Raw genomic sequence first — 60,948 nt, 5'->3', positions numbered from 1 at the left:
ATTGCTGTACGTAAATCGGCTGCAAAAATAATTTTACCTATATATATATATATCATATCTCAATATTATCTAATTCCCCCTAACAAAAGATTAGCGAACATAATCATATAAGACTGTTTATCTAGTGCAAATTAAATACGAGGTAAAATATGAATTTATCTTATTTTATTCTTATTCAAACCTCTTACCCTATATATTTTTATATAATTTATCCATCTAATGAGTAAAAAAAAAATATTAATTGTGACCTAGTATATGAAAGATAATAAAGAAAAAATTATGCTTGTTATAACAAGTGTCATGAGGTATACATACATGAACATTACTATAGATTAGATTAAATTAGATAGGTATACTTTTTTAAAATCAATTTACTTGTAATTAACCAATAGTTTTGTGGTCAGAATTTTAATTAAGTATAGGTAGTTGAGTGATTAAACCACCAGTAAATTATTAGAATCAATTTGATTTATATTTGAAAATGTAAAAATAAAATTTAAATTGATTTAGAAATATTTTTATTGTAAAAGTAAAATCAAGCCAATTTAATATCTTAACCAAATCAATTTTATTTATTACTTATTACAGTTGTAAAAGTATTTGAATGTCTTAACTTAACTCTGAAGGAGGAAGTAGTTCGGCGAATAAGAAGATGCCACGTCATCATTGATAAGTCACAGACGGTGCATTCGGTCATCGCCTATCCCTCCTCCAATTCCTACTCTCTCTTTTCTCTCTCGCCATTTCTGCTGCTTCAACTCGATCTTTTGCTCCGATTCGATTTTCCGCATTCATTGATTCCAACGCAGAAATTAAATTGATACTGTTACGTTTTGATTAGGAACCTCGCATTGGATGAACAAATCGGTGCAATTAGGGTTTGATTCGATCGAACAAAATTTGAATGTAATTGACAAACCTTTAAAGTCTTAGAACTGGGGGCGAATCAGTCTCGGCCTCACGGAAGCCCGGCGGCGGCGGCGGCTGCTTCATCGTCGCAGGGACTCTGGTTCTTTCTCCGCTTCCATAATGCACCTCGTGTTCACACCCTCGCGCATCTCCCTCAGGTCGAATCCGTGACACGCTACGCATCCGATCTTAACCGCCCCGTGTTGCTGGCGCCGCCGCCGGTCATGGAAAACGCAGGCAACTCTTCCGCCGTTCCTAATTCTTCTCCTTCATCTGTCGAAGAACCCGAGTACTTGGCCCGCTACCTGGTCATCAAGCACTCGTGGCGTGGCCGCTACAAGCGGATACTGTGCATTTCCAGCGTTGCCATCATCACTCTCGACCCCTCCACGCTCGCCGTCACGAACTCGTACGATGTGGCGAGCGATTTCGAGGGTGCCGCTCCAGTTCTCGGGCGCGATGAGAATTCGAATGAGTTCAACTTGAACGTGCGTACCGATGGGCGCGGAAAATTCAAAGCTATGAAGTTCTCGTCTAGATACAGGGCAAGTATTTTGACGGAGTTGCATAGGATAAGATGGAATAGGTTGTCGCCGATAGCTGAGTTCCCGGTGGTTCATCTTCGACGACGGGCATCTCAGTGGGTTCCTTTTGTAAGTTACCTTAGTGTTTTTAATTGCTCCTTTAGCTGTAATTGATTCGTTTAGTTTTGATGTTTTTATCCTGATGGACTAAGCTTTTCTGTATGCTTCTTCTGGCTTGTAAATAAGTACAGCAGAGTAGACATGCATGTATATTGATTATGGGATTCATGGTTATATTGCGATGGTTAAGAGTATATGATACTTTTTATTGGTGGTCGTGTGAGGGTGTGTGTGTCTCATTCTTTTGTCTCATGCCGATTAAGAGAAGATAATGATCTTAGTATTTTATGTTGAAGGGAATCCCAATGTTGTAATGATTTTGGAGATTAGGGATCATGGCGATATGAGTTTTATTTTTGTATGACCCGAAATTATCCGTGATATATATTGTGTGATGAACTTCCTTATACCAGCCAAAAAAAGTGAACAGTTAAACTAACTATCCTGTGTGACTGGTGGCTTTCACAGAAACTGAAACTAACTTATGCCGGTGTTGAACTTATTGAGACAAAATCTGGTGACCTTCGCTGGTGCTTGGATTTTAGAGACATGGATTCCCCTGCAATTATTCTTCTCTCTGATGCTTTCGGAAAGAAAAATGTTGATCATGCTAGCGGATTTGTTCTTTGCCCCTTATATGGAAGAAAATCTAAAGCTTTTCAAGCTGCTTCTGGGTGCACAATATCAACTATTATCTCGAATTTGGTATGAATGGCTTTGTTTAAGCATAAATAGATATTCTGCTAGATAATGGTATCTTAAATTAGGGCACCTTTTGCCACTGAAATAAGGCTACATTTGCAAGAATGGTTTAACTGAGCTTTCTGGATAACCATGGAATATATTGTTTCCTGTTTTAATATCAACAATAATAACACTGCATAAATTTTATTGCAGACAAAAACTGCAAAATCCACTGTTGGGCTGTCCTTGTCTGTGGAAAATTCTCAAACTCTCACCATTTCTGAGTATATAAAACAAAGGGGTAACTAGTCATAACCTCATTTATGTTCCTTCCACATTGAAATTAATTTTTTATCTGCAGTGAATTTATTTTTTAACCTTAAACAAATAAATGGAATGCAGCAAAAGAGGCAGTTGGAGCAGAAGATACGCCATTGGGGGGTTGGTCTGTAACAAGGTTGCGTTCTGCTGCCCATGGAACACTAAATGTTCCAGGATTGAGCTTAGGAGTTGGCCCAAAAGGAGGACTAGGTGAACATGGTGATGCTGTATCTCGTCAGCTCATTCTAACAAAGGTTTCAATTGTGGAAAGGCGTCCTGAGAACTATGAAGTAAGTGACGCATTTATTAAGTCAATTTCTGATCAGGATGTAGCATGTGTAAATGTATTGAAAATCTATGTATTACAAGCATTGATTCATGCCGATGGAATTTCTTGCATGAAAAATTAAGCGTTGATAAACAACTGTTTTCTGAAATATAGTTTTGAGTTAATCTTGAATGAGACAATTACTGTATCAGGTGTTGTACATGCCATCTGCATTAATAGGTCTATGGAATCGTTGACTGATAGAGACTCAAATCCATAACCAGAAAATTAACAATAACTGAGATTTTCTCAATGGAAATGAAAACTTGTATCATTGATAGGGAAAATTACAATACTGGTAAATGAAGATAGCTAATTGCAGATCAAAATACTTCAAGGAAAATTACAAGAAAGGAAATACTAACACTGATATCCAGAACAATTTGAGAGGTTCTGGTTCTCTCCCAAGAGCCCAAGAGTCCCAACTTTCCAATATACCTTCACACACTTCACATTCCCCATCTTATGCTTAGCCCAACCTCCTAGAATATTCTATTATATCTCCAAAAGTTAGTTATGCCACCCCATTAGTAGAACATAATCCCCTACTACCCACCTTACATACAGCTTCATGAGTATATTCCTATCAATACTCCCCCCCTCCCCAAAACACTCACCTTATCCTCAAGGTGAGGAACAACAATAAATCCCCCCCACGATCCCATTGCGTGAGTTGCTGGGGCCAGCTTATGCTTGAAGCATTATGCAATCCCCCGGGATCCCATTGCCTTTCTGCAACAGTGTCGTCTTCACTTTTCCACACTTGAAGAGCATTTAGTGCACTGGTCTCATCATTGACGCCAGAACACAAATAAAACTTTGAAATCCCATTATAAGTATTCATCACTCTTTCAGTAGTGGGAAAAATAATCCTAGCAGAAAGATCCTTCAATTCTTCACTATATTGTTTCTCATGCAATTTGATATGAGTTTCACCATCATTAATTTGTGTGAAAGGTAATCCACAACCAGCTGAAATCATAGTTTTAAATAGCGGGTAGCGGTAAAGCCGCTACTGTGAAGTCCATATAAATACTTATAATAAATTACACCATATATATAAAGGTATATAAATGCTATAAGATAAGAAATCACCCAAAATAGGAGGAAATGAGGAATGAAAAGTATAATACTACACATTCAAAACAAGGATTCAAGGAACATAAAGGAAGCAACATACTAGTTCATTGAAAGTAACAAAATTAATAACATTCTAGGAACATAAAGGATCCAAGTAGAGTCAAAAGAAGGAAAAGAACTAATCAGAATTATCATCAAACATTTCTTCAAAGTCTTCTTCTTCTCCACCCTCACTTTCTTCACTAGTATTAAATTTGTAGGTCTGTTCATCCTCATCTTCTATTTCTTAGTTATCACCTTCTTCAATTTGTTCAACACTTATTCCCCTAGAGCTTGATGGCATAGAGGCAGCTTCCTTCCTGAATCTGGTATACTGCCCAGTGTAAGTTCTAGGCTCATTAGCCCCGGTTACATTAGCAACATCTCCCTAAGTCAAGATATCATCATAAAAAACAAACTCATTTTCTGCATCTTCACCCACTTCTCCCACCAACCATTCATTACTTTCATCAATGTCTTTTAGGACAATGGGATCAATCAAATCACGACTCTCAAAACGTTCTTTAAGAGCTTGATTATACTTAATAAAGACTAAGTCTTGCAATCTTTGATGCTCAAGCCTGCTTCTCTTCTTAGATTGAATCTAGTTTACAATTTCCAATAAAGAATATTAGTTTCACAATCATGATATGAAACTCTACAAACAAAAATCATTTAACAAATACTTACATGCTCAAAAGTACTCCAATTATGCTCACATCGCGATGAACTGCAAGTTAAGCCCAACACTCTAACAAGGTTTCGCAAATTCGGAACGTGTGCTCCATACGACTTTCACCATTGAGTTGTAATGCAAATTGCAACAACTTGTTAACATTACAACTTGTTAAATAAAAGCTTAAAGTGATCAAATAAATGTGCTTTTACTTGCCAGGAGCTATCTTATTTCTTTGTCTTATTGCTGTATTCATACTAAAAAGGCCTTCTGCACTCCTATATTTTTCCAATTGTCCATGTATCTTGTCCACCTCTTCCTTATTTGCACTTAGCTTATCAATGCATTTATATAGTCCGACTATCAATTCAACATCATCATCAATCTTTGGATTGGCATAAAAGTATTAAGGGTTTAGATAATGGCCTGCAACATGTAATGGATGATGAAGTTGGCAGTCTCATCTTCTATCAATTATAGTAAAAACATCCTTGTATTTATCTTCATTTCCATTGAAAGATTTTTGAATTGCTTCCTTGGTCCTATCCATTGCTTCATATATATATATATCTCATTGCGGGCCTTCTTTCATTATCAACAAGTCTAAGCACCCGCACAAGAGGCCCCATAACCTTTAAAGAATGAATAACATCATTCCAAAACGATGACATAAGTACAGTGTTAGTCGCCCTTTTGCCCTTAGGGTCTTTTGCTATATTTGATTTTAGCCAATCATCTGGTGTGAACATCTTTCTAATATTATTTTTTTATTTATGAAACCTTTGCAATGTGAGGAATGTTGTAGCAAATCTTGCCACTTCATGCCTATTAGTGTATATACAGTAGAACTCTTTACTTTAGTCACAGCTACTTATTTGTATAAGTTGTTACAGCTGTTAGCCACTGTTACAGCTGTTAGCCATTTAGTATATAAATGTTAGCTTCATTTCTCTCTCTGTAATAATGATTTATTTGGTTCAGATTCAATAGAATAATGCTTTCTCTTCATCTCTTTCTCTCTCAACCTTTTCTCTCGCTTTCTCTCATTTTCTTAAGCTTTCCTTTAATGGATCTCTTCTAATATGGTATCAGAGCTCTCTCTGAGGGCCTGATCCGTTTAGATCTCTATCATGTCTTCCGCTTCCGACTCTGATTCGAACGCTTCTGACAACTCGAACGCATCACAACCTAGATCCAGATCTCAACATAGATCCAGATCTCAACAAAAGTCCACTTCAATGAAAATCAAGATAGCTTCTCTCTTCAATCTTCAAATTTCTGCAAAACTTACCGAAGATAATTACCTTTTCTGGAATCAGATCATTGAACCGGTAATTACTTCACACCAATTGCATCGTTTTCTTGTTAATCCAAAAATTCCTCTCAAGTTTGTTTCAGACGAAGACAGAGAGAATGATATTCTGAACTCCGCTTATGTCGATTGGCTCAATCAAGATCAGATGCTACTTACATGGCTCCTATCCACTATTTCTGAGTCTACTGTAAATGATATTCTACCTGTGAAGCACTCCTTTGAGGCCTGGGACAATATTCACAAACTTTTTCATGGAGTCATGAAGTCTCGAGTTCGTCAACTCAGATCTGAGTTGAAAACTATGAAGAAAGGCTCGAAGACTATTAAAGAATACTTAACACGTATCAAAACACTATGTGACTCGCTCAAGTCGATTGGGAAGCCTATTTCTATTGAGGAGCACACTGAGACTATTCTTGAAGGATTACCATCAGAGTATACTTCTTTCGTTATGATGATACACGGACGAGAACGAGACTGCACTATTGCAGATCTAACAGTGGAGTTACTAGCTCATGAACAGTTGTTAATCAAGCAAAACGATACTCTGTTGACTGAAGGAGCAACTATAAATCTCACTCAGCGTCTTCCAAGCTCAGATCGAGAAGTTATAGATGAAGAAGAAGACTCTGTTTCTGAAACCAGAAAACAGAGTCGAACAGAGCACCAAAACTTCAGTCAGTTCCACACCTCAAGTGGTCAGAATAGAGGACGAGGACGTTCAGGTGGAAGGTCTGGTCGTGGAAGAGGACGAGGCACCAGAACACATGTCCACTGTCAACTTTGCTATAAATTTGGACATGATGTTAGAGATTGTTGGCATCGATTTGAAGAGAATTTTTTTCCGAATCTACCTCCACCACAAAACACTCCTTATCCTCACTACTTTGTTCATCAACCACCTCAACCAGTGAGGTCCTTCCAGTATCAACACCAGCAATCTCAACCAATGAGATCTTTCCAGTATACAAGACCAACAAGTCAGTCTCAGCCTCAAGCATACTTTGCTGCTCCTTCTAGTCTACCTTCCACATGTAGTTCTCCCCCTCTGGTTGAATGGTTACCAGATTCTGGTGCATCAAGTCATGTAACTGGTACATCTCAAAATATTATGCAAGGCCAGCAACTTAGTGGTACTGATCATGTTCTGATTGGAAATGGACAAGGTCTTCCTATAACAGCTACTGGTTCCTCCTCTTTTCAATCTCCTTTTGACTCTAACACTCACCTGCACCTTCAGAATTTACTTTTGGTTCCCTCCATTACTCAAAATCTTATCAGTGTTAGCAAATTTGCTAAAGACAACTCAGTTTTCTTTGAGTTTCATTCTGATGTGTGTTTTGTAAAATGCCAGGTTTCACATAAAGTCCTCCTTCAAGGTGCAGTGGGTTCTGATGGGTTGTACTATTTTCCAAAGTTGAAGCTCTCCAAAAGTCATACTTCTGCAACCAGTAACATCTGTGCTAGCTCTCCTGTGTCCTCGACTATCAACAAGTCTGTTAATGTTGTTAATGCTGTTAGTCCAAATAGCAAAACACATAGTCATTGTTCTAGAACTGTTTCTGATATATGTAGCCCTTCTAGCTCTTTGTATTCCTTATGGCATTATAGGCTGGGACATCCCCACTTTAATTCCCTTAAAAGTGTACTCAAATCTTGTAATATACACATCAATAATAAATTGGCTGAATTCTGTCCTTCTTGTTGTTGTGCAAAGTCTCATAGACAACATTCTTTACCATCTCATACAGAATACAAAGAGCCATTCACTCTTGTTTTCAGTGACTTGTGGGGACCATCACCTCTTAAATCCACTCTAGGCAATGCTTATTATATCTCATTCGTTGATGCCTGCACTAGGTACACATGGCTTTATCCAATAAAGCAAAAATCAGATGCAATAAGCATTTTCAAACAATTTCATGCCATGGTGACCAATCAGTTCCAACTCCCTCTAAAAGCTTTACAAACAGATTGGGGAGGGGAGTTTAGAGCCTTTACTCAATATCTTAACTTGCAAGGAATAGCTCATCGAATCACTTGCCCACATACTTCTCACCAAAATGGTGTTGTTGAAAGAAAACACAGACATATTGTAGAGACTGGTCTAGCCCTCTTAGCTCATTCATCTCTTCCAATGCAATACTGGGACTATGCCTTTACCACAGCTACTTACCTTATAAACAGACTTCCTTCCTCTGCTATCAAATTTGAAATCCCTCACATTAAGTTGCACCATCAACAACCTGATTACAGCTTTCTTAGAACCTTTGGCTGTGCTTGTTTCCCTTTTCTAAGACCTTACAACAAACATAAGCTTGAGTTTAGATCTCAAGAGTGCATTTTTCTTGGTTACTCTATCAATCATAAAGGCTATATTTGCTTGAGTCCAGAAAACAGAATATTTATATCTAAAGATGTCCTATTCAATGAATACAAGTTTCCTTACACAGAATGGCATACTAACAAAACTTCTTCTGTTTTGCACCAGTCTACCTCTACTTCTACTTCTGTTCCTCTAACTATTTTCCTTCCACAAACTTGTCCAACCAGCCTCACCACTAATTCAGCATCATCTATTAATTCCTCATCAACATCTGTTCCTCACAGTGATCCATCTTCTGACTCCTCCAACATTTCTCTGTCAGCAAACACTACACACCAGTCTGGTCATTTCTCGAATTCAGCCACACATTTACCTTCTTCCCCATCACCTTCTGTTCACACTCCTAATGTTTCCAGTCAAAACACCAGCTCTAGTTCTGGTCCTGAATTATGTTCCTCTGAGTATGTCCCATCAGGTCCTCTGCACCCTCCCTCTCCAACACACTCTATTATCACACGCTCTAAGGCTGCAACCAGAAATCTTGTTCTCCTCACTCATTCAGAACCCACATCAGTTAAGGGAGCCTTGACTAGTCCTCACTGGTTTAAGGCAATGCAATTAGAATATGATGCTTTGCAATCTAACCACACATGGTCTCTTGTTCCTTTACCACATGGCAGGAAGGCTATTGGGTGTAAATGGGTCTTTCGCATCAAGGAAAATTCTGACGGAACAGTTAACAAATACAAAGCCAGGCTTGTTGCCAAAGGCTTTCATCAACAACAGGGCTATGATTACAATGAGACTTTCTCACCAGTTGTTAAACCCACCACAATCAGAATTATTCTCACTCTAGCTCTCTCTTATGGCTGGCCCTTAAAACAACTCGATGTCAACAATGCTTTCCTTAATGGAGAGCTTGTCGAAGAGGTCTACATGACAACCCCCTGGATTTGAAACAGAGAATAAGAATCTGGTATGCAGATTACACAAAGCTCTTTATGGGCTAAAACAAGCCCCTCGTGCATGGTTTGAAAAGTTTGGAACTACTCTTCGACAACTTGGTTTTTACTCTAGCAAGTGTGATCCCTCTTTATTCATTCTTCACTCTAATGGGAGCTGCATATATGTATTAGTCTATGTGGATGATATCATCATCACTGGAAACAACTCAGCTCTAATTCAACAGATCACTGATCAAATGAACTCTCACTTTGCTCTAAAACAGTTAGGAACCTTGGATTATTTTCTGGGTATAGAAGTTAAGCCTCTTTCTCATGGGAGACTTCTGTTATCTCAAGGTAAATATGTGAAAGACTTACTGTGCAAAGCTGGAATGTCAGATGCAAAAGGTATCTCTACTCCTATGCCTAGTGGCTGCAAACTAAGCAAGCATGGGGGGAATTATGTTGCTGATCCCTTCCTCTACAGATCAATAGTTGGTGCCTTGCAGTATGTTACCTTAACAAGGCAAGAAATTGCCTTTACCGTAAATAAAGTTTGCCAGTTTATGTCCCAACCATTGGAAGAACATTGGAAGATTGTCAAAAGGATTTTGCGTTATCTCAAGGGAACATTGTCTCATGGTCTTCTATTTCATCCAGCCTCACCACACCAGCCTCTCTCTCTTGTTGGGTTCTGTGATGCAGATTGGGGGGCTGATCCAGATGATAGAAGATCCACATCAGGTGCTTGCTTATTCCTTGGTTCCAATCCCATTTCCTGGTGGTCCAAGAAGCAGTCTGTAGTGGCAAGATCTAGTGCTGAGGCAGAGTATCGTAGCCTAGCTCTCACTGCAGCAGAAATTTTGTGGGTTCAGACACTATTGCAAGAACTTCATGTGTCAAGCAAAACTCCTATTATATACTGTGATAATCAAAGCACAGTAGCCTTAGCTCACAATCCTGTTCTACACTCAAGAACGAAACATATGGAGCTTGATCTGTTCTTTGTTCGTGAAAAAGTCTTGGCAAAGTCTCTTGCTGTCCTTCACATACCTTCTTCTCTTCAAGTTGCTGATACATTTACTAAACCTCTCTCTGCTGCAAGGTTTACAGAATTAAAAGACAAACTCAAGGTCTTGGATCATGCTCTCCTGATCCAACCCACTTAAGTTTGAAGGGGGAATATTAGTGTATATACAGTAGAACTCTTTACTTTAGTCACAGCTACTTATTTGTATAAGTTGTTACAGCTGTCAACCATAAGCTGTTACAGCTGTTAGCCACTGTTACAGCTGTTAGCCATTTAGTATATAAATGTTAGCTTCATTTCTCTCTCTGTAATAATGATTCATTTGGTTCAGATTCAATAGAATAATGCTTTCTCTTCATCTCTTTCTCTCTCAACCTTTTCTCTCGCTTTCTCTCATTTTCTTAAGCTTTCCTTAAATGGATCTCTTCTAATAATGCCTAACTAATTCAGTCTTGCTTGTATACTTCCTCATTGTGTTCAAAGCCAATGTGCGATTATAAATGAACCCAAAAAGCTTGATGCCTCTTTTTATTGCTTTTTTAACTCTCAATTTTCCCAATATCTTCAAGCATCAAATACAACTAATGTGCAGCACATGGAGTCCAAAACAAATGTTTTCTCTTGGCTTGTAACAATTTGCCTAAGAACAAATTAAGCAACCTAAAATGAGTAACAATTAAAATAAAAATTAACAATTAAATGAGATTAAATTAAACAAGTTGTGTCTTACCAGCCAATACATAATTGCTTTCATTGTCGGTCACCACTTGAACAACATTTTCCTCCCCGATCTCTTCAACAAAATTATCTAAAAGCTCAACTCATTTTGCTCCACTCTTGACATAAGAAGAAGCATCAATGCTCTTTACATAGACCCAGATGGAGAATTCACCAAGAAATTTATCAATGTTTGATTCTTTCTATCAGTCCATCCATCCGACATAATGAAACATCCATAGTTGGCACTTTGTACCTCATGATCTTTTAATAAATCTTTGGTGTAATCCAATTCCTTTTTAAGTAGATGAATTCTACACTCATAATAACTTGGGAGCTTTAGACTTGGACTGTAATTGCCAATTCCTTCAACCATGTACTTGAAGCTTTTTGAACGTACAACATTGAAAGGTATTCCATTCGTACACAAAAATCTTTCAATGTATTGAATAGTTCTAGCCCTGGATTCTTTATCACAAGCATCATTTATGCTTGTTTGCCTCTTTCCTTTGCCCACTTTAATGCTTGCTTCTGGTTTCTTAAAAAACATTAAATCCAAGGGGCCTTTAACTCTTTTGGCAGCAGCAGTATTACTTTTAGAGGCTTCACTTGAAGCTGTCTCACTCCTTTTCCCATTTTTAATGTGTTGAATTTCTTGCACCTTTTCTAACATATCATCATCTTCATGTATCTCAACACTATATGCATCCTTTACAGCAAGCTTTTGCATATAAGCATCTCTCATAATCTTCTTAATTTCGGGTGAGATTTTTCTACAAGGACCCCTATCCCTTTTCAACCCAATTTGATGTCTTTTGGCTCTTGCGATGCAACCCGTTGTAACTTTACCACAAAAAAAGGACGCAAGTAAATGTTGATTTTACCCCTCACTTATCCTGGCGTTTTCCCATTTTACCCTTAAGTGAGATCCAAATTTTCAAAATGATGCCCCTTCGTATTTTTTCTCCCCCAATCTCTGAAACTCCACCTCCCTTCGCACCGCAAGAGCTGTCGTCCTCCACCGTCCGCTAGGTGCGGAAGTTGCGGCTGGGTGGCACAACCAGCACCAGAACCGCAATCTCATGCGATAGCAATCATAGGCTGAAATAGTGAGGGAAATCTTGCCACCATATATAGTTAGTCACATTATTCTTCTGCATCTCTGCCAAATTTCTAGATGTAATGACAACTAGAGTGATCTCTTCTCTTATAACCATCTCAATAGACTCCTTGTCATCTAGGTCCACACAATTGTTAACAGACAAGGATAAAAAACCTCGATTTCCAAGGACCCTAACAAGAAAAGGCAGCACAAAGTAGCCAATTCCTTCCAGCCTGGCCATCTGGAGCTTCTTAAAACAATTACCCCATGAGAACATGAACTTTGTAGTATCAAAAGAATAGCGCATTCCATTTTCTTATATTCCTATCATTGACCAAGTGATTTTATGAATTTTTATAAACCTACAAACTTAGGGTGTGATGGGATAAGCTTTGAAAAAAGTGCTTTTATGATATAACTGTTTTTAGAGCTTTTTTTGTTATAAACTACTCTTTCTAGGTTTTATAAAAAGCACTAAAACTGATTTCTTTTTATGTTTTTGTTTTTTCAAAAAATTTATCCAATTATCATAAAATTATAAGCATACTTTAATTAAAAAATGCTTTTTTCTTAGACAAAAGCTTGAGCAAACTGGTCCTTAACTTGTTACACTAAACAAGAGCATCACTGTCTGAGGTAAAACGGATTTTAGGAAGATACATTAATCTTGAACATTTTATGGATCTTAAGTAGAATGTGCTATTTGTAGTTTTATTCAGACTTTGTTGTTTTGACGCAACCAATTTTATATTAATGCATTTATATGTCTATGTAAGCTGATTTTTACTCCGAAGGGTTATGTCAAATGTTGAGAATTTCTACTAGATGTGTGCAGGCTGTTACTGTTCGTCCTTTATCTTCAGTAAGTGCTCTTGTTCGGTTTGCTGAAGAGCCCCAGATGTTTGCAATCGAATTCAGTGATGGATGCCCTATCCATGTAAGCTTTTGTTATGCTTCTCTAATTGTGACTTATTATGCTATAAACTTTCTAAGGTGTGCCATGAATTGTAGGTTTATGCAAGCACGTCTCGTGATAGCTTACTTGCAGCAGTTCGTGATGTGTTGCAAACTGAAGTAGGTAGATGTGTCTCATCTTGGTTTAGAAGTATTCTATAGTTGTATGTGTTTGTTGAAGAGTGTTGTTTTATGTCCTATTATAATTGTTTAATCTCATAATATGAATGTTGAACCTGTTCTTGAACTGGAGGCAATTATGCCTTATGGCTTTGTTATAAAAAGGAAGACATGTCTTATTGCAGAATGTAGCATCCAAGTGCATGTTTGACTTCTGGTAATGTTTTCTTACAGGGTCAATGTGCCATACCTATATTGCCAAGGCTGACAATGCCTGGTCACCGTATTGATCCTCCCTGTGGGAGAGTTTATTTGCAATATGGTCAACAAAAGCCTGTTGCTGATGCAGAAAGTGCATCCATGCATTTGAAACATTTAGCAGCTGCTGCCAAAGATGCTGTTGCTGAAGGTGGTTCCATTCCTGGATCAAGAGCTAAACTATGGCGTAGAATAAGGGAGTTTAATGCATGTATATCATATAGTGGGGTGCCTCCAAACATTGAAGTACCAGAGGTTACTTTGATGGCCTTGATTACTATGCTTCCTGCTGCCCCAAATCTTCCTCCAGATTCTCCTCCATTGCCACCCCCTTCACCAAAAGCTGCTGCAACTGTGATGGGTTTTATTGCATGTTTACGTAGACTACTTGCTTCAAGAAGTGCAGCTTCACATGTGATGTCTTTTCCTGCAGCAGTTGGAAGGATTATGGGTTTACTTAGAAATGGTTCAGAAGGTGTGGCTTCTGAGGCTGTAGGGCTTGTTGCTGTACTCATTGGTGGCGGGCCTGGTGATGCAATTGTAACAGATTCTAAAGGAGAGTGGCATGCCACAATTATGCATACCAAGTCAGTATTGTTTGCTAATCATAGTTATATAATTATTCTTGTCAACAGATTAAAGCCCATGTCTGTATCACCTTTACTGTCAATGGCTGTTGTTGAAGTGCTTGAGGCTATGATTTGTGATCCACATGGGGAGACTACCCAATATCCTGTTTTTGTTGAGTTGTTACGCCAAGTTGCTGGGTTGAAGCGTCGCTTGTTTGCACTGTTTGGTCATCCTGCTGAAAGTGTTAGAGAAACAGTAGCTGTGATTATGCAATCAATTGCTGAGGAGGATGCTATTGCTGCAGAGTCTATGCGGGATGCTTCTCTTCGTGATGGTGCCTTGTTGAGGCATTTATTGCATGCATTTTTCCTTCGTGATGGTGAGCGACGTGAAGTTAGTCGACAACTTGTTGCTCTTTGGGCAGATTCATATCAACCAGCTCTGGAGCTATTGTCTCGAATTCTGCCTCCTGGTCTTGTTGCTTATTTGCACACACGTTCTGATGGAGTTCTGGCTGAAGACACACATCAAGAAGACTCATTATCTGGGAAAAGAAGACGACGTTTACTTCAGCAGAGGAAAGGTCGCCTTGGAAGAGGATTGACCTCCCAAGAACAATCCTTCCCTTCAGCTAATAACTTTGATGTTTCTGATTCAGGTAAGCAGACAGGGGGTGCTGTTGACAGAGGCTCAGACAACCATCAAAAAACTGCTGTTGACCCAATTTCTGGACAGGCTTCAAGTATTCAATCTTCAGTTGTTCATACTAGTGAGAATTTGACCAATGGATCTCCTACAGGAGAAACACAAAATGGTTATTCAACTTTTGTGGCTCCAGCTATTGTGCCATCAGCAAACTCAAATGAAGCACCTGGATCTGATTTGTCAAATTCAGTTGATCCTGACAGCAATGCAGTTGGTTTGCAGCATGCAGGCATTCCAGCTCCTGCTCAAGTTGTTGTGGAGAACACCCCTGTAGGATCTGGTCGGCTTCTATGTAATTGGCCTGAATTTTGGCGAGCTTTTGATCTTGATCACAATCGTGCAGACTTGATTTGGAATGAGCGTACCAGGCAAGAGTTGAGAGAATCCTTGCAAGCCGAAGTTCATAAACTAGATGTTGAGAAAGAGCGTACTGAAGATATTGTTCCAGGGGGTACTACACTGGAAATGGTTACCGGGACTGAAAGTGCACCACAAATATCTTGGAACTACCCTGAATTTTCTGTTCGATACCCAAGCTTGTCAAAAGAAGTTTGTGTGGGTCAATATTATCTACGTCTACTGCTTGAGAGCGGCAGTGGTAGCAGGGCGCAAGACTTCCCGTTGCGTGATCCAGTTGCTTTCTTTAGAGCACTTTACCATAGATTTTTATGTGATGCAGACACAGGGCTTACTGTAGATGGTGCCGTTCCTGATGAATTAGGTGCATCTGATGATTGGTGTGACATGGGAAGATTAGATGGTTTTGGTGGAGGTGGTGGGTCATCAGTTAGAGAGCTTTGTGCGAGGGCAATGGCAATTGTATATGAGCAGCATTACAAGACCATAGGTCCTTTTGAAGGTACAGCTCACGTTACTGTTCTATTGGATAGGACAGATGACAGAGCTTTAAGGCACCGTCTTCTTTTACTTCTGAAGGTGAGTCTAAATCAAATTTACTTTTTCCTAGCTCTGTCCAGTTGTGTGTCCCCCCTTCCCCCCTGTTTTGCTTTCTCTTTGAATGAGAATAGGAAGGATAAATTTGTTTAGGTATTGTCTTATACTTCTGTTTGGAGTTCATCCTAATATTTGTGCTTTTATCTTTAGAGTACCAATATTTTGTCAGGTTTTTGGGCCAAAATAAAAATAAATTTTAAATTTTGACCTTTGTTTGTTGCTAATTGCAATAGGATCGGTTGTCAGTGTTGGTTTAATGACTATCCTAAATGGAATACAGTTATAGAAGTGCTTGAGTAAACATTGTAATTTACTAGTTCTACTGTTGGAAATTTTAAATTAACTATGGTATACTCAATTTCAGGCATTGATGAAGGTTTTATCAAATGTAGAGGCTTGTGTTCTAGTTGGAGGTTGTGTATTAGCAGTTGACCTGCTTACAGTGGTCCATGAAACTTCAGAGAGGACATCTATTCCCTTGCAATCAAATTTGATTGCTGCTAGTGCTTTTATGGAGCCACTTAAGGAATGGATGTATGTTGACAAAGATGGTGCTCAAGTTGGACCTATGGAAAAAGATGCTATCAGAAGGTTATGGTCCAAGAAGGCTATTGATTGGACCACAAGGTGTTGGGCTTCTGGGATGCTAGATTGGAAGAAGTTGCGCGATATTCGTGAGCTTCGTTGGGCACTTGCCCTTAGAGTTCCAGTCCTTACCCCACCTCAGGTAGGGTCATGTTGCAGCTAGAAGATAATGATGATATTCATATAAATATTATTGCAAGTGCTTGTTTTCTGTAGCATAATTTCTTTCTTCCATATATTGGACGCCATATCTTTCTTTTTTCACAATCTTCTTTTTGTTAGCCTAAAAGCTGTGCTTAACTTTATCTCGGTGACTTGCTTTCTTTGTGGTACCTAAAAACTGTTGAGACGGGCCACCAATGTTAAGGTGCTGCTATGTTGATATCTGTGAGTTTAGACTCATTTGGAAATGTAACGAAGACGAAAGAAGATAGTCATGTTAGTAGCATCAATTGTTAGTTGGAAAGTCTTATTGTGGCTAATAATTTGTCTCTGAACATATTTTTTGACATTTTATTCTTCAATTTTATTTTTGTGGTACCCTTCTAATAGATAGAATATGGATATTGTATTCAGGTCGGGGACACAGCTTTGTCCATATTGCATAGCATGGTGTCTGCACATTCAGATTTAGATGATGCTGGAGAAATTGTTACCCCAACTCCTAGAGTAAAACGAATCTTGTCAAGTCCACGCTGCTTTCCACATATTGCGCAGGTAATTTTAGGAGTTGTTTCATTTATTAATCATCCATGTAGGAAAGCAATGATATTTGATGCGACTTGCAACTTTCTGAGTAACATTTCTTTCTGAAAATTATTTTTAGTAGTTTCTTTAAGTATTGATTGTAGTAACTCTTGTTACTTTTATAATGCTTAATTCAAGTTGTTTCATATGTGATAGTATCATATAGTTAATTGTAGTATTTTTACTGTTCAAACTTTTAAATAAGTTAAAATATTGTAATATTTTGATTTACTTTTTCATTTTTATTTATTTATTTATTTATTTTTTGTGGGGGGGTTGTTATGAATACAGGCCATTCTTTCCGGGGAACCAAGTATTGTTGAGGCAGCTGCTGCTTTGCTGAAGGCCATTGTTACCCGGAACCCCAAGGCCATGATACGTCTATACAGCACTGGTGCATTTTATTTTTCACTGGCTTATCCTGGGTCTAATCTACTTTCAATTGGACAACTCTTTGCTGTCACCCATGTCCATCAAGCATTTCATGGTGGAGAAGAGGCTGCAGTTTCAACTTCATTGCCTTTGGCAAAACGCAGTGTTCTTGGTGGACTTATTCCTGAATCTTTGTTGTATGTACTGGAGCGTAGTGGTCCAGCAGCATTTGCTGCAGCAATGGTTTCTGATTCTGACACTCCAGAGATAATATGGACTCACAAAATGAGGGCAGAAAATCTAATTCGTCAGGTATTCTAAATTTTGTTGGAGACATTCTGATAATTTTTTTCTTTTCAATTTTTTATAAGAGGTTCACTTACTTTACAATATGATGATTTTGATCCATGCTTCTTTGCTCTTTATCAGGTTTTGCAGCATCTTGGAGATTTTCCGCAGAAACTGTCACAGCATTGCCATGTTTTATATGACTATGCCCCGATGCCTCCAGTGACATACCCAGAGCTGAGAGATGAAATGTGGTGCCACCGCTATTACCTCAGGAACCTATGTGATGAGATTCGTTTTCCAAATTGGCCGATTGTTGAACATGTAGAGTTTCTGCAGTCATTACTTGTAATGTGGCGTGAAGAATTGACAAGAAAGCCTATGGATCTTTCTGAAGAAGAGGCTTGCAAGATTCTTGAAATATCCTTGGAGGATGTATCTAGTGATGATGTTAATAAAAAGCATCCTCCGGAGATTGCAGATGAAGCATCTAGCTTATCAAAGCAGATTGAGAACATTGATGAAGAAAAGTTAAAGCGACAATATCGGAAACTTGCTATGAAATATCATCCAGACAAAAATCCAGAAGGAAGGGAGAAATTTCTTGCTATACAGAAGGCCTATGAACGCCTCCAGGTAGACATAAGTTTCCATGTTATACACAGTCTTCTTTGGAATCATGTTTCAGTAAATTTCTTTAAAGACAGCGTAAATTATTTCTTCATAAGGGATCTTTTACTCGCTTTTCTGACTAGAGGTGGAAATGGAGTTTATTGACTTAAAAGCCGGATAGGGAGAAGAATTGCACATCCATATATGCTCCTGTTTATTTATTAGTTAGCATTTATTTTTTAATCTTTTAATGAATCAGTGGCGGAATGCATGCATACAAGCTTATAATGGTTATATCAAAGCATAAGGATGGGGTGGCAAAATCATAATGCTCATTCATTTTCATTTTGATTTATTGGTGCGTATTTGTGGCCTTCGTTACTATGAATTTGAACCAAACGTGTTTTTTTTTTTTTTTTTAATTTGCAAGCAGCAATACATTATTCCTTTTCTAATTTGTTAAAATATATACTTTGTGACCAAAACTTAGGCTACGATGCAAGGGTTGCAAGGTCCTCAGGCTTGGAGATTGCTTCTTTTGTTGAAGGGACAATGTATTTTATATAGAAGATATGGAGGCATATTGGAGCCATTCAAATATGCTGGCTATCCCATGTTGCTGAGTGCTGTTACTGTGGACAAGGATGATAGCAATTTTCTTTCTTCAGATAGAGCACCTCTCCTTGTTGCAGCATCAGAGCTTGTCTGGCTGACGTAAGAATCTCATGTTCTTTCTTGTTAGGTTCACCATTATGCCAACAGATTTAAAACACTTTGTGGTAACTTTTGCTGTTTTATTGAATTTTCATGTGGTCAGATGTGCGTCTTCTTCATTGAATGGTGAAGAGCTGGTAAGAGATGGAGGAATACATCTTCTGGCAACACTTCTTTCCCGTTGCATGTGTGTTGTTCAGCCAACTACCTCTGGAAATGAACCGTCAGCCATCATTGTTACAAACATCATGCGAACATTTTCAGTTCTTAGTCAATTTGAGGCTGCCAGAGCTGAGATACTTGAATTTTCTGGACTAGTTGAGGACATTGTGCACTGCACTGAATTTGAGCTTGTACCTGCTGCTGTTGATGCTGCTCTACAGACTATAGCCAATGTTTCTGTTTCCTCTGAATTGCAGGATGTGTTATTAAAGGCTGGTGTTTTTTGGTATGTCCTCTTTGATTATTAAGTATTTTGGTATCTATGTCAAGTTCACAACCATAGGTTTGTAGGCGGATGAGTCTATAGCTTAAGTAGGATAATTAGCTTCAGTAACTACTAATTTGAGTAGATCTTTTTAAATAAGCTTTACTGTTATAAGTGCATTATAAAATAAACTGAATACTTTGGATAGACACTTCGAGAAACACTTATGCTTGAATTGAATTTTGACAATTTGTTCAGGCCTCTAGGTAGTTAAGTCATTAATTATTGTAAATCTTCATAAACTTATATTTATAGCTTATTAAGATAAGCCTAAAATAGCTTAGTTGGGTTTCAAAAGCTGTTTCAATAAGCGCATACAAACAGGACCAAAATACTTCACATGTGCTTATTACAATAGATAAGCCCAAATAAGCTGTGTTTAAACTTCAGGGTTTAGACAAAGAAAAGGATGAAATTTCACGGTTTAGACCAGAAAAAGGATGAAAGTTTAGGTTTAGACAAGCAAGAGGGAAAAGAAAGAGTGATGGCTAATTATGTATTGAGATTGGTAGTAAGGTGTTACAAAATACAATAACCTAATGCACCTTTTTGTACTATTAATTAGGTCAAACACTAGTACTTCTAGTACACCGAAAACCCAAAATTTGGAAAGGAGAGGTAATATAAGAAGGATTAAGAAAAGCATTCCCTGTAACTGTTAAGCCCAAAATTTGGTCATTGGCATTACTTAGAGAATTGTTACTAGTAACAGGGTTACCGGCTGAGCTTTAGGGGTTGCATTCTTTTCTCCTGGATGGTTGATATCATTGAATAAAGCAGAAACACATAAGTTTCTTCCTCTAACACTAGATTCTCTGTCATAATCTCAGCCACTTTCCCTTGAAGAGTTTTGATCAGTTAAACCGTCATACTCCTAAAAATCAGAATCAACTTGTACAACTCCTTGCAAGCCTATAAAATTTGAATCTGGGTATGAGCTATCATAATTGTCAGAATATTCTAGCATGACACCCCCACCTTTCACCATGAATGAACCCATTTGGGTCTTCTCCATTCTATGCTCAGCTGCCAGCACCTCTCCCTTTGGCTAATGCGATTGTCTTATCTCCACATCGTATTCTTGCTTTTTCTTAATTCCAGAAGATGATGTCTCCTCGTGTTCTGGCTTTTGCTATATTTCTTCCTGCAATTTTTCTGTCATCTTTATTTCGTTTTCCGTCTACAATTCATGATCTGATTCCGGAACACAGTCACCCATGATCGAAGTGGGCTCAACAAATTTATCGGGTCTCTCTAACAGAACTTGAGACCTTGTCTCCTCTTTATTTTTAATGGTTTCTGGTTTGGAAGCTACCTCGTCTTGCATCTTCTCCTCTCCCTTAGACAAACACGGAGAATCATCTTCATCTTTTGCCACGGACTTCTCTGTACCTGATTCTGATTGCCAATCCGACTTTTTTTGCCCCTTTTCTGACATCTTTGTTCCTTCGGTGCTGCTTTTCGACCTACAAACATCCGTGGCAGAAAATTCCCATGATCGCTTCCTCTTAATTTCAGAGGATAGCTTCTTTCTTTTTTCTTTCTCCCAATCACTTTTTGAGATTTTTAGCAATACCAACAACATCTCCTTAATCTCTTCAATTTTGGAATTCCAAGAATCATCTTTGCTGTTCTCCCTCTTCAAGACCTCTGTTGAACTCTCCAGGGCTCCAAAACTTGCATCCATGGCAGCCTCCTCCAAGATCCGGCAAGTTGGACCAATTATTACGGCTGTGGATTATTATAAGGTAATTACAGTGATGGGGTAAGATGAGGATGGAAAAGGAAGGAAAATGGAAGTAAGAACAGTTCTTTATTGATTGATAGGAAAGAGTACAGAGTTAGAATTCAAGAGCAAGCTCTTCACAAGGGGAACTCCCTTTTCTCTGAGAAATTCTCAGCCAAACAATGAATTATCAAGAAGCTGCTACTACAGTCAGAATATCCCTTTTATACAAGCCTAACTGCTTAATACAACCGTTACAACTAACCTGGGCCCTAATTAATGCCCTTAACCACTCCCTAACATCGGTCATAACAGCTACACATTCAGCCATCTAGAAATCCAGATCCGTATCAACCTGTACAGAATTAGATAGAACCAACTTCTGCTGCATTCCAATTGGGGAGCTTTGCTTGTCCTTGATGATTCTTTTCTGGACTGAAATTTGATTGTGTTGATTTGATAACATCAAATGGGCCATTGAAAGACACCGTTGCGCTGAACATTAGGCCCAAGTGGACCCAATCTAGTAAAAGCTTACCTCAATCTAATAGGAATAGGAAAATCAGCCTAATAATGCCATCTGACCCTCGTCCACCTTAAACCCAAGACACCACTCTTTTCTCCTAGCGTTATAACATTTACTCCTCTATGCATCTGGTTAATCCTTGTAATCATGAAGTATTGACTTTTCAAGTTGATGGTTAGCTAATGAGCTTTAACTTTTATATGTTGACAGTAATTATTTGTGGTACATAAATAAACTTTTCTATACTATTTAGTTATGCTCCTAAATAAATTTTGAACTTATGCATTTAATATGGTCCACTATAGGTACCTTTTGCCACTGCTGCTTCAGTATGACTCAACTGCTGAAGAATCTGATGCAACAGAATCACATGGTGTTGGTACTAGTGTTCAAATTGCTAAAAACATGCATGCCATAAGAGCGTCCCAGGCTTTGTCAAGGCTCAGTGGTTTGTGTGGCGATGGAAGTTCAATACCTTACAATCAGGCAGCTGCTGATGCTCTCAGAGTTTTGCTAACTCCTAAGCTTTCTAGCATGTTAAAAGATCAAATGCCCAAAGATTTACTATCCAAATTGAACACAAACCTGGAGACACCAGAGGTGAATTTTTTTTTCCGTCATCCTTAACCCTTTGTAAGGAATATATATAATTTCTTTTGGTTAAGGGCACTTATATTCTTACCTGTGGGACTATTATTGAAGCAAAAATGAAAATGAATATTTTGCATTCTCTGGAAAGGTTTTATTTAATCTCCCATTTCTCAGATTATCTGAACATATTTTAAGGGCTAAATCTGTTGGACGAGAAAATATGTGATTAGTCAGTAATTGGTAGGTTTTAGTCTGTCTCCATTTTGATTAATCAGCAAAGATTACTGTTTAGGTTGTAAGAATAAATAGTTGATAAGTTAATGATGTTAACAAAATCAGCATGCCGAGACTAAGGAAATGTCTGGCTGGCTGATTTTGAGGTGAAGATAAAAACATCTAGACATTTTGGAAGAAAGAACTTTTTATATAATCTGGATGAAGACATTTTTGAGAGAAGAATTGCTGATTTTGAGCTGAAGATAAAAGCCTAGAGATTGTGGGAGAACAAACTTTGAGCTTGCTGCTACATTACTTTACTGATTAACTCTGCTGTTCAATGAGTTAAACCATGAAGTCCTACTGATAATTAGCTGTTGTTTGATTTAAAATATTGATGCTTCAACTTTTTAAGATAATATGACTAAGCTTTCTCTCTCTCTCTCTCTGCATTTTAATTTTATTCACATGTTGATAGTATCTTTTGAAACCTTTTATTGTGTAGATTATCTGGAACTCTTCAACACGGGCAGAGCTGCTGAAATTTGTGGATCAGCAACGTGCAGCTCAAGGTCCTGATGGTTCATATGATATAAAAGATTCACATGACTTTGTCTATAAAGCACTGTCAAGAGAATTATTCATTGGCAATGTCTACTTGAGAGTCTACAATGATCAGCCAGACTTCGAAATTAGTGAACCTGAAGCTTTTTGTGTTGCTCTAATTGATTTTATATCTTACCTTGTGCACAATCAATCTGTTGAAGATGCTGATCATAACATTGAAGACACCACTAATTTCATTCAGACTTCTGAGCATCTAAGCGAGGCTGTTGATGGATCTGTCAATGAACAGAAGGTCCTAGATAATTCCAGCACAGTGTCTGATGAACAATCTGTGGGGAAGGAAGAACCTGAGCTGATTAAAAATCTCCGCTCTGCACTGACCTCCCTTCAGGTTAACTGCCTTGGTGCCTTATTGCATATTGAAATACTTTTTATTGGGCATGTCTGACTAATCTTATTTATTTTCTGCAGAACCTACTCACTAATAGTCCAAATTTGGCATCCATATTTTCTAATAAAGACAAGTTACTGCCTCTTTTTGAATGCTTTTCTTTGACTGAAGCATCACACAGTAACATTCCTCAACTTTGCCTAGGTGTGCTGTCACTCTTAACAGCACATGCTCCTTGTTTGCAAGCCATGGTTGCAGATGGATCTAGTCTTCTGCTTTTGTTACAAATGCTTCACTCTGCCCCAAGTTGTCGTGAAGGGTCTCTCCATGTTCTCTATGCATTGGCAAGCACACCAGAACTGACCTGGGCAGCTGCCAAGCATGGTGGTGTTGTCTACATTCTTGAATTGCTCTTGCCTTTGAAGGGTAGAAAACTAGTATTTCATAGTTGGTCTTATTTAATTTTCTTATTGCAAATATTGATAATAGAAATAATTTCATGCAGAAGAAATTCCACTCCAGCAAAGAGCTATGGCAGCCTCCTTGTTAGGGAAGCTCGTTAGCCAACCAATGCACGGACCAAGAGTTGCTATAACACTTGCAAGGTTTCTTCCTGATGGCCTTGTATCAGTGATTCGGGATGGGCCTGGTGAAGCTGTTGTAGTTGCTCTTGAGCAGACTACAGAGACACCAGAACTTGTATGGACACCAGCAATGGCAGCTTCCTTATCTGCACAAATTTCAACTATGGCATCAGAGCTATACCGTGAGCAGATGAAAGGTCGTGTTGTTGATTGGGATGTACCTGAGCAGGCATCTGGGCAGCAGGAAATGAGAGATGAGCCACAGGTATCACACAATATATATGATGCATAGAATCGTTTTTTGATAATATATTTTCTCTAGTAAATGGCCTCAAATTTTTGTGTGGGTGTAGGTTGGTGGCATCTATGTTCGGCTGTTTCTAAAAGATCCCAAATTCCCTTTGAGAAACCCCAAAAGATTCTTGGAAGGGCTACTAGATCAGTATTTGTCATCAATTGCTGCCACACATTATGAGGCACAGGCTGTTGACCCTGAGCTTCCTTTGCTTCTCTCGGCTGCATTAGTTTCATTACTCCGTGTGCATCCTGCACTAGCAGATCATGTTGGGTATCTTGGGTATGTACCCAAACTAGTTGGTGCTGTTGCATTTGAGGGTAGACGAGAAACAATGTCATTGGCTGAGGTAAACAACGGGAAACAGGAGGACAAAACATATGACCCAGATGATGGATCAACAGAGAACACACAAACTCCTCAAGAACTTGTGCGTCTGAGTTGTTTGCGTGTCCTGCATCAACTTGCAGCTAGTACCACATGTGCTGAAGCCATGGCAGCAACCAGTGTAGGAACACCTCAGGTATCTTACGAGACATATTCTATATGAAGTTGTTAATTTGCATTCTTTATGCTGGTTATCCAACATCTGCTTTTCATTAAATCGTGCCTTTTTGGGTGGGCCTGCTGAAAAAAATGTTCTGTGATCTTCGTCTACCTGGTTTATACCATATTACTATTGAGCAAGAAGCCGTACCTTCTATTGTCAAATTTATGTGCAAAGAAAAAGAAAAAAGAAATGTGAAATGTGTCATACGAATTAACAGAGAGAGAGAGAGATTACCACCATGCTCTTGCTTGTCCGTCACAAAAATTTTCTTTGTTCAGCTCAATGATCATCCCTCTCTAATACCTGTATCCCCCAAATTCTCTCTGGTCCTTGTTTTGTTCATCTTCAAATTGCATGAAGTCTATGACCTTGGTTAACCAGATTTAAGATCAACTATTGACTTATTTCAATGGTCTCTGCCTATCTTAGTTTTAAACTTCTGAGCAAATAAGCCTCAGCGGCAAATGTGAAGACTTGCAACTGTTGAGGAAATCCTGTTATTTTGGAGTGATTTTGGTTTTGATGACTACTGTTATTTTGGAGTAATTTTAATCTATTTATTTGTTTACATTTTTTTGTTGGGGGGGTGGGGTTAGATCTCCTGTTGCGGATTAAGGTTAATATTGACAAGGGGAGGGCATCCCGTTCAACTGAAGTCAATTTTGACTTTGCTAAGTAAGGAACAGAAAGATAGTCTCATATTTTAGGGAGAGTTCTATTTTCTTTTTGATAATGTAACTATGATGTTGTTTCCAGTACTTCAATAATATATGTGCCACTTGCATTCGAATCATCCTAATTTGTAAACTGTCTTTGACTAGACAAAACTTTTATTTATTTTATTCTTCAAATTTTTTCTTCCAGGTTGTTCCACTACTAATGAAAGCTATAGGGTGGCAAGGTGGAAGCATTTTAGCTCTTGAGACCCTGAAACGTGTTGTGGTTGCTGGAAACCGAGCAAGGGATGCTCTTGTTGCACAAGGACTTAAGTGAGTACTTTAAATATTTAAAAATTTATCCTCTATTTATTGATTCAATATATTATGCCTTGGATATCCAAATTCATGACAGAACTTTGCATTAGCTGACTAGAGCATTAATGTATGGTATTCAACTGTGTATAAAACTGTACAAGAGTTCTCTATTTAAAGAGGTTAAATGACCTAATGGGCTAAGCTCAAATAACCTTTTAGAATAATAAAACAATAATAAAAAAATGCAATACTATTTCTGTCACTCCCCCTTAAGCTGGTGCATATATATCATCTATGTAGCACCGATACGACACGTGACACGACACGACACTCCGACACGTCAATCCTAAAAAATTATGGATTTCGACACGTTGGGACACGTTTTAATGTTAAATAATATTTTTAATTTATATAATGTATATTTCATTTAATATTTAATAATTTAACAAAAAAATGAAACTAAATTAATAATACCCATCAACACGTTATAAAGATGGAAGCTTTAATAAAAAAAATAAGAACTGGGATGAGAGAGAGATATAATATCAGATAGAGAGATCAAATCATATTAAAGAGAGAGATCAGAGACAAGGAGATACAACAAGAGCGTGATAGGAATTGACAACAATGATGCTGAGATGATCTCTTATCTACTTAAGGGGAAAAAAGACAAAAAAATAAAATTGATAGGATCATGTGGAAGCTTTATTAATATAATTTAATTTTTAAAAAAAATAATTTTTTTCTAAAAAAAAATTAAAAAAAAATACGAAAAATGCCATTTGACCGTGTCGGACACGGTCAAATTCGCGTGTCGGAATGGTCAACGTGTCGGAAAAAGTTGACCGCGTGTCCGACACCGTGTCGGAGCGTGTTGCCGTGTCGGAGCGTGTCAGACACGACTCTCCCTGTTTTTACAAGTGTCTGTGCTTCCTTGTATATCATAAGCTTCCAGCTTTTTACATACATGATCTATTTGGGGACCTCTAAGAGCCTTGGTGAAAACATCTGCAAGTTGATCACTGGAATTGACAAATGTTGTCTTGATCTCTCCTAACTGAATCTTCTCTCTAACAAAGTGACAGTCAATTTTTACATGTTTGGTCCTCTCATGAAAGACTGGGTTAGAGGATATGTGCAATGCGGCTTGATTGTCACAAATGAGTTTCATTGGCCGTTGTTCACAGAGATGTAGTTCCTTAAGCAATTGTTTCAGCCAGATGAGCTCACAGGTTGCATTTCTCATTGCCCGATATTTTGCCTCTGCACTTGACCTGGCGACCACAATTTGCTTCTTACTCTTCCAAGATATCAAATTTCCTCCGAGGAGAACACAATACCCCAAGGTGGATCGTCTATCTTAAGGAGAACCTGCCCAGTTAGCATTTGAATAGCTAGACACCTCTGGATTCCCTTTATTTGTGTATAATAAACCTCTTCCTGGTGCAAAAGGGTTGTCCGACCTTGTTACAGTAAGATAGTTCAATTTTTCAACTAGTCGGCAGTAACGACCAGGGTCTGCCAATGGCTCCCCTTGTACGGGTAATAGCTTAACATTAGGATCTGTAAAGAACCTTGGGATACACCACCCCAAAAGCTAGCTCAACGGGTGGGAGTGCCCAAGACCTTATAAACTCCACATTAGTTGCACATACAACCAATGTGGGACTATATATCTCAACAGGATCCGTAGGTGTATTAATGGGTTTATATCCCAACATACCAGTCTCATCTAGGATATCCAGTGCATACTTCCTCTGACAAATGGAAATGTCCTTCCTAGACTGTGCCACTTCGATTCCTAAGAAATATCGAAGTCTGCCAAGATCTTTGGTCTAAAACTGATTGAATAAGTTCTTCTTTAACTGGTCAATCCTAGCTTGATCGCTGCCAGTAATAATGATGTCATCACGATAGACCAGGAGATAGATGCACTGGCCAGAAGAGCTATGCCGATAAAAGACAAAATGATCGTCTTTACTTCGGGTTAAACCGAAAGATTGAACAGCAGAACTAAAGCGAATAAACTAGGCCCGAGGAGCCTGCTTCAGGCCATATAAAGATTTACGAAGCTTGCGTACCATTTCAGAACTCTCCCCCTCTATATATACTTCCTCTTGCAAGTTACCATTTGAGAAGACATTTTTGATATTAAGCTGAAGAAGGGGCCAGTGATGAATGGCAGCAAATGCTAGAAACAGGTGAACAAAGGCCATATTGGCAACAGGAGAAAAAGTATCCTCATAGTCAAGACCAAAAATTTGAATGTATCCCTTGGCTACTAATCGAGCTTTGAGGTGATCAACAGTGCCATCAGGACCAACTTTGACTGTGAATACCATCGATAACCGACATCTGACTTCCCGAGAAGAGCACAAACAAGATCCCATGTGCCATTGGAGTGAAGTGTTGTCATTTCATAAATCATCGCCTGGCACCAACTAGGTGTGGTTTTAGGAATGGAAACATATGAAATACTAGAAATAAAAGTAAAATGCTTGAAGAAAGTTTATTATGACTCAAGAAACTTTAAAGTGGATGAGGGTTGTGAGTGGATCGAATACCTCTGCGAAGGGCAATAGGAGTAATCTCTGATGGAGGATCCAGAGAGGAAGAGTCGACAGGAGAAGGTGGTGAGTCAGCAAGGGTCAAGTTTGTAGGAGGCGCAGTTTGACGATGTTGATAGGTGAGAAAAGGGCGGTCTTCAAGGATGGAGGCAAGTGGTCGCTCCTCTGGGATATAGTCACCTGCAGCTGGTAAAGACAGGTCAAGAAAAGGAACAGGAAGAACCTGATCAACCTGTGATATCTGAGACTGGATAGAATGAAAAGGTTGTTGATCAAGAAAAATGACATTAGTGGAAACAATATAATGCTTAAGGTCAGGATAGTAGCAGCGATACCCCTTTTGAAAACAAGTATATCCAAGGAAAATACACTTGAAGGCTTTGGATGTTAATTTGTCTTTTCCTGGAGTGAGATCATGAACAAAGCAAGTACAGCCAAATACATGTGGAGGCAGAGGATAGGAAGGCGCTCCTGGAAATAATACACTATGTGGAACTTCATTATTTAGCACGGAAGAGGGCATGCGATTTATGATAAAGCAAGAGGTGATAACAGCATCTACCCAAAAACGGAGTGGAACATTCATATGAATTTGAAGGGTACGTGCAGTTTCAACCAGATGTTTATTTTTATGTTTAGCCTCTTCATTTTGTTGTGGAGTGTGCGCACAAGTGGTCTTGTGTAACGTTCCATATTTCTCCAAAAAATTAGAAAATTCCAGAGACGCATACTCTTTTGCATTATCATTTCGTAAGATTTGAATAGAAGCACCAAATTGAGTATTTATCTCAGCACAAAATATTTGATAAATTGAAAATTATTCAGAACGGTTTTTCATTAAATAAACCCAAGTACAACGAGAGAAATTATCAAATAAAGGTTACAAAATACTGAAAAACCCAAAATAGACATAGTTTGACTCGGGCCCCAAATATCAGAATGAAGAATAGAAAATGGAGCATCAGCTTTTTATTGACTCTATTAGCAAAGGAGGAGCGAGTGTTCTTTCCTTGCTGACAAGACTGACAGTTTAAAGACTTAAGATTGGATAAAAAAGGAATCATATGCTGAAGCTTGAAAAGACTTGGATGACCCAGACGACAGTGGATTAGTTCAGGAGACTCTGTGAGAGAGCACACCACTGGAGAAGGTGCTGCAGTCAGATAGTAAAGATCTTGTGACTCACTGCCCGCTCCAATCGTCTTCCTCGTACCCGGATCCTTCATAGAAAAAGATTGTTTATAGAAGGTAACAGTGCATGAAAGAGAATGAATCAACTGGTTAACAGAGATTAAATTGAAGGGAATGACAGGTATATAATAAACAAAGGTTAAATTCTAAAAGGGAGTTGGGTTGGCTTGCCCAATTCCACGAGCAGAGGCCTTAGTGCCATCAGCAAGAGTAACATAAGGTAGATTATTAGAATAAGAAAGTGAAGTAAAGAGATCCTTATTATCACAAAGGTGATTAGTAGCACTTGAGTTTATTATCCAGGGTCCAAGAGATGATTGAGAAAGATAAGCAACATGATTACCAGTGCCTTGAGTAGGAGGCTGGGAAGAAACCTTCCTAAGAATTGCCTCATAGTTGGCACTCGAAAGAGTTGCTGATCCAGTAGAAGGTGGTGTAGCATCAGTCTGAGCAAAGTTGGCAGTTGGTGGCTTCAAGTGAGGATACTTCCTATAGCAACCTTCTCGCATTAATTGCGATGAGGCCTCCGTTCGCGGCCACGTCCGCGACCGCGTCCACTGTTTCAATTAGAATCATTGGCACGAGAAATGAACTCAGTTGAATCAGTGCTGGCACATGTGTGGGTGCTGCTGATTTATCCTTAAGATTCAGAAGGCGCTGGAAAGTTTGTGACAGGCTAGGAGTCTCAGCACTGGTTAGAATATTCTTTCGAACACTTTCTAACTCCTCTGAAAGGCCGAAAAGGGTTACGACCATAAAGAAAGGCTCCACCTGCTTGTACGCAGAGGCATCTGCAGCATGAGGTAACATAGCTAAGAATTCCTGCATCAAAGAACGAATCTTACCAATATAAGTCTCCATTCGAACATATGGTGATTTGCGCAATTCCATTATCTGAGAAACAATGAAATAAAGCTACTGTCATTGGTGTAGAGGTTTTTGGCTTCCTCCCATACGTCATAGCAGGTCTCAAAGGGGATGAAAATGTCTATAACTGCCGGATCAATGGATTGCCAAATGATACTTAGTAATTGGGCATCAATCTTTTCAGCAGACTTGGTCGTGAGATGTTTTCCGTGTCCCTGACCGGTAAACTAGATCTTAACGGAGGTAGACCAGGTATTGTAATAAGCAGATTCAGTCAGTTTCATCGTTGTAATGGATGGGGTAGTGCTGGAGATGACACCGGTAGTGTTTTTGAGCGCATTATTTGAGTCCTCCATCACAAATCAGATGTAAAAACAACAAACGGAGACCAGATCTGAAAAGAGGAGACAAAAACGAGCAAGGACACCGGAACAGTGTTTTCGGCGATAAAAAATACCGCGAGGAACAGTACCGTGAATAGTGCCGCGAGGAACAATGATCGCGATTTTTTTGTCAACGGAAACAAGGTTTTCCTAGAACACAAGCTTTGGTACCAACTTAAGAGTATGAATGTATTGTATACATTGTGTATAAAATTGTACACGAGTCCTTTATTTTAAGAGTTTCAATGACCTAATGGGCTAAGAGGTCGTTTGTTTCAGCTTTTAGAAAAAGTAACTTTTATCACTTCCTTATTTTAAAAGTACTTTTTACAAAAGTTAAAGCTATTTATATTTTTATAAAAATATTTAGTTTTTGAAAAAAATATTTGGCTTTTGACTTTTGGTTTTCTGAGAAGTTAAAATTTTTAGCTTTTGAAAAAAGTAGGTTTTTGACTTTTTTTGTGACTTCTTTTTTTAAAAGCAAACATCCAAACGAACTAAAAACTAGAAGTGCTTTTTTTCTTGAAAAAAATCAGCTTTTGAAGAAAAAAAGCTCATCCAAACGGGCCCTAAGCCCAAATAACCTTATGGAATAATAAAATAATAATAATAACAATAAAATACAATACTATTTCTAACAAGCTGCAAACAACTGCCAAAAGATGCAAGTATAATAGAAAAATTATGGAATCAATTGTCAATTATGAGGCCTATTTTTTATTTGTTTGCTTTTATAAAAACTTGGTACAAGTCCTTTGACTTCCCCTTGTTTTGCAGATTTGAAGTTGCATGATAGTATTGTTGAATGATGAAGAGTTTGAAATTCGAGCCAGTGATTAATTAAATACAGTAAACTCTAAAATACTACTACTATTTCAAAATATTAGTCAATTAAGGTTTTTGCACAAGGATTAAGAAAGTCATTAAATACCCTTAATTTTAGAGAAATACAAGTGCATTTGACTAAATTACCCTCTTACTCCATTAATGATTTCTCTCATTCCATTTAGTGGAGTACCAAGGGACATGGATAGAGTTAAAAAAAATTAATATAGTCTTGGTTTGTTAAAGTGATAGATGAAATGAAACAAATTTCATTATCTAAAATGACTGATTTTTGAAACGGAGGGAGTTACATGTTCATCTTTACTATGCCCTTAAAATTTGTTTTATTGCATAGAATCATGCTTTGCCTCACCTGCCTCGCTCTGGTTTTGAATTTTTTAACCATTCCTTGTAATGAAATTGTTGAAATATGCTTGTATGGTCTAGAATTGAGGGCCTATGTGCTGACCAACATTGAACTCCATATAACATTGCAGGCCTGTTTGTTATTCTATAGAATTTTCTTTTTAGGCTAAGGGGAATCTTGTGGTCACATAAAAACCTGACGCACTACGCCATTTCATCCATCCTGCTCTAATTCTTTGATTCACGTCCTCATCAATCTCTCCGCTTTTTTGTAAAATAGATCCCAAATATTTGAAAGCATCTTTTTTAAGTACCTCTTGGACGTATATTTCTTGTTCATTATCAGACAATCACTTATTCACAAACCCTATGTGGGGTCTCACTATTAGATTCATGGACCCAATTCATATGGCTCCTCGTTCAATTCTTTCGAAGTCATTGGATCCTTTTCCTCGTTCGAGAATCTCCCCCTTCTCCAGACCCCCGGGAAAAGCATGAAAATAAAGGCTCCCATTTCCGTTCTCAACCTATGACCAGTATAAGCTTGAAATCGAACCATCTCTTCTGACTCTTTTTCAAATTTGATAAATGTTTCTAAGTAGATGCACGGGGTCTTGATCTTCATCTCTTGATGGAGCAAACTCATGATTCATATATTCAGTCTTGCTTCAACTTAGCTTAAAACCTTTAGACTCCAACATGGTTCTCCACAATTCTAGTTTTCTGTTAACACCAGTCTTAGTTTTATCAATAAGCACAATGTCATAAGCAAAAAACATACACCATGGCACTTCTTCATGAATATCTTTTGTTAGTTCATCCATAACCAGAGCAAAGAGATAAGGACTCGTCGCAGAGCCTTGGTGTATATCTATCGTAATAGGAAAATAACTTGATGTTCCATTATAAGCTTTCAAATGTGTAGTAGCACCATCATACATACCCTTGATTGCCTTCACACACTTTGATGGTACTTTTTTCTTCGTAATAACTCACATAGAACCTTTTTTGAATTGCGAACTCGCTCTCTCAGTACTTAATTAAATTTTGCAAACAATGCAGAGTTGGTCTTGTTGAAGTACTTCTTGGTCTTCTTGATTGGAGGGCCGGGGGAAGGAACGGACTTTGTTCTCAGATGAAGTGGAATGAATCTGAAGCATCTATTGGCAGGGTGCTTGCAATTGAGGTTAGAATCTCAGTCGATTTTATCTCCTTGAGTTTGAGTTTCTTGCATATTTTCTTGTTTATCAGAATTTGCTCCATCTTTCTTTCGTTTTTAAATTGTAATTGTCTTTCTGTAAGTTCTCTGGTTCACTTATCAATTAATAATGCTTCTGGTGTTTATTTAGTGGCTTTTAACCATTTTGTTTGAATGTCTAAAGGTTTCGATGGAACCAACTTCTACTTTCAAATTTCCGATTTCTTGATTCTCTGATATATATCCATGAACTTCAAAATAATAACTGTTGCATTCCTTCTAGTCTAGATTTTATATTTCTTTCTGCAAGTATTTTATTTCTCTCATTAATTTAGTTGCACAATTTGAGAAATATTTAAGAAAGTTCTTGTAGTTTTGATTGTTTCTAAAGAAAAATCAACTAGATTGACTAATTTGTACCAATTTTATGCGGGTTTGACAAGTTACTCTTATGTGCTGAATCAGGTCTTGCATGCCTTTGCTACTGAAGGAGCCCATTGTACTAGAGTGCGAGAAATATTGAATAATTCTAATGTGAGTCTCAACTCATCTTCATTATTAATAAGATATGGTTGTGTTTAAGTTTTGACTTTTGCCTCTTTGGCTCATCTGATTTTGCTCTTGCATTTTGCTGCGTCTGTTGCAAGTATACCATCCGTCTCTGTAAGTTGTTATCTCTTGCAATAACTTGCCCTCCTGCGTTCCAGGTTTGGAGTGCATACAAAGACCAGAAGCATGATCTCTTCCTTCCTTCAAATGCTCAATCTGCAGCTGCTGGCATTGCTGGTCTCATCGAGAATTCATCATCATCGAGACTCACTTATGCCCTTACAGCTCCTCCTCCTCCACAACCCACTCCTTCTAGACCTCCCCCGTCATCCACGTCTGACTTCAATGGAAAGCAAGAACAACCTTTATAGTACAAAAAATAAGACGTTTAGCTGCATGAATATCCAAGCCTACACTTGTAACTCACCTGTATAGTACACTGTACAGTTTTGTTGTCTGCTTGCTCCTGGTTTAGCAACTGGGAAGCATGTGCAATTTTCTCTAGAGTTATTCGTTTGTGTAAAGAGGGATTCTCCACCTTCCCTCCCTCCCTTTTTTCCTTGTAAATTGGATGATGTATTTACAAATTTGCTACAAAATAGCGAGGTAATTTTGGGCATTTCGTTGAAGTTGACTTTCATTTGTGGTTGTGTCTACACGATTTTTTCTGTTCATCTCTGAAGCTGCCGAAGCTAAGCTGACCATCATTTCTTAATTGTATAAATCCGCAACCTGATAATTTAAAGTCTGTTCAATATTTTTATAACTGCTCGCTGCGAATGCCAAGCTACTCTTGCGGTTGCGGTGGATCCTCTCACGTGACTGGAGACTGCTTGAGATAATTTAAATTCTCTTCATACAAATGGTTATAGAGAGCGCATTAAAAATAGAAAATGAAGAAAGAATAAGGATTGATTTTTGTTTATGGAGAACTGGGATTGTTTTATACAATGTGAGAATTTGTTTCAATAAAAAGTCACTGGGCATTGGTGGAAGATGTGGTGACTTAGGAAAATGCCATATAGATTTTTACCTGATTTATTGACAGCCACAAGATTTAGATGAAACGTATAATCTCAAACAAAGAGGCAGTAAGTAAACATACACCATTGTTAGTCCCCAGAGAAAGGAATAAACGTGCAAAATGGGAAATTAAAATATGGCCTTTTGTTTTTGAAAGTTACATAGAGTGGACAATCAAAGAATTATATCCTGTTGGGAATGTTATGCCTCGGTTGAACTGATTTTTCTTTCTTTGCCGTCGGCACCATAATTCTTCTGTGCTTCTGGTGGAGACCTAATGCAACAGGAGATGCTGTCTGCGCTTGCCTTTACATCCTCTATTAATTCAACAGGAGACGCAAAGTAAGTACCACATCATTTTCCTATGCCCTTGAAGGGTCAAAGTTTGGGCTCCGCCATCAATCTCGGGTACTCATTAAATTAAAACTCATACATCCAAACAAAAACTAATTAATATATCAAGTTTAGTGATATTTTTAAGTAGTAAAATTAGATAACCCCACCAATTTAAACAAATTTTTAATTTGAGTCGAATAAATTGGTCGTGTAGTAAAATCGAATATGTGATATACAATATATTTACCGATAAATCATCAATGCATATTTTACTTTAAAAAGTCATTAATGTGCATATTAACAAAAAAAATTAGCATTTGCATCATCCAAACATAACATTTGGCTTTAATAAAAGAATTCTTCCCTATCACTATCTTGAAAATCGTGATAGCATTAATGATGCCGAAAGTCTAGGTGTTATTACATAATGACTTTGCAAACTTATGCCATGAAGAATGAACCGAATTGCATTTGCATCATCTAATCATAACATTTGGCATTGTGGTACGAATTCTTAGCTATCACTATCTAGAATATCCTGGTAGCATTAATGGTGCCGAACTCCTAGGTGTGAATATTAATTTGACCGAAAAAGTCGCCAATTAAGGTGAACAATTAAACTCTAAATATATATATATATATATATATATATATATATATATATATATATATATATATATATATATATATATATATAGTGAGGAAGGTTATACTTATAATTTTTTTTTTACAACTTTTTACAATCATATCTTAACACCGTTGATTTCTGTCAATCAACGATTATCATTTATTGAAAATTAATAATTAATTAATAAGTTTAATTTGCGAAAATCATAATCGTTGATTGGCGAAAATCAACGATGTTAAGATATGATTGTAAGAGGTTGTAAAAAAAAATTATAAGTACAATTTTTATATATATATATATATATTCGGCATAAATCATGAGATATTCGGATACCAATTAATTCGGATTGGAGTACCAAATTTTTTAGTTGAGTTGGATGTCAAAATTCGAACTCTAGACAAATTGATTAAATGGAAAAACAAATTTTAATTACGTAATCACTTTGCAAACTTATCCATACAGAACGAATAGTACACATAACATCAAATTACGAAAAAGATTTTGGTTGGAATTGTATAAAATATCAAGTCAGAGTAAACACCTTTTTTAGTCTCTGGCAAAATTTATGAAGTCTTTTTCAGTCTCTGACAATAAAAAAGAATCAAATTGGTCCTTGAAAGTACAAGAAAAGGGTCACTCTACATATTTGGGAGTTGACATAAGGACTAACATGGCCCTTTTTTTTGTAATTTCAGGGACCAATTTGGTCCTTTTTTATTGCCGGGGACTAAAAAGGATTTCTGGTCCTTTTTTATTGCCGGGGACTAAAAAGGATTTCGTAGATATTGACAGAGACTAAAAATAGTGTTTACTCCTCAACTTATTAATCGGCTCACATTTAAATTTTTGACTTTTTGTTTTCTTTATTCCATGAATACCTATGAAAAATATCCCGTGATAAGTTCAATTTTCATTTGCGAAATAACAATTAAGTACTGTTTATTATGATACGAAAACTTTTTTCCTCAAATTCCTTAATTACACAGAACTCTATCGTATTTGTAATGGAGAAAACAAATTTCTTATCACTTAAATTAATGATCGTTAGTGATATTTTAGTTTTATATCATATTAAGAGTGATGGAAACTAGAGGATGAGATTTATAAACTTGTTATCCTATTAAGCTCTCATTAAAGGAATCATTTTAGCATTCGTTTTGAAATAATAGTAGGTCGCATCATATCACCATTAATTAGGTTTATTCTACAAATCACATATTAACTCCACATGCCTTTGGCAAAACCAGGATTCACAAGTATAGATATATATATAGGGTCAGAATCATTTTACACCAGTGTAAGTTACACTCTTAATATAGTTCGTTGATCCCACTTATATCTAAGGGCTCTAATTTTTTAGTAATGTGAGTCATTGGATACAAGTGGATCAATGGTCAAGATTAGGTGTAAGACTTCTAACTCTTACACCGGTGTAAGAATATCCTGCCCCATATATATATATATATAGCAGGGTTATATCGACAAATTTTTTTTTACAAACTTACAAACTACGTTATGTCTGACCGGTAATACTCTATTCAATAGTGTATTACCGGTAAGACATAGTGTAATTTGTAAAAGTTTGTAAACAAAAATTTTGTAAATATAACATATATATATATATATATATATATATATATATATATAGTCGAAGCCAACTAGCCCTTTGTCTTGCTAAAGTCTGATAAATGAGAAATACACACTCTCAACATCTAATTAGGGATTGAAAACCTCTTATTTCTTGTCATAAAGAACATTCTATTGACCACTCTTGCAAAAATAGTGTAGAGTTTACCAATATATTGTTGGATATATTAATAATATAGTTCAGTAGTATGTTTACATACAAAATCAAAATGTGAAAGCATGATTATTTGAGTCCATATAGACTAGAGCCCAATAGCTTGCACTATCACTAGGATTTTCCTATGCTGGAGATAACACTGTTGAGCATTCGAAACTTGATGCCTCTTGGTATAATACTTCAAGAACCTCAAAATCATTCTTTCTCGAACTCATAACCTCCAACAATCATGAAGTATTAGTTTCGTGTGTCGAATTTGAGCGAGTAAGGTGTCTACTCGAAGATCTCATTGAGAGGAAATCATATTTTAAATCACTTGTGCGGTTCGAATGAAGGATTTGCCTGTATTTGAGTGTGAAGATACTGCAGCCTTAACTTTTCATTTCAGATATCAAAAATTTCAGCCATTTTTAGGAAGTGAAACCCTGCTGAGCTTTATTCTACTTGTCGAGACGATCGTTTAAACTTGTCACTCACCTTAAACAGAGGTCAGACGAAGGAGATATGGCCATATGAAGTTTCAGATACATTTCCATACGAATTTTTAATAACTGGGAATATTCTTGTGAGTTTCCATCTACATTGGTAGTCCATCTGAAGATTTTTTAGCACTCCGAATTCATTTTTGGGGTCTATTTTGGCAAACTCCAACTCTATAGAGCGATTTGACGAAAGTTCGAGTTTTTGAAGTCAGTGGACTACAAGGTGCACTCTTTCTAACTATTAGCTTGGATTAAAAATGCAGTTTCTAAGCTACAATCATTTGATGTTACTGAGTTTCATGGATGAAAATTACATGTTCAATTGGGTATGAAAGAACATGAATATTCTATACCGTATTAAGTGATTGTGCATCTACCATTGAAAATGTGGATGAATATCAAGGGAATAAAGATGAAGATTTTTGTAAGGATTACATGCTAAATTCTTTAAATCCTCATCTAGCTATAACTTATAGTGAGTATAAGATGGCAAAAAAGATATGTGATCACTTGAATGCTCAGTTCCAAAAACAAAAAGGGCTCTCCAAAACTCTCTTAGCATAGAAGTTTTTTGAATTCAAATTTAATATGAATTCAAGCATCACCTCTCAGTTAATTGTACTTGAGAACATGAGAAACAAGCTAAAAGATGATAAATTTGATATGTTTAATAATCTTTTTCGTCGGTCTTGTGTTGATTAAGCTACCAACTGAATGAAGTTCTTTCAAGACTGGAATGCACATATTGAAAGAACAGATTGAACTAGATGAATTAAAGAGATTTATTCATATTGAGGATTGAAACTATTCTAGGAAGAATTCAGAACAAGTTGGACAACAAAAGTCAGCTGCCAACTTAGTTTCACATTGCAATAAACCTCAGAAAAAGTTCAAGTTACCAAAAAGTGAATTATTTTCATAGTTAGTGGCCAAAAAGACTATCTTCAAAAAGAAGAAGATGGGCAAGTGCCATAACTATGGAAAGTGGGGTCACTAGGCAGCAGAATATAAGCTACCAAACAAGTCAAAGAATAACACAACTTAAAATTAGGCTAATATGTTAACTAATGTATCTGAGCGTCAAGCTTTTATTGGAATAAAGAAGAATAGAAAGGCCAACATTTCTTCTGAGTGGTGGTTGGATAGCGGTGCTACCTCTCATGCTACAAATGGAAAGAATTTACTTACTGAGGTCACAGAAGTGAATGACACTACGGAAAATTGCAATGGTAGTGAGACAGATATGACTCATGTTGGAACTACAAATTTGATGATTTCTTCAGGTAAATTACTACCTCTGAAACATGTTAGAGTAGTACATTTACTTAAAAAGAATTTGATATCTATGAGTTTGCTTGATAAAGCTGGTATATTTTTCTCAACTATGAACGGTAGAGTAACTTTATCTGTTAACTCATGTTATTTTGGCTGTGCATTCATGGTTAATAGCATGTATAGGTTAAATTTAGATACTGAGAGCATAAACCATGTAAGTTCGACTTTGATTGATCCAAAATTATTACATAATAGACTTGGATATGTGAACTAAAGAAAATGCAATATCTAGATAAAATTCATGATATTCCATTGGATGCCTTTATTCGATTTGACAAATATGAAGAATGTGCACAAACTAAGATTACTAGAAAATTCTTTAAGTCGGTTTCTAAAAGCACATAACTTCTTGAGCTGATATATTATGACCTTTGTGACTTTAGAAATTATGTTGTTAAAGGTGGTCTGAAGTATTTAACAACATTCATAGGTAATTTTTCTAGATATTGTCATGTTTATTTGTTGAAATCGAAAGATAAATTTTTTCAAAAGTTCAAGATTTTCAAGTCAATAGTAGAAAAAGAACTCAACTTGAAAATTAAGAGGTTTAGGAGTGATAGAGGAGAAGAATACACAATGACAGGGTTCAAGAAAATTTGTGCTTCTGAGGGAATAATACTTGAAGCCACTACTCTTTATTCACCCCAATAAAATTGTGTTGTCGAGCGCAAGAATAAGACATTAACTGAAATGTTAAATTTTATGTTACTTACAGTTGGCATACCTCCCTTCTATTGAGGAGAAGCAGTTCTAACTACTAATTACATCTTCAACAGGTTGTCGCACTCTAAGTTGTCTATGACTCCTTATGATATATGGCATAAGTGTCCTTGTAGATATGATACTTTTAAGCTTTGAGGATGTATTTCTTATATAAGAATACAAGATCCTAAGAGACTTAAGGTGGGACCTAGAATAATTACTTGTGTATATCTAGGAAGTGCAAAAGACAATGTTGCAAATAGGTTTTTGGATTTATCTACAAACGTGGTGATAGAATCCAAATATGCATAATTCTTTGAGAATAAGTTTATCAAAGATCATTCCTTGAGTGTTTCTTGATCTATAGATATGATTTTAGAATCACCTATAAAATCTGAAGCAAGCCTTTTTGGCACTAACTCCACACAAATGGTTGTTGAATCAATTCCAGTTAGAGTATATACAAGAGAAAGTTCCTAAAGACTTTGTCTCTTACCATCTAGAGGATGATCCATTCTCCTATTAGGAAGCAAGGAGATCTAAGGAATCTTTACTGTAGGCAGAAGCCATAGATGATGAAATGAGCTTTCTACTGCAAAATCATACTTGACAATTAGTCAATTTGCCGAAAGGGGCTAAGGCTATAAGCTACAAGTGGGTACTGAAGAAGAAACTAAATAATAATAGATCGATAGCCAAATAAAAAACACGTTTAGTAGGTAAATGCTATAAACAAAAAAGTGGAATAGACTATTTTCATGTCTACTCTCCTGTGTGCTATTAATCAACTATAAGAATTCTTCTTGCTTTGGCATCTATAGAACACTATGTAGTGCAACAAGTGAATGTAAAAATGGCCTTCCTAAATGGAGAGTTAAATGAGGAAATATACATGAAACAATCAAAAATGTTTGTTATGAAAGGTCTTGAGGACAAAATTTGTAAATTGAACAAATCATTGTATGGTCTTAAGCACCTAAGATGTGGTATCTTAAATTTGACAAAGTTATAAAGAGTTATGGATTTCAGTCTACTTATTCAGATAAATGCCTTTACCGTTGTTTTATAACAAATAGGATAGTTATCATTTGCTTGTATATGAATGACATGTTAATTCCTAGCTCCAATCATTCTATAGTGAATGACATTAAAGCTAATTTATCTAAAGAATTTGAGATGAAAGATCTTGGTATTGCTAATACCATTCTTGGTATGAAAGTAAGTTTTGAAAGACAAGTCATCTCTCTTATTCAGACTCATTATATTGAGCAGTTACTTTCTACCTGGGGATATAGTGAGTGCAAAATGAGGGAGTGATAACACATATTTTGTTACACTTATTTGTTACTCTTGATTAGTATTTTTAGGATTTATTTGAATAAAATAATGATTGTTAGAGTTAATTTAGGTTTTTAGTTTTTAATTGGGTTTAATTTATTTTCGTCAGAATTTTTCAGCTTTACGTTACTTCTGTATTTTGGCCATATCTCGGTCCATAGTTGTCGGATTGACTCCGTTCTTGTTGGGTTTTTCAGATAACACAGAGAGATACAATTCTTATGCAGAGCTCTAAGCCCAATTCGGACTAGAAGCTGGTCTATTTCGGACACCAAGTTGGACGCGTTTTGCTGAAGTTTTGTTTGACTATTGGGCTTGTAATTTAAATTAAAACCCAATTACTTAAGTGGCCCAAAGCCAAGTTTTATTGTTTCATTTTATTTTATTCGGTTTTTTATTTTATGTTTGGGCTGGAGCGATGAAACCCTAGCCGTCCTGCGTGACGGCTATTTAAAGGGGACTCTAGGAAACCCTTGGTAGTCAGTTTTTACAACAGAGAAGTTCTCTCTGAGTTTTTATTCAATTGCGTTCTTCATCTTTTTTCTTCTTCTTCTTTTTATTTCAATTATGTTTACCTTAGCCATGCGAGGCTAAGAACCTTTTAATCAACCTAAGGGTAATGGATTCCATGGATTGGTCTTGAGGATCTGCGCTTATTTCAAATCAGTTTTGTTTCCCTTCCCAACTCAGATTGATATCGTGCGATCGTGGATATTCAATCTGAGGTTCGCGATTGCGATTATGGAAAGGGATTAATCATCAGATTTGATGATTAGGTTGATTGACCCTATGACCTTAAATCAAGCGGGCTGATACTCTGCGATTGTATGAGTAGAAGCATCGTCTTTGATCAAATGATAAGCGATCGCTTAGAGAGGGTTGTCAATTGGAAATAAGGATTCTGATCCGATTGACAAATCAATCACGATTCTGATATCTTCTTATCCGAGGAAAGACGCCCATGGAACCCAAACCTTAGGTTGGTTATTTTTAATTACGAATTTTTATTCCAAATTTATATTCTGCCTTTTTAATTATTGAATCAAAATCCAAAACCCCCCTTTTTAATTTTCTGTTCTCATAAGCGATTTTAACCAAAACAATTTCCTTGAGAGACGACTTAGGGTTTTCACTTTACTGCAAATTTTCTGAACCCTAAAGAATTAATTTTTAATTTGCGCGAGTTCGACAGCTCGTGTCAAATTTGGCGCCGTTGCCGGGGAAATTGCATCGGTCTAAATCGTTTTCTGATTCTTGGTCATCTTCTTTTTCATCTTCATATTCTTTTTCTTTAATTTTCGTTTTTGTAAAAAAAAAGCAAAAAAAAAAAAAAAAAAAAAAATCAATCAAAAAAAAAAAAAATTGGGGAAATCGGTAAAACTTCAGTTTGAGCGATTGGTTCCAGGACGTATCGGGTATTTCTGAACTTGTTCAACTTGCTCTGATCGCTCTGAAAATTGGTGAGCTGAAGGAGACGATCATCCCTGTCAAAAGTCGTGAGGCTTTGCCTCACGAATCAGGCCCTGACAGCGGTTTCCAAGTTGATCAGTCTGTTGCTGCAGTTTTTCCTGCAAAGCCACAATACCAGCAGATGCAGCAGCAGCAGCAAAACAATCCTTTCTCTAATGCATATAATCATGGCTGGAAAAATCATCCAAATCTCAATTGGAATCAGAACCAGCAAAGTGCACCATTCCAACAGAGGCAGCAGTTTGCACCTTCTCAACAGAGGCAGCAGTTTGCACCTTCTCAACAGAGGCAAAATTTTCAACAATTTGCACCTCCACAGCCAATGCAGCAGCAAGCCAGTAGCGATGGTCCTTCTTTGGAGGATTTAGTGAAGCAGATGGCAACTATCAATCTGCAGTTCCAGCAGATTACTGAGTATTCCCTCCAGAATCTGCAAACACAGATTGGCCAGCTTGCAACGTCAATGAGTCAAAATCAACAAGCAAGTGGCAGCTCCCTTCCATCCCAAACAGTTCCAAATCCAAAAGGAAGCGGAAATGTGAGTGCTATTACTCTGCGGTCTGGCAAGCATATGGAGGAGCCAAACCACACTGCTGCTGAGTCATCTAAGGGAAGTGACACTAGCTCCAAGAAGCAGAGCACTGATACATCTGATCATCTTGTTTTCTGCATTGATGTGATAGATGAAGTTGTTGAGGATTTTTCTCCTGAATTCCTTACTGATTTTTCATCTATTCATGGTTCTGATTTCTGTGATTGTAGTGATAGTCAAGAGTGCATTGTGTGTGCTGAAATAGCATCACATCTTTCTGGTTTTAACGATGCACTTATTGATGAATCTGATTCTGAGTGTGAATCTGCACTTTCTGAATTGCCTGCTGATATTATTGATGATCCTAATTCTATTTCTGAGAATTTGTTTACAGGCATTGCTGCTGACTTGTTTTCTGCAGAACTTGCACCACCAACTACACCTCTTCCATGCAGTGAGCAGCCTCCGAAATTGGAGTTGAAGGTTCTGCCCGACCACTTGAAATATGCATTTCTTGAGGAAAATGAGCAGTTACCTGTGATAGTGGCCAAGAACCTTCTACCTGAGCAGGAGGTAAAGCTTCTGACATTGCTGAAAGAAAATAAAAAGGCAATTGGATGGACTTTAGCAGATAATGTGGGAATCAGCCCTTCCATGTGCATGCACCGCATTTTACTTGAAGGTGTTAAACCAGTGAGGCAGAAATCAGGCTGTTTGATGCTGTTTATTCTCCTTAGGGAGTTCAGGGAGTTCTGTTCCCTCTTTTTCTTTTCTTTCTGTTATTTGCATTTTTATTTTTCTTTTCCTTTCTTTCTTTTAGTTTATGATTTTTTCATAGGTAGATTTTCCTTTTCTTTCTGGTAATTATTGAGTGGTACATAGAGTAGACATAGATCACAATGTTTGATAGCATAAATCTGTTGGGCTTTGATCTCGATTCTTGGATTACAACTACTTATTGATTGATTCTGTGTTGTTGATTGCATGACTTGGTTTACCCTTGTGAGGTTTTGAGCCTGCATACATGGTATATCTTCTGGCCATGCTTTCTTTCTTGTGTGTTTCTGCTCTTGATTGTTGTCCTCTAGAACTTGCTCTTGTTCTTTTTGAAACTGCATTTTTCACTTGCATGCATGAACATGATTGAGGCATTCTTTCTTTTCTGTACCCACTTTAGCCAGATAGCCGTCCCTTATATTATTATCCCTTGGTGAGCCCCTTTGAGCCTTTATATCTTTTATTTCTTAAGCCGCATTACAAGCCTAAGTGAAAAACCAATTAATTCCACACCCTGGAGTTTTACTGAGCATTGGTTTCATTGTGATGTTGTGTTTAAGTGTGGGGGTTTGCCCGAGACGGACAAAAGTTTAAGTGTGGGGGGTGACCATCTGATTCATTTCTGCTATGTGGTTTTACTTCTTCAAAACAAAAAAAAAAAAAAAAAAAAAACAAAAAAAAAAAAAAAAAAAAAAAAATGATTTTCTTGAGTTGATTTGAGTGATATACTGAATTAACTGATACACTTGAGAGAAAAATTGAGAGCATCTTGTGAGGAACCATTTTTATGCAGTTAGCAGTTGCAGTTGAAGTTAGCAGGTCTTGTGATTTGAGATTAGGGAATTTCTGTCCTGATTGATTTATCTGTAGAAGACTTGTGATCTTTGTATATTTTCTGTATGCTTGGTAATTGTTAGAAAGGATTGGTTGATCTTAGTATTTACTTTCAATTTTAGTTTTTGCCCAGGAGTGCAAAAAGATAAGTGTGGGGGAATTTGATAACACATATTTTGTTACACTTATTTGTTACTCTTGATTAGTATTTTTAGGATTTATTTGAATAAAATAATGATTGTTAGAGTTAATTTAGGTTTTTAGTTTTTAATTGGGTTTAATTTATTTTCGTCAGAATTTTTCAGCTTTACGTTACTTCTGTATTTTGGCCATATCTCGGTCCATAGTTGTCGGATTGACTCCGTTCTTGTTGGGTTTTTCAGATAACACAGAGAGCTACAATTCTTATGCAGAGCTCTAAGCCCAATTCGGACTAGAAGCTGGTCGATTTTGGACACCAAGTTGGACGCGTTTTGCTGAAGTTTTGTTTGACTATTGGGCTTGTAATTTAAATTAAAACCCAATTACTTAAGTGGCCCAAAGCCAAGTTTTATTGTTTCATTTTATTTTATTCGGTTTTTTTATTTTATGTTTGGGCTGAAGCGATGAAACCCTAGCCGTCCTGCGTGACGGCTATTTAAAGGGGACTCTAGGAAACCCTTGGTAGTCAGTTTTTACAACAGAGAAGTTCTCTCTGAGTTTTTATTCAATTGCGTTCTTCATCTTTTTTCTTCTTCTTCTTCTTTTTATTTCAATTATGTTTACCTTAGCCATGCGAGGCTAAGAACCTTTTAATCAACCTAAGGGTAATGGATTCCATGGATTGGTCTTGAGGATCTGCGTTTATTTCAAATCAGTTTTGTTTCCCTTCCCAACTCAGATTGATATCGTGCGATCGTGGATATTCAATCTGAGGTTCGCGATTGCGATTATGGAAAGGGATTAATCATCAGATTTGATGATTAGGTTGATTGACCCTATGACCTTAAATCAAGCGGGCTGATACTCTGCGATTGTATGAGTAGAAGCATCGTCTTTGATCAAATGCTAAGCGATCGCTTAGAGAGGGTTGTCAATTGGAAATAAGGATTCTGATCCGATTGACAAATCAATCACGATTCTGATATCTTCTTATCCGAGGAAAGACGTCCATGGAACCCAAACCTTAGGTTGGTTATTTTTAATTACGAATTTTACATACAATTTTACATTCTGCCTTTTTAATTATTGAATCAAAATCCAAAACCCCCATTTTATTTTCTGTCATCGTAAGCGATTTTTACCCAAACAATTTCCTTGAGAGACGACTTAGGGTTTGCACTTTACTACAAAATTTTCTGAACCCTAAAGAATTAATTTTTAATTTGCGCGAGTTCGACAGCTCGTGTCAAATTTGGCGCCGTTGCCGGGGAAATTGCATCGGTCTAAATCGTTTTCTGATTCTTGATCATCTTCTTTTTCATCTTCATCTTCTTTTTCTTTAATTTTCGTTTTTGAAAAAAAATTAAAAAAAAAAATCAATCAAAAAATCAAAAAAAAAATAAATTGGGAAATCGGTAAAACTTCAGTTTGAGCGATTGGTTCAAGGACGTATCGGGTATTTCTGAATTTATTCAACTTGCTCTGATCGCTCTGAAAACTGGTTTTGCCAAATTCCTTTGTTTACTATTTTATTTTATTTTTCGAAAAAACAATTTATTTGATTTTTGAGTCCGTAAGGTCAATTAGAGTTTAGGAGTGTTGGTCCCATAGCATTCTGAGTTCATTTAGTATTTTTTTTATAGATTTATTTTTGCTTCTGTTTGCTATGAATCCAATTTTTCACCCTACAGATGTTTGTTCTTCCTTTCCAGACAGTGGTTTCCAAGTTGATCAGTCTTTTACTGCAATTTTTCCTGCAAAGCCACAATACCAGCAGCAGCAGCAAAACAATCCTTTCTCTAATGCATATAATCCTGGCTGGAAAAATCATCCAAATCTCAATTGGAATCAGAACCAGCAAAGTGCACCATTCCAACAGAGGCAGCAGTTTGCACCTTCTCAACAGAGGCAAAATTTTCAACAATTTGCACCTCCACAGCCAATGCTGCAGCAAGCCAGTAGCGATGGTCATTCTTTGGAGGATTTAATGAAGCAGATGGCAACTATCAATCTGCAGTTCCAGCAGATTACTGAGTATTCCCTCCAGAATCTGCAAACACAGATTGGCCAGCTTGCAACGTCAATGAGTCAAAATCAACAAGCAAGTGGCAGCTCCCTTCCATCCCAAACAGTTCCAAATCCAAAAGGAAGCGGAAATGTGAGTGCTACTACTCTGCGGTCTGGCAAGCATATGGAGGAGCCAAACCACACTGCTGCTGAGTCATCTAAGGGAAGTGACACTAGCTCCAAGAAGCAGAGCACTGATACATCTGATCATCTTTTTTTCTGCATTGATGTGATAGATGAAGTTGTTGAGGATTTTTCTCCTGAATTCCTTACTGATTTTTCATCTATTAATGGTTCTGATTTCTGTGATTGTAGTGATAGTCAAGAGTGCATTGTGTGTGCTGAAATAGCATCACATCTTTCTGGTTTTAACGATGCACTTATTGATGAATCTGATTCTGAGTGTGAATCTGCACTTTCTGAATTGCCTGCTGATATTATTGATGATCCTAATTCTGTTTCTGAGAATTTGTTTACAGGCATTGCTGCTGACTTGTTTTCTGCAGAATTTGCACCACCAACTACACCTCTTCCATCCAGTGAGCAACCTCCGAAATTGGAGTTGAAGGTTCTGCCCGACCACTTGAAATATGCATTTCTTGAGGAAAATGAGCAGTTACCTGTGATAGTGGCCAAGAACCTCCAAGAACCTTCTACCTGAGCAGGAGGTAAAGCTTCTGACATTGCTGAAAGAAAATAAAAAGGCAATTGGATGGACTTTAGCAGATAATGTGGGAATCAACCCTTCCATGTGCATGCACCGCATTTTACTTGAAGGTGTTAAACCAGTGAGGCAGAAATCAGGCTGTTTGATGCTGTTTATTCTCCTTAGGGAGTTCAGGGAGTTCTCTTCCCTCTTTTTCTTTTCTTTCTGTTATTTGCATTTTTATTTTTCTTTTCCTTTCTTTCTTTTAGTTTTTGACTTTTTCTTTTCTTTCTGTTATTTGCATTTTTATTTTTCTTTTCCTTTCTTTTAGTTTATGATTTTTCATAGGTAGATTTTCCTTTTCTTTCTGGTAATTATTGAGTGGTACATAGAGTAGACATAGATCACAGTGTTTGATAGCATAAATCTGTTGGGCTTTGATCTCGATTCTTGGATTACAACTACCTGTTGATTGATTCTGTGATGTTGATTACATGACTTGGTTTACCCTTGTGAGGTTTTGAGCCCGCATACATGGCATATCTTCTGGCCATGCTTTCTTTCTTGTGTGTTTCTGCTCTTGATTGTTGTCCTCTAGAACTTGCTCTTGTTCTTTTTGAAACTGCATTTTTCACTTGCATGCATGAATATGATTGAGGCATTCTTTCTTTTCCGTACCCACTTTAGCCGGATAGCCGTCCCTTATATTATTATCCCTTGGTGAGCCCCTTTGAGCCTTTATATCTTTTATTTCTTAAGCCGCATTACAAGCCTAAGTGAAAAACCAATTAATTCCACACCCTGGAGTTTTACTGAGCATTGATTTCATTGTGATGTTGTGTTTAAGTGTGGGGGTTTGCCCGAGACGGACAAAAGTTTAAGTGTGAGGGGTGACTATCTGATTCATTTCTGCTATGTGGTTTTACTTCTTCAAAAAAAAAAACCAAAAAAAAAAAAAAAAAAAAACCAAAAACAAAAAAAAAAAAAAAAAAAAAAAAAAAAAAGTATTTATCTTTTCAGTATCTTTGTTTTATGTTCTTAGTTTAGTTCTTAACTTTTGCTCTTTGTAAAATTCTGGGGTGTTTAGCTTTCTCTTCCATATTCATCCACACCTTTACCTCAGCCCCATTACAACCCTGCATAAAGCCCTCTTGATTTGTGCATGCATGTGTTATGAGCAGTGGAGAAGTAGAACTTGAGCAAGCCTATGGTAGGATGATTTTCTTGAGTTGATTTGAGTGATATACTGAATTAACTGATACACTTGAGAGAAAAATTGAGAGCATCTTGTGAGGAACCATTTTTATGCAGTTAGCAGTTGCAGTTGAAGTTAGCAGGCCTTGTGATTTGAGATTAGGGAATTTCTGTCCTGATTGATTTATCTGTAGAAGACTTGTGATCTTTGTATATTTTCTGTATGCTTGGTAATTGTTAGAAAGGATTGGTTGATCTTAGTATTTACTTTCAATTTTAGTTTTTGCCCAGGAGTGCAAAAAGATAAGTGTGGGGGAATTTGATAACACATATTTTGTTACACTTATTTGTTACTCTTGATTAGTATTTTTAGGATTTATTTGAATAAAATAATGATTGTTAGAGTTAATTTAGGTTTTTAGTTTTTAATTGGGTTTAATTTATTTTCGTCAGAATTTTTCAACTTTACGTTACTTCTGTATTTTGGCCATATCTCGGTCCATAGTTGTCGGATTGACTCCGTTCTTGTTGGGTTTTTCAGATAACACAGAGAGCTACAATTCTTATGCAGAGCTCTAAGCCCAATTCGGACTAGAAGCTGGTCGATTTTGGACACCAAGTTGGACGCGTTTTGCTGAAGTTTTGTTTGACTATTGGGCTTGTAATTTAAATTAAAACCCAATTACTTAAGTGGCCCAAAGCCAAGTTTTATCGTTTCATTTTATTTTATTCGGTTTTTTTATTTTATGTTTGGGCTGAAGCGATGAAACCCTAGCCGTCCTGCGTGACGGCTATTTAAAGGGGACTCTAGGAAACCCTTGGTAGTCAGTTTTTACAACAGAGAAGTTCTCTCTGAGTTTTTATTCAATTGCGTTCTTCATCTTTTTTCTTCTTCTTCTTCTTTTCATTTCAATTATGTTTACCTTAGCCATGCGAGGCTAAGAACCTTTTAATCAACCTAAGGGTAATGGATTCCATGGATTGGTCTTGAGGATCTGCGTTTATTTCAAATCAGTTTTGTTTCCCTTCCCAACTCAGATTGATATCGTGCGATCGTGGATATTCAATCTGAGGTTCGCGATTGCGATTATGGAAAGGGATTAATCATCAGATTTGATGATTAGGTTGATTGACCCTATGACCTTAAATCAAGCGGGCTGATACTCTGCGATTGTATGAGTAGAAGCATCGTCTTTGATCAAATGCTAAGCGATCGCTTAGAGAGGGTTGTCAATTGGAAATAAGGATTCTGATCCGATTGACAAATCAATCACGATTCTGATATCTTCTTATCCGAGGAAAGACGTCCATGGAACCCAAACCTTAGGTTGGTTATTTTTAATTACGAATTTTACATACAATTTTACATTCTGCCTTTTTAATTATTGAATCAAAATCCAAAACCCCCATTTTATTTTCTGTCATCGTAAGCGATTTTTACCCAAACAATTTCCTTGAGAGACGACTTAGGGTTTGCACTTTACTACAAAATTTTCTGAACCCTAAAGAATTAATTTTTAATTTGCGCGAGTTCGACAGCTCGTGTCACTTGCATGGTTTTACCCATACTCTGGATTTACCATCTTGTGTGAAAAATAAAACACATGCACATATAACAAGACATTATATCACTCTATTGCATTTAAATACACTTTAACAACAATCACTACCCATTCAGAGCTTGGTGGAACAATAAAGAGATCAATTCCGAAGGTCCAAATGTCCGAGGGCTTACCTCAATTAGCTTTCAATTCAACCTTTGTTCACCACCAAAAATGCAAACTTTATAGTCAATCTACAATCTTAAAAATACACACCAATTATAGGGGCTACTCAAGCTCCATAGCTTCCACCAATGGTTAGTCACTCAATGTTGGTCCACTTGCTTTAATCCTAACCACAACATGGACACAATCAATCATCCAATCAATCAATGGCTTGGAATACAAGAAAACTCACAAAACCAAGCATGAATTCATGAAAATATCATAGTATGCCCAAATGACTATTTAAACTCATTTTTACCGATTATTTTTTCTTCTTTAACAACATTTACAAAGGAACTAAGCCTCAATCAAACTCAAACTCATGCAACCCACAAAACATTATTCATCATCTTCTTCCATTTTAAGATCTCCATGAAAATAGCTTTAAGGAGTGAAAACTTACCACAAAAGAAAACCCAGCCAAGGAATGAGTGTTCCCTAAGCTCCTATAGAAGGAAGTGCCCTCAAACTCTTCCAATCTTTAAGATTTTGGAATTCTTGGGAGGAAAGGATTTCTCTCCACCAAGCTTCACACTCAAAAATAAGCTAGGATTTGTAATGAGGAGAGGATTCTCTACATTTTTGGCTTTGGAACGAATGATTTTCGTTGAGGAATGAGGAAACTAGTGTTTGGGCTTCCAAAATGGATTCTCCTCTTCTCTCCCTTGCTTGTCCATCGAAGAAGAAGAAATGGGGTGGGGTGTAACGTTTTACAACTTAACATAGTTAAGTTATTTCTACCGGGTAAAAACTTATCTATCCGGTTAGCTTCATTTACTTTCAAACTTTACCTAATGGTCTAGAATGTTTTTATACTAATATTTCTAACTTTACTTTTACATTCTACATAATTTTTCCTACACACATTTTTACCTCAAAAATTTCATTGATTGCACTTTTAACCCCAAATGACCTTAATTTATTTAATTAGGCCCTTTTTACTTAATCCAACCCAATATTGCATGATTAAATATTTAATTCATGTTATTTTCTAAATATTTAGGTAGGGATATTATAACACCCTGTGTGCACCCAGTGTATTTAACATACATATGGTAATAGCGCATCTAATTAAATGTGGAAGCTAACTTTTCTTTTACCAATGATGACATCATTAATCATTAACCAAGTTGATTACTTATCCTTTCTCAAAATATCACCTGTATGTATATTGTGATAAATAACTAATAACTGAATAACCTCATAACATAAATAGTATCAAGTCACGAAACTACAACACGTAGACCGGACCATATCCAGATACAACTATACAACTCAAGTCTCAAAACATAACAGAATTCAATGTGGCATGGACAACTCTCATGCTCACCAAATAACACGACATAATTATCATGTCTCAATACAATAGCCATAAAATGTAAATCAGGCATAATCATGTCAAACAGATAGACTAATAAGCATGCAACAGTCAGCTCAACTCCGGCCTCCTGTCGCTAGAGGAATCAACCCCTGAGGCACATGTACCAGAAAATGTGCCCCAACACGGGGTGAGATCTCTAAAAAGAAATTTCAGTAAGATAAGGGGTCCTCAAGGATCTCTCCACCCCAAGCTCACTTACATGTGCAATATAAGTTCCAAAACAGTATAGCAATATAATTTCCAAAATCTGTGCAATGCAGCATATATCCATGTTATGTGTGTATGCATCCGTCTAGGTGGTACACCACATACATATCATATGGCACTTGCACTCAATAAAACATCTCAATAGCATGTCAAGATTCATCATTTATTTCATAAAAACATAGCATGCATATAAACCATTCCCCCATGAGGTATGGTGGAACCAACAATGGGCAAAACCGAGAACACGAAAGCTTGCCTTGCAAGCTAACAATCCAATCAAGAGTCCACACCAGCCCAAGGTCACCAAACATCACACTCACGGTCTATTTATAATAATGATATTATCAATATTCATAGCCCCAAAGTTTCACTAAGTGTTTATGACTTTCTTTCTTGTTTTAAGTGATTAAAGGCTAATTCTGCAGGAGGTATTCGAATACTCCTCGATGAGTATTCGAATATTTCATGTCTCCAGATAGTATCCGAATACGTTCACTAAAGTATTCGAATAACACAAAGTATTCGAATATTTTCCTCACAGTATCCGAATACTTTCACTATAGTATTCGAATACCACCAAGTATTCGAATACATTTACTAAGGTATCCAAATACTTTTTTTCCCAGAAAAGTATCCTAATACTCCTTCATGAGTATTTGACTATCTGCTGATGAGTATTCGAATACTCCACGAAAAGTATTTGAATACTTATTAGAACTCGTGCAGTTTCTGCATAATCCACATTTTAAAGGTCCTCTCACAATTTGGAGTCCAATAACTCCACAAACAGAAGCTCATTAATGTATTTTAAGCATAATTTATCAACATTTAACTTGAATGATCAAAGTTTCACTCTTTAATGACTCAAACAAGCTCAAACCATGAAATTTCAAAGAGAGTGATCATGGTTTACCTCGAGGCTCAAGAACTCAGAAAAAGGGACTAACTTGGAGCTTTCTATACAGCCCCAAGGTTCTGCTACTTCAAGATCACAAAAATGCACTACAAGCTTGATCCTTACTCTATCAAATATGGTCCCTTGAAGCACCAAAGTAAATGAAACAAGCCTTCCCACTCACAACCACAAAGTCAGCAACTCACCCTCACAAACAGAGGCCACAACTCAGAAGGGAGGTGTCTATCTTCCTCACAAGGCCTTCTCTTAAGTGTTTACAAAAGAAGAGAGGAGAAATCAAGAGTAAAAATGGTGCCTTGGGATTTTTACAAACTAAAGCCTCAAGCTTTGGAGAAGGGAGTGAAGTTCAGAAACAAAGAGCACAAGGGAGCTCTACGTAGACAATATCAGCAGCCTTAGGTTTTTGTGCCAAAGTTTCTATTTATATGCGCATTAAGTTAATCCATCAGTACAAGCGCTAATCGCTCTGCTAATCATTTTAATCTCAAACTTCATAATCTGAACCTAGTTATTTTTCTAGGATTTTTCATATTTTTATTATAATTTTTGCAACACTTTGCCGGTAAGCGTTTTTACGCAGCCGGTATAAGTCCTGACGTCAATTCTCCTTATTTCGACTTCAAACTTGATATTCCAGTCCTAAATGTTTTTCTAGGAATATATGCATACTCTTTATCATTTTTCGGGATACTTCATCACTACGCACTTATACCGTGAAGCAGAATCGATATCTGCACTTTTCGTCAGAAAAGCGACTTCAACATGATTAAGCACTTACTATAATTATTTATGCCCTCTCATAATTATTTAAGGTCAATTATGGAATTATTCTTTAATTTCATAATTAAGTTATTTAAATTCCTAGATTAACGGTGCGTGTTCTTACAACTTAACATAGTTAAGTTCTTTCCACCAAGTAAAAGCTTATCTATCCGGTTAGCTCTATTCACTTTCAAACTTTACCTAATGGTCTGGAATGTTTTTATACTAATATTTCTAACTTTACTTTTACATTCTAGATAATTTTGCCTACACACATTTTTACCTCAAAATCTCATTGACTGCACTTTTAACCCCAAATGATCTCAATTTATTTAATTAGGCCCTTTTTACTTAATTCAACCCAATGTTGCATGATTAAATATTTAATTCATGCTATTTTCTAAATATTTAAGTAGGGATATTATACAAAACCAATTAAAAAAAATTATTTAAAAAATTAAAGAGAAAATGTATCGAAGTATTATTAGGATTGAGTTAATAAAATATGGCAAAAATGTTTATCCTTTTAAATGACACAACTTATATTCTTTCACTCTCACAAAGAAGTGAGACCCACACCTTTATTTTTTTTGTCAATTCTCTCTCTTCCTTTATCTATCTCTTTCTCTCTCTTAAAATGACACAACTTTACATCCTTTAAAATGACACACACTTTATCCATAAAATATTATGTAAAATTTCTACCCAAAAAAATGTTATGTAAAATAAAAACATTAAAGAATGAATACTAGTCTCTTTATCATACATTATTAGTATGATTTAGTTACACTGAAACAAAATTTTAACCAAATGTTCTATTTAAATATTTTAGTTATAGGCTTTTAGCAAAGTTACTTTATAATTTAAATATAAATTGAATAATTATCTATTAAAAATACTGAATTGAAACAAATAATGCAACCCGCGCGCCTAACCTAATATAACAAATTGACTCAGAAAAGTATATTCTGGAGTTGGAGAGACAAACACCATAGATACAAACGAGTACGCGGTTATGAAAGAACCTGAGCTGGGGAGTGGGGACCCATGACGGGGGGATGTGGTGGCCACATAGTGCAGGTGAATCATGAGACATCGGTTCAGTAATCTATACAGGAACACAAACAAGAAATCTCTTATTCATTATTTTTCTTTTATATTCATATTGCACTTATTATTTAAAATTCAGGAGAGAAAGTTTTATTGTATTTGTATTACTCAAATAATAATTAATGAAAAAATCTAAGAAAAATAATTTTTGATGATAAGTGATCGATAACACAAATTTAAACTATTAGGTAAAGATATATTAAAAATTTTGTATTTTTAATTATATTTCTAACACTCATTATGATTAATAATAATAAAATTTGTTTTTTATAAGGAGATAAAATGTTGTTTTTAATATTTTTAACTGAAAAATAATTACTTTTTTCTGACCAATAATTGTTACATTGTAAACATTAATGAAGAAAATAAACACATGCTTCTATAAAAAAATGTGTCTTCACTTTTGCATTATTTTCCATTAGTTAATACATGTTACGTTGCGTGCAAGATTTGTATGCTCTGTGCACGCGATATAAATGGTTAAATATCAATGTTTAATACTAAAAAGAAAAAATATCAATGTTAAACTCCACCGATATTAAATCAAAAAAATAAAATAAACGACAAACCGAAGGCATCTTTTTGAAGGATCTTGGAAACGTAATCCAAATTAGATCTAGTCAGCATCTTTTTATTTTTACTTTTTACTCTTTGTCCTTTAATCCCTCTCTTTAATTTGTCTCATTCTCATGCCATTAAGGTTGGTTTGGAAATAAAATAATATATTCATTGTTTGGTGAACATACTTAATATGATAATTTAATTTTTTTTTTCTGATTCTGTCTTCTCCGTAACCTAATTAATAAATATTCTAAGAAAGCTTGAGTTAGGATTCGTATAGGATAAGATAAAATATTTTTCTTCTAGAAGTGATTCTTTGCCAGCTCCATGATCTTTCCTAAGAATGTGAGAGTTGGTCATACATACGGGTGTTCGCGGTTTAATTGGATTCACTTTAAAGCAAAAATTACTAATTTAATCCCTTTAGTTTGATTTGAAATTTTTTTTCAAATTTCATCCAATCTAATCCAATTTTATTTGATTTAAATTGGACCGATTTTAGTTTTTTGCAAAATTAAATTTCAACCATACAAATCATTAACTATATCAAAATAAAGCCATACAAAGTTACAAATCATTGAAAAATTTAAGTCTTCAAACTAAAATAAGTCTTAAAACTCATGAATAGTTAAAATAAAGTAATAGATAATAAAAACTAAAAGAAGGTAGTTTGCTATCAATAACATTCGAGATTTCAAGTTTACAAAATAATAAGATTTCAAGTCACAATAATTCTCTTCCATACTTCATTCTTTCAAAAGTAATAAATACATAATACATTGGATCGGTTTGAATTTGATCAATTTTCACTAACCAAACTGAAAATCGATCTAATCAAATTAAAATATAAGATATCTTTTTTGGTTTTTGGATAATTCGATTATCGATTTTTCATTTCGGTCACCGCGATTTGAATCGGTTTGGATCGGTTGATAAGCAACCCCAGTCATACCACCATCATTAGCCATTACCTCCATTGCTATCATCAATTAGCCACCTATGATGCACTGACACTTGAAAAAACTTGATGTGACGTGTTTGACTCTTCCTGACACTCCAACACACATTGTAGAAACTCAAAAAAGAGTTCAAAGGTTGCGTTGTATCATGCTTTTAGTTTCAATTATTAGATTTATTGTATTATGATTGTCATTTTATTGAGTTTAATATAAATATTTGTGATATCTTATATTTCTTTGCAAAATTGATGCGAATTATAAGTTTAGCTTCATTTTTTTGTTAAATTATTAAATATTAAATATAATATACACTACATAAATTAAAAGTATTATTTAATATCAAAACGTGTCACTAACTTGTAAATAATGTGATATGCTGAATGTGATGCCTCTCCCACCAAGTTGTAATCATGTAAAACATATGGCGTAGCTTAATTACTGTATTTATACGTGTGAGGTATGAAATAGATTTGTCTTCATTGTTGAAATATCATACTGTAGTTATAGGTCTACCGTGACTTAGATTTGATTCACTTTACGGTGTATTTAAGATGTTTTTAGCATTAATTTATTTGTATATAACATATTTGTAGTCTAGATTTACTACATTTGGATGCCTGGAATGATGGACACAGTCGTCAGCCTTGGATTGAATGGTGAAGTGGTTGCTGGTTTAGCATTTACATTGTAAGGAATGTGTTTATGATTCTTATAGACGTTTGTTAGACATGTTTGGAGATGTTGTAAGTGACTATTATACACCCTATGCAGATTTATTTTAAATTTTGCTTTCGTCAACATTAATTTGTTATACACGTTTTCTGGAATCAACAAATAATGCAGATTTATGTGTTTCCCTCTGTTATTTTGTCCTCTTTTTTGCACACCCACTATGCAAGACTTCAACTTTTATTGTTCCAAATACACAAGTTGTTTGATAAATTAACCGAGTAGGTTTTGTGGTTAAAACCCAAGTAGGGAGTAGAATGTCTTGCACCACCCTCAATGTTGGAGCTTCTTTGAATCTTCGTGGATGCACTAAGCATGGAGTTTCTAAGACATTTGGGTTCAGATACCACTGTATTTTACATAAGTTTTCTACTCTCTCTTTTAAGACCTTGGATTTGAGCTTTACTAATCCTAGTTTTGGTTGGGATACGTGTTAAAATTGCAAACTTTCCTATGCACCGTTTCTAAAAAATAGGTGTCATTGTATTGTAGTTGTCCTTGTACTAGGTGTCATTGTATTATTCTATTGTTGTCCTTGTAATACTCTTTTACCGCTTAGACTTGGGTGTATAGCCATGTGGCTTAATTGTTGTCCTTGTAATCGGTTAATGATGAGTCATAATAGATGTCATGAAAAAACGAAGAGGTGGAACGGTTTCTATTCCAGTGGTTGATCTCTTATATATAACATATGTGTGTAATATGAATGATATGTGAATAAAAAATTAGAATTGCTCAAAGAAAAACAAAGAGGTGTCGTAGCACTATTGAAGAGAAAAAGAGAAGAGCGGTTGTGTGAAAGTTTCTTTTATAATATTAGTGCAGCCTTCGCTTTTGTTATTCTTATTTTTCATTAAATTTTCAACACGTGGTATCAGAACCATAGTTGATCAAAGATGGCGGAGATGATGCAACCTCAAATTTCAAAATTGACAAAGTCAAATTATGAAAACTGGAGCACTCACATGAAGATGCTCCTAGGTTCACAGGATGTCTGGGAGCTCGTTGAAGCCGGATATTCGGAGCCTGTAGATGTAGCAACTGAAAGTCTGAAACAGCCATGAAGATAATAGCAATGACATTTGGTACCTTGACACAGGAGCAAGCAATCATATATCTGGTAAAGATGAGTTATTCACTGAGCTGAATGAGGAAGTTCAAGGAGAAGTTACATTTAGAGATTCATCAAAGATTCCAGTCAAACGCAAGGAAAGATCATGTTTTTCACAAAGAATGGAGGTAAGGCATATATCTCAGATGTCTATTATATTCCCTCTTTGAAAAGCAATCTCCACAGTATTGGCCAGCTTCTGGAGAAAGGATATGATATACATTTGAAAAATAACTCTCTTGTCATAATAAATCAAAAAGGAGAGTTAATTGCAAAAGTTGATATGATAAGAAATTGCCTTTTCAAGTTGAATATCCAGACATAAGCAATAAGATTTATGAAGTCCATCACAAAAGATAGTTCGTGGTTGTGGCACCTCAGATTTGGACATCTTGGATTCACTGGCTTGAAGCTGTTGTCAGATGGTGAGCGGATTGCCACAAATAAATCATCTAGATCAGTTGTGTGAAAGTTGTATGAGAGGAAAGAAACACAAACAAAGCTTTGAAGTTGGCAAATCATGGAGAGTCAGAAGACCATTGCAGTTGGTTCATTCAGATATTGTTGGCCCATTTGACATTCAATCACTTGGAAGTAACAGGTATTATATCACCTTTATTGATGATTTTAGCAGGAAAACATGGGTATATTTTCTCAAAGAAAAATCAAAAGCCCTTGATAAATTCAAAGAATTCAAAGCAATGGCAGAAAAGTAAAGCGGTCAAAATCTGAATACGCTCAGAACAGATAGAGGAGGTGAATATACTTCCAAGTTGTTTGATGAATTTTACAAAAAAAAACATGGAATAGTTCACTAGTTAACAGCTGCCTACACTCCAGAACAAAATGGCATTGCAGAAAGAAAGAATCGCATAATTCTTGATATGGCGAGAAGCATGCTCAAAGAAAAATAATTGCCAAAACCATTCTGGGCATAAGTTGTTCAATATGTTGCCTATTTACTAAACTGATGTCCAACAAAGAGCGTGCAGTTCAAACTCCAAATGAAGCATGGAGTGGCAAGAAACCAGAAGTAAGTCATTTAAGAATTTTTGGTTGCATAGCATATGCTCATATTCCAGATCAAAGGAGAAAGAAGCTAGATGACAAAGGGGATAAATGCATTTTCACTGGCTACGACCTTAAGAGTAAAGCATACAGACTCTACAATCCTTTGACCAAAAAGGTGATCATTTCACGAGATGTAAAGTTTGATGAGGCAGATTATTGGAGATGGAGTGATGAAGAAAACAAAGTGGTAGACCTATTCTTTAAAAGTGATGACGAATCAAAAGATCAGACAGTTCAAGAAGGAAATAACCAAACTCCTCCACCAAGTCCTATGCCAACAACTTCTTCATCTGCACCATCAACTTAAGGAAACAGTAGCAGTAGCAACAACGATTCAGGGGAAGCAACAGCAAAGATGAGAAGCTTGAGTGATATTTATGATGCTACAGATCCGGTACAAACTACACTTGCTTATTCATTATTTTGTTTAATGGCTAAATGTGATCCAGTGACATATGAAGAAGCTGCAAAACATGAAAAGTGGAAGAAAGCCATGAATGATGAAATTGTTGCGATCAAAAGGAATGACATGTGGGAGCTCACAACCATGCTTGCAGGTCATACAGCAATCGGAGTAAAGTGGGTGTATAAGACAAAGACCAACAAAGAAGGAAAAGTGGAGAAGTACAAGGCGAGATTGGTGGCCAAAGGCTATAAGCAGAAATATAATGTTGACTATGAAGAAGTTTTTGCACCAGTTGCATGAATTGATACTATCAGGTTACTTACTGCAGTTGCAGCACAACAGAACTGGAATATAAACCAGATGGACGTAAAGTCAACTTTCCTCAATGGTTCTCTGGAAGAAGAAGTTTACATTGAGTAACCACAAGGATATATCAAAAAAGAAGAGGAGGATAAACTCTATAGATTGAAGAAAGCACTGTATGGATTGAAGCACGTATCAAGAGCATGGAACATGAGAATAGATGAATACTTTCAGAAGAATGGATATATGAAGAGTCCATATGAACATGCTTTGTGTAACTCCTCGTGTATACCCGGTTTGTTATCATGTCATCGTATTAAGCCACGCTTAATTAAAAATGCGGAATAACTTTTTTCTTTTCAATTATGACGTCATTATCAATTACCAAGTTGATTACTTAAATCACTTTCAAAATATTGCCTGTATGTAAATTACAAATAGACAACTAGCTACACTGAATAACCTCATGATATAAATATGTGAGTATCTAAGTCACGGATCTACAACACG

The 60,948-nt window shown here is 36.5% G+C and overlaps 1 protein-coding gene across 1 annotated transcript; it reads left to right on the top strand.

Annotated features, from left to right (window-relative positions):
- Window positions 1-771: 771 nt before the first annotated feature.
- LOC133305907 (dnaJ homolog subfamily C GRV2) lies at window positions 772-34,459 on the top strand. Its single transcript, XM_061506158.1, has 22 exons — window positions 772-1,562; window positions 2,022-2,258; window positions 2,451-2,538; window positions 2,640-2,848; window positions 12,951-13,052; window positions 13,127-13,189; window positions 13,424-15,658; window positions 16,041-16,403; window positions 16,838-16,978; window positions 17,300-17,692; window positions 17,810-18,304; window positions 18,771-18,994; window positions 19,098-19,442; window positions 22,039-22,333; window positions 23,046-23,498; window positions 23,579-23,924; window positions 24,004-24,347; window positions 24,436-24,900; window positions 25,792-25,916; window positions 33,163-33,286; window positions 33,764-33,832; window positions 34,006-34,459. The coding sequence occupies exons 1-22, from the start codon at window positions 1,134-1,136 to the stop codon at window positions 34,216-34,218; spliced, it is 7,758 nt and encodes a 2,585-aa protein (XP_061362142.1). The 5' UTR covers window positions 772-1,133; the 3' UTR covers window positions 34,219-34,459.
- Window positions 34,460-60,948: the final 26,489 nt, after the last annotated feature.

This window comes from Gastrolobium bilobum, unplaced genomic scaffold (genome assembly GCF_033153095.1).
Source record: "Gastrolobium bilobum isolate Gb01-03AN ecotype WA unplaced genomic scaffold, APGP_CSIRO_Gbil_v1 utg22961, whole genome shotgun sequence".
Classification (NCBI taxonomy): Eukaryota; Viridiplantae; Streptophyta; class Magnoliopsida; order Fabales; family Fabaceae; genus Gastrolobium; species Gastrolobium bilobum.
This window is presented reverse-complemented; position numbering and strand designations above follow the sequence as displayed.

Coding starts and splice junctions, on each gene's coding strand:
- LOC133305907 (XM_061506158.1), top strand. CDS start 1,134: ATGGAAAACGCAGGCAACTCTTCCGCCGTTCCTAATTCTTCTCCTTCA. Junction 2,539..2,639: donor TGAGTATATAAAACAAAGGG/GTAACTAGTCAT, acceptor AATGGAATGCAG/CAAAAGAGGCAGTTGGAGCA. Junction 13,190..13,423: donor GTGATGTGTTGCAAACTGAA/GTAGGTAGATGT, acceptor GTTTTCTTACAG/GGTCAATGTGCCATACCTAT.